General features: G+C 28.9%; 4 protein-coding genes and 2 long non-coding RNA genes across 6 annotated transcripts in view; 4 read left to right on the plus strand and 2 right to left on the minus strand.

The window, feature by feature from the left end:
• The window catches only part of LOC126837017 (uncharacterized), a 2,327-nt gene extending 1,293 nt beyond the window's left edge, over window positions 1-1,034 (plus strand). Inside the window, exon 3 of the mRNA XM_050570740.1 lies at window positions 645-1,034. Coding sequence (XP_050426697.1) covers window positions 645-916 — 272 coding nt within the window. The 3' untranslated portion in view covers window positions 917-1,034. The remainder of the gene's footprint in view (window positions 1-644) is intronic.
• A 33,789-nt stretch (window positions 1,035-34,823) lies between these two features.
• On the plus strand, window positions 34,824-36,835 carry LOC126837051 (uncharacterized). Its single transcript, XR_007685436.1, has 4 exons — window positions 34,824-34,987; window positions 35,074-35,139; window positions 35,944-36,111; window positions 36,690-36,835. It is a non-coding gene; the product is annotated as an uncharacterized LOC126837051 (long non-coding RNA).
• Window positions 36,836-44,755: 7,920 nt separating this feature from the next.
• Window positions 44,756-47,613, plus strand: LOC126837059 (uncharacterized). The gene is made up of 4 exons (XM_050570795.1): window positions 44,756-44,899; window positions 45,147-45,314; window positions 46,192-46,347; window positions 47,511-47,613. Exons 2-4 carry the CDS (start codon window positions 45,154-45,156, stop codon window positions 47,593-47,595), a joined length of 402 nt encoding a protein of 133 aa, XP_050426752.1. The 5' UTR covers window positions 44,756-44,899; window positions 45,147-45,153; the 3' UTR covers window positions 47,596-47,613.
• A 2,903-nt stretch (window positions 47,614-50,516) lies between these two features.
• Window positions 50,517-52,888, minus strand: LOC126836922 (zinc finger protein 658B-like). The gene is made up of 3 exons (XM_050570643.1): window positions 52,863-52,888; window positions 52,615-52,815; window positions 50,517-51,506 (listed from the first exon to the last, which is right to left on the minus strand). Exons 1-3 carry the CDS (start codon window positions 52,886-52,888, stop codon window positions 50,537-50,539), a joined length of 1,197 nt encoding a protein of 398 aa, XP_050426600.1. The 3' UTR covers window positions 50,517-50,536.
• A 143-nt stretch (window positions 52,889-53,031) lies between these two features.
• On the minus strand, window positions 53,032-54,797 carry LOC126837064 (uncharacterized). Its single transcript, XR_007685439.1, has 3 exons — window positions 54,623-54,797; window positions 54,465-54,531; window positions 53,032-53,193 (listed from the first exon to the last, which is right to left on the minus strand). It is a non-coding gene; the product is annotated as an uncharacterized LOC126837064 (long non-coding RNA).
• Window positions 54,798-56,211: 1,414 nt separating this feature from the next.
• Window positions 56,212-60,199, plus strand: LOC126836718 (ATP synthase subunit gamma, mitochondrial). The gene is made up of 6 exons (XM_050570325.1): window positions 56,212-56,398; window positions 56,493-56,676; window positions 58,069-58,283; window positions 59,247-59,384; window positions 59,463-59,683; window positions 59,804-60,199. Exons 1-6 carry the CDS (start codon window positions 56,361-56,363, stop codon window positions 59,905-59,907), a joined length of 900 nt encoding a protein of 299 aa, XP_050426282.1. The 5' UTR covers window positions 56,212-56,360; the 3' UTR covers window positions 59,908-60,199.
• Window positions 60,200-61,181: the final 982 nt, after the last annotated feature.

Here is a 61,181-nt window from a genome sequence, read left to right on the forward strand (position 1 = left end):
AGAGTGGGAAAACACAATCTTTCCTTCCTCAAAAATTTTCCCAATTTTTTTTTTCCATATATATTTGGCAAACATACAAATTTAATAAAAGATGTTAAAAAATGATGAGGTGCTAAGTTTTGTTTAATGATCTTAAATTAGATCTAATTCTATTTTTGTTAGTATACTGTTAAAAAACATAAGTCAGAGTAAAATCATCCTAGTTTAAGTAATGTGTTAGATTTATGAACCTGTATAACTAAATACTGTCATAAAAAGTGTGAATTAAAATTTTGAAAAACATTGAATATGTTATAAATATAGATACAGTCTAATTTTAAGAAATTATGTTTTTAAAATAATCTTAGAAAAGCGAAATAAAGAAAAATATGTTGATAATTTTTTTTTTGCAAACCTGATACGAATTAAAAAATGAATAAAAAATGATTTTTTGGTAAAAAACTATTAGATTTTTAAAGTTTTAAGCACATAAAAACGTAGCATGAAATTGTTATTAAATGTAATAATGTAAATATTAAGGAGAGTAACTATTGATAATATTTAAAGTATAAGTTGAGTGGGAAATAATTTTGTTCCATAAATTTTAATTTGTTTAAATAATACAAATATTTTTATAATAAATATACGTTTTGTTTATTTTTTAGACAACATAAATAAAAGATTATTTCATGATCTAGTGAGTGAAATTTGTCGCGATTGTCATGTTCCTTTAGTACATCTAGTTGAACACATGATGTTTCAAATAAGAGATCTAAAGCTACTTAAAGAAACAACAAATGTTAATAAAACGTTTGAGCGATCTGAATCAACTGCTAGTAATCAACCAACTGAACCATCTGCTAGTAATCAGTCAACTGAATCATCTGCTAGTAATCAGTCAACTGAACTATCTTCCAGTAATCAGCCATTTAAATAATGATAATAAAACTAATATTTATCACTATTATCGTCAAATGTAACACTTTAATGTAATTAATACTGTAATCATTAATTGGTAAATAATAAATCGTTCTCTTATTTTTTCCATACATATTTCTGAGGTAAAAAAAAAATGAATACAATTTTTCAAGAAGATAAATTAAGAATATTTGGTAACTACTAAAATTAATTTTTTCATTGGAGTTCTGTATAATATAGTTTTTTAAATTGTGTATTTAAAATACATTGATTAATATTGTAACGTTTGGCTTTTTATATACGTTCACGTTTGCCTTCTCTAACTATAAGTGGTAAAAAAAACAGGATGGGTTTAAATAAATAAATAACGACAATGTGCTTAATTAAATAACTCTATTAAAGTGTAAAAAATAAATATATAAACAATGAGGTATAATTTAGAATGGTAACTTATAAATCTATTGGCCTAACTGAAGGTAACCAATCGGTATGACTCGTGAGTACTTATGCCCGTTCAATGGACGCAACATTAATATTTACACATGGTAATCTGAGTCATCCACGATTGCCGTCGGGAGGGTTAGGGTAACCTGGGAATGGGAATCGTCGTGCAGTGGGGTTGAGCAGCTGGTTTTTAGGGACAATGTGTTGTTTTTTGTACGCTGTATGGCCTGGCGTACCTCAGGTACAGTCCAGGGTGGGTTGCTGGGTAAATCAAAATAATACAAATGGTGAAAAATTAATCATGTTTATACGTTCGTTAAAAGCCTAAAGGTTACCAAAAAATTTTTAAAGATCATAATAAAATACCTCGGATGATATGCATAATTAAATAAAAACAATTCAAAATGCGGTGCAAAGTAACTGCAATGTTAAAGAAGAAAAATGTTTTTTTTTTTAAATGATAAAAAGTAGAAAATATTTTTAATTCTTATAAAATTGTAAGAAAATGATTTGTTCTATTACGTTTTATTTTAAACGAATATTTTGATTTATAAAATTATAACAGGTGAGTATTTCTGTCAGCTTTCTAGTACTACACTTTAAGTTTAGCAAAAGCTTGATTTATGACAATACCGCTTGATCAAAACCGGCCAACTCACAAGTAAAAATGTATTTAAGTGGCTAATATATTAATTCCAATGGCAATGTAAGTTAGAATGTGTAGATAATCTAAGCACTAATCGTCGGATTGACTTTAGTTATAAATTCTCCGCATTTAATCGTCAAATTTTCGCCATTTTTTTAAAATGTTGTAATATATAAAAGTTTGTCTTATATAAATTAAATGCTCAGGAATTACAGAAATTTAGCAAAAAAAGTATACATCTAAAAATTCCACTTTAACAACATCAGTTGGTCGATAGCAATTTCTTAGATACATTTGGGCGCCACTTTAATTAAATGTATTTTTTCTAACAAAACAAAATTATTATGTTATAAAAATGTTGCATTTCTACTACAGTGGGCATTGGAGGGTTAACGGTGTTGACGGATTACGTGGCGACCTCTAGTTGTCAATATATATATTACTAAGACCACACAAGAATATTATGGCAGTGTGGCAAGACGACAAATTATATACGAAGTGTGTTTATGAGCTTACAATTAATTGCTGGATATTTATTGTTTTTTTCGAATTTCACTACGACCAAAAGAATTTGTTTTTATATTGATCTTTTTTGTCTACACTGTCGCTAGGACGAAAAGTAATTCCAACCTCCTCTTCACGAGATGAACGGCATTACGCAGACTCCTGACCCTTATATTGTCTCGAGATGAGACGAAATATGATCAATAATGCTCGGCCCATGTACATATTACATTCTATACACAGCTTGTAGTATAGTCGGTCGGTGCTGCGTCTTGACGGATACCAATTGAATATTTATTTATTTGGTGTTTTCGCCTTTGGATCAGCAAAGAACGTTTTTTTCGATACGAGATCGCCGATTTTTCAACAGCAATAGTCCTTGTGGATCTGAAGCGCTTTATTTTGGCTGAGAAGAAAACTGCGAAGAAAACGAAAAATCTCCTTCGACACAGCTTAAGTCATTAATTTCGATGTATTTTTTGTCGTTTGCATTGTAGAAACCACCTAGGCCTCTTGATATACCAACAATTTGGTTTTTTTTTTAGTTAACCCCACTACAGTATCAAAATGGTCTTAGTTTACAACAGATTACGGATAAACGAACCACTGTGAGTATTTTTACATTTTATTTGTTATTTACCGTGTCGTATAATATTATTTTCGTACAAAAATAATAGAAAACTTATAATTTCTATATAACTGTGAGGCACAAAAAAAAAACTTATTTAAATTACTGACAATATTTTAAATATATTATTTTTCTTGGTTTTTAAATCATCAGGTAAGTATGGTAATTTATATGAAAAACAATTGATAGTAAAATAAACAAAATGTTACTCACTAATAGTGAGAAGGTAGATATTTTTCATAGCTATTATATAATATAATATTATATTAAGGTCGATAAGATATTATACCAGTGCGGTGTAATGATTGGAATTAAAAAAAAGTGTGTGTTAAATGCTAAATTTTTCATTTTTCTTAAGTATAAGAGATATTAAGTGAATTTTAAACTCAGTAAAAATAACTTGTCAAGAAGATACAACATAGGTATTAAAAAGATTATTTAAGTATTTTGCAATAAAAAATATTGTCAATTTAATTTTTATTTTATGATATGATATGGAGGATACTTAATATTACTTACTTGTAGTTTTACATTTCTATCCGGGCCGGTGTTGAATAATCACTTTTTTTATAAAAAAATAACAGAAAAATACCTCCTGTCATAATTCTAGAGTTGTGTCGTAGGTTTATCTAGTAGGTAAACCGATAGTTTTCAAGTAAATTTTTTTAACCTACTAAACATTACCTATAATACTTGTAGTGAAAGTGTGACTTGATAATTTTCTCATAAATATTTCCGATTGAAAAAATGTTTTCACATACATATTTCTCATTAAAATATTATGTTTTTTTTTTTTAGTAACGGAATGAACCAAATTCATGCAGTTACGTCTGAAGATATTGACATTGGTCATTTTGAATTGAAAATAAGATATAGTATGGACGGATTTGTGAATCAGAACGGTAGAGATATAGCCCAGATCTGTAACAATTTATTAGTCGATACTATAATGGAGAGAATGGACAAGTAAGGACCTTACTACCTAACCAGTATTACATTAGTAAATACTAGAATTACATTCTAGTATTTGTAGTTTCCACTATGTTCGATGTCATATGATATTTCTGCACTATAATAACTGAACAACTAATATTGTAAAAATATTTGCTAGCTACACGTCTGTATTTTATTGTAATTTAAACACTTTTAGCTTCGATGCAAAGCAGAGAAGGTATTGGTTTTACTCTGATGTGTGTTCTTTTTAATCTGTATACACTGTAACTTTTTTAATACTGAACCAATTCCTTCGAGTAGCAACTCTATAAACACAATTTTTTTTGTAAACTACAAACATGGTGTACCAGTTGTGAGAAACGAATAGACGCTAAAAGCTGTCGGTTAGTAACGTCTACCCGTGTTCATTACATGATATCACAGACGACTAAATCGTGTAACAGATTATAGTAGATACACTATTTATTGGGAAAAACCCGATCCGTGTGCTTGCTAAGACACTTAATGGTTCTGACACAACAAAACCACTGTCGTTATCTCAATATTTTATCGCCCGCCTTATATTACCGTACCGAAGGTCAACTATGAGTATATAAAGTCCAACTACCTGCAAATTATGAAGAGGACTGTTTTTTTTTTGGATCCAGATAAAGTGTTGGTTTTTATGCAGTATACCGCCCCAAAATGTATTTCATATTATAAAATTGTTTTAAAGGATCACTAATGTTTTGCATATTTTTATACAGTTATTCATTAAAAGAGATCACGCTTGATTGTTTTAATTATCTAGTATTCGATAATCTGCTTCGTGCCAATTTTAATTTTTTAGTCTATCAACTTTAACAGCTCTAATTTTGTATAAAATATTTCATTATTTTATTACTATGTTCAAATTAAGATGTATTTTAATAATTATTAAAAGTCATGAATGATAATACTTTATTTTATGACTAGATCAAATCTCGCGAACATTTAACTTTATGATACTGTTCCTATACTATTATTAAAAAAACACAATTTTAAAATCTCCATAAAAGATTAATGTTAAATAACAGGCAACAGCCGACAGCTAGTGGTTATAAACGTTAGTAATTTTTAACTAATAAGTAATATATGTAGGTAAAATGTATTGTTTTCTCCATCACAGTACCAGTTTACGATTTAATTTTAATATGTTAGAAACTCAATTTTTCTTTAGAAAACAACAAGAAATTAATATACAGGGTGGGGCAGTAAAACGGGCGATTTTCCAATGTATTTAAATGAAAAAATCTGTTTCACTGCCCCACTCTTTACAATTTAAGGATCTATTAAGAGGTTTTTTCAGTTGCATTTTGTTTTGTACATTGTCAATCTAGTAAAATAGAAGTATAATAGAGATTTGAAATAATATAACCTATGAAGTATAAATAGTTTGTGTGAGAAGGCTCTAATGGAAGTATATAATACATAAATATTAATTTTATTGAGAATAAGCGATTATAATTTAAACTATGGAGTACAAACGATTGTAACATGAATCGTCCACCATTCCAACTAAATTTAACAAGACATTGTAAATATGTTATTTAGTCCACTAGGTTCTTGCAAAAAAAAACAGTACAGTGGGGTCGGGGCATAGTGGTGATGGGGAGGTCAGAGGTTTACAGGAATTTTTAAATCTGAAAGTGATAAAATCACTTTCGAAAAAACGCTTCGATGCAAATCGGTAGTTAGTATTTTAAAGCCAGTACAGTCCAAACCAAGCACAGTATAAACCAGCAAAGTTAGAAAGTATTAAATTGAGGTTCTGTATTTACAAATAAGCATCAAAGCGTTTATTTCAAAGTGATTTTATTCAATTTTATCACTTTTATTTATAATAATTCCTGTAGACCTGTGACCTCTCCGTCCCCTCGTTGCTTTGATTCCATTATGCCTATACTCTACTGTACTAGTCCTCTTGTATAAAAAATTTCAATCCTGAAAGTTTTCACTTAAATATTTGTGGTTAAAATATGTATTTCTATTTTTTTAGTTGCAATGAGGATAACTTCGATGAAATAACAGTTGAAGAACTGGATGTGGACTGTTATGAAATAATAATGCGTATGAATACTAGTGGATTTGAAGCTGAGTCCAATGATCGTATAATCCAGTTCCTTTATGACCTATATCGCATTACTGCATATCAGTAAGTCATTCACCACATTTTAAAATATTTTCAAAAAGTTCAACAGTTAACATTAAAATTACACCGAAGAGTCGACTTTGAGCAAAACTGGTTCTATAAAGTCCAGACCAGTATAATTGTTGTGTGAAATATGTAGTTTAATGTTACACTTTTAAAGTCGGTTTATATAACATGTGTAGCTTCCAAAGCGAGAATTCACTTTACTAAGTGTCTACTGAATAGATTGAAGTCTTTTTTTTTGGTATAAAGTTTATCATCTTCTCAATAAAAAATATCTATGGTGGCGTAAAGATCTATTTTTTTTTCTTCAAAATGTTTACTATAAGTGGTTATGATATTACTTATCTATAGTTTATTAGAAAAAATAGTAAGTCTTACATAAAAATAAAATTCAAATTCAAATTTTTCATCAGACTTTTGCTATAACTCAGAGAAAAATAACTTTTTAACTTACATAAATTAACACTCGAAACAACTATAAAAATCCTTATATTTTTTCACACTAAAATTAATCGGCAAATTTAAAATGTCTACCATCTCAATTTTATTAAAAACTGCCTATCCATTGTCCCTTAATAAATAGCCTTTTTGTCATAAAATGTATACATTTAGTTTTAATGACATGATAATTATTTACTTGAAATGATTAATCGTTTTCCAACTATGATCAGGAATCGTGGGTCGCTCGAATATTATTAAATAAAATCTTTGAGTTTTACACAATAATCTATATTGTTTATTTATTTGAGAAAATGTTTTTTTTTTTTTAGTTTAACTATATTAAGCATTGGTATAAACGAAGATTATGATCCAATGCGTTATTTATACTTGAGGCGAGAAAATCAGAGAGGATAAGGACAGAAAATGGTCATCGCCGAAAAATCAATAAGTAACCACGCTAATCCAATTTCCCCCATTTAAGCACACATATACCTAAAGAGAATCTTCGTAACTAGAATACTTGAAAACATTTCGTTTAGAAAGTGTAGTTGAATTTTTTGAATGTGTCAAATTTAAAACATAATGTTTATTATATTATACTACTTTATCATAACCTATATTACTTATCAATACATCAACAATTATATATATTACATATGAGTGGATAAAATATGTTGTTCAATTTCAACTTGGTAGTTTTGTAAGCAAAATGAATATATTTTATTTTGGACAGTTTACATTTATATAACGTTAGAAACTTTATCTTTTTCTAGGATTTTAACATGTTAATATACTATGTCAATATCATAACCCTGGCAAGATACCAACAATTTTTATAGAATTTTTTTTTAGTGGTTAATAAACTGGCATTATTATTGTTAGTAGTAGTAGTTTAGTAAATTTAAAATTAAACATAAATAAGTGTTTTTATTGTTTTTTTCTAAATAAGATACTTCAAACACAATGAGTTATTATAATAAATTAGATCGCTTTTTAGATTATAGCACTAATTATTTATTTTCCATAACTGGCTTTATGAATAAATACAAAATATTTAATAAAATGTCTTTTAATATATTTCATTGTAATGTTAGAAGTATAAGGAATCACTTATACTTATCAAAAACAGTATTTTTCCAGAGAAACTTAAAGTGTCAATAATTAAATTTCTGTTTAAAATGGGGATAAAACATGTATAAACAACTATAGACTCATTTCTATGCTAAGTAATTTTTCAAAAATATATGAAAAAATTGTAAAAAATAGACTGCATATTTTTAGAAAAATTTTAACTTAAGACTTAATATTTTTAGATTTAGCTAAAGCGTTCGACACCGTAAATCATTTAGCACTTTTAAATATTTTGCCTGAATTTGGTATTATTACATAAAATTAAGATTGTTTTAAGAGTTATTTAGAAGACAGAAGGAAAATAGTGCGAATAAATAGCTTTATCCATATGCTGATGATACTTGCTTACTTTTCTCAGGAAATTCATGGGTTGATGTACGTATTAAAGGTACTAAAGGTTCAACAAGTCAAAACATTAATTTTTTTTTATGTATTTGCAGTAGATTTATTATTTAAAAAAACTTCCATTTTATGGGTAGGTAAAAATATAGATAATTGGAGAATATAAATAATAAAAAAACTAAAAGGGAACATTTAGCATACGATGTTAAAGTAATGTATTTTAAAAAAGCTTTTGGTAAAAAAATCGTGGTCTACCTGGGTCTTATTTATTTTAATTCTATGCCTGTTATTATTAAAAAGAATATAATCGATAAACATAAAAATGTTAAAATAACTATTATTAATTTGTTATTATTTTATTTAGAATAAGTTATTTATACGTTTACAAGCAGTTACCATGTACGTCTTAAGGCCCGTTTACATTAGGCGGCGAACGCGAACGAATGCGAATGAATGCTACCGAACGAATTCGTACGCGAATTCGGTAGAGATTCGGCCGCACCGTTCAGACTACTCGTTCGTGTTCATTCCCCGATGTTCGCAAGCGTTCGCCAGCCTTCGCTCAGATTCAGGGCGCGGGTAAACATATTTTAATTTTTTATGCCGTTCGCACTGAATATCATTTCCTTTGATCTTACCGCTACCGGAACGAACCGCCGCGAAGGCGAACGAAAGGCACGAACGGCCGTTCGTTCGCATTCGGCTCACCGTTTACACTTGCATTTTGATGTGCCGAATTCGCGTTCGTTCGCATTCGTTCGCATTCGCGGCCTAATGTAAACGGACCTTTATTATTTTTGTTTTTCTTATATTATTATTTATAACTTATAAGTAAACTCTCGCTCTCTACCTTCAACACAAGCTTGCTTTTAGCAGGTAGATAATCTCATGGTTTTTTATGTAATAATAATTGATTAACAATAATAAAAAAAAATATATTATAGTATACATTATATTGTTTAAAAATATTTTTACTAACAGTTTATTCGTGTGCACAAGTTGTACGGTCTTACGCTTTTTGAAAAATATATATAAAACAACCATCAGCAAGAAACGAAAAATGTAATACTATATGAAATAATTACTTCTACTACAGTTAAATAAAGTTGACTACTGCTAAAGTTTGGTTTTATTTCACAGCGGGTCTAAGCAAAATGTGTTAGTGACTATATCGTATTCTCGCCTAACTATGATGGAGCCCTATTCGGGTATTTGATTTTTACACAGTGGTATCTAATATAAATAATTCAGTTAGAATCTTTTGAGGTATTTCGAAGAAGGTTGCAATTGGAAGTACTGTCTTGACTTGTGAAAACTACAATCCCAAAGAGAATAATAATGAATATATTTCTGAGGCTTGAACACTCATTTTCTGTGAAAACATGTATGTATACTTTGGCCTATATAAGAAAGATAGTGTGCAAAAAAAACAAGTGTTTTTTCACTAAACACATAACATAGTCATCTACTAATACAAATATTTAATCATTTTAGTGAACAACGATACGTTATTTTTTTTTTCTCATACAATAGTCGCTGTTTACCATAAAAATGGAAAACCTAAACTGCCGTTAACCGTGTAAAACTTTACTTCAAAATATATATAATTATAATTTCAATATTCAGTTTCGGTGCACATCGGTTAGAATGGCCGGCAAAATGTTAATCTGGTTTTTATATTTTTTTATAATATACTATTATAACAGTGAAAAAACGTTCGCAAGTTACGCAGTCAAAAAAAACCTGGCCGATGTACTGAACTCACTTTTAGGCTATCGGCAATGGGCACAGATTACCGACGTGCAAGTAAAATCCAGACATCCAGACACTTCAGAATGTGTTTCGTTTTCCGGGCGAGATTTATTTATTCACAGAGGTTTGTACTCGAGCGCTAAGAATATTGGAAATTCTCATGTCAATGTCGATAACGCGTATGAAAAATACTACATGGTGTTAAAATTTTTAGGATGTGTGTACTCAAATGTGACCTATACATTTACAACGTTGATTAAAAACATTTTATCTGTTAACGCTTACCAAAGACGTTTGTCTAAAGATAGAGAACGCAAGAAAGGTAAACGACTTGTATTATTAAAAAAAATGCGCATGGAAAAATTGTACCGTGATCATCAGTCACATGGCGAAAATAGTGAAGATTCGGAAGACAAGGAGAACACATCTGAAGACGAGGAAGAGAGCAAACAAGTTAATGTTTCTGACCATTACCTTGCCATTTCGTTGGAAATAACCAATTTTACGTACGAACAATTATCGCATAGTCAGCAAATGTTCGAATACATGTATGCGGCTTTAAGTTATTTATTCAGTTTGATTCCACTCAATGAACATGATTTACATCCTAGCATAGAACTTGTAGGACAAGTATTAACGTTGGTAAAGTGGTACAGGGACATATCGATAAATTTAAAACACTCTTTTCCGACTAATATCAGCGAACTTGATGTCGAGTACACGACGTCTAAAGGTGCGCCGTTTACCACGAGGTTAAAGAGAATTATTACTGGTAAGAATCACCAATTATTAGAGCCGTTCGTACTGAAATATTGCACACTACCTTCGCCGGAAAAACAGAACATCAAAAAAATGATAGGTACATTTCTATTGCAGTTTCCATTAGAAAAAAAATCATATAATATCATATATCAATTTGGAAATGAAGTTCAAGAGCTCATCAAAATGGTCATCAAAAATTATCATTCCGATTTGGGTTTCGTGCACTTAGGAGAATTCGCGTTCGACAACCTTTTATGATTTATCTTAATAAATTTGATTAAATAATAAGTATAGAATTACATTAAAATATTAAAATACATGTTAAAATAGTATTACTATATAAACCCCATTAATCCACTCATGACTCATTCTATTTGACGTGTTATTACAATTCTTAAATAATAATATACCAATAATTTTTGTTTTTTGTGCAATTTATTTACATTTGTAGAGTTGTTGAAATTTCTTTTGAAAAATATATAAAAGCACTTTAAAAAAACTAACAAGTTGCATAATATTCTAATCAATGTGTTGCATATTACCGTTGTTAATTTATTATTAAGTAGATTTGTCAGGCAGTCGGTATTATGCAAGAATTGATTATTGTTGCCAATGATATGGTAAATTTAAATAAAGTTAGACTATTTATTGTTAGGTTGGATAACCCCTTTTGGTAGTCAATAAAATACAAAAACAAAAGCTGCTTTGTTGACATTATTTTACCGGCGACTCAATAATATATATTTTTTAAGTTTTTAGTAAAAAGGTTCTATCTATTGTACAAACACTATTCGATTTACATTGTTAGGTTCTAAACGCCGTTTATGTTAAAATGCAGCGAACAGAAAGTGTATAGTATAATATAAAACATAATCATCATATCTAGTTGACAAACCTAAAAAGTCATAATCAGCAGAACTAAAAAAAAATAATACTCTGTCGATACGTCTTCTTCTTAACAGGAAATTGATCTATTTTTAGTTAATATAAATGTTATTTAATAAGACATACATGCATTGAATTGGTAGTAAGATTAAAAAAAAATTTTAAAAAAATATGGGTCATGACTTTTGTAAATTTTAATAGATTTTGAGGTTATGTTAGCACTAAAAAAAAACACAGATAATATAAATGGTAAAAGTTTAATCATGTTTATACGTTCGTAAGGAGCCTAAAAGTTTCCAAAAAATTTTAAAGTTCAGATTAAAACACTTTAAGTTATATGTAGAATTAAAAAAATACAATTCAAAATGCGGTGCAAAGTAACTGCAATGTTAAAGAAGAAAAATGTTTTTTTTTATGTATTAAAAGTAGAAAATATTTTAATTCTTATAAAATAGTAACAGATGACATTTCCTGTCAACTTTCCAGTTCTACACTTCACGTTTAGCAAAAGCTTAATTTATGACCATACCGCATGATCAAATACGGTCAGCTCACGATTAGAGATTTAGTTTTCTACAATTTTGTCTATTGAAAATGAAAAAAAAAAAGAAACAATTACTAAAAATAGTGTCAAAATAATAAATTACAAAAAACTAAATGAATTCTTTAAAAATGAAAAATGGGCTGATCTATTTATTTGTAAGGACGTAAATGAATGTGTTAATATTTTCCTTGATAAAATTATACAATTTGCAGAATTTTCTAGGACAATAAAAATAGAACATTAAAAAAAAAACGACTAAAATAGTGGATGACAGCAGGTTTACTGTGTTCTGTACATCGTAAACAGGAATTATCACTAAAAGATAGTAAGCATCCAAATAATACTAAGCTTGCTTCTTATTATAAAAAGTACAAAAAAAAAATTACAAAGATTTTAAAAGCTGCAAAAACTATTTATTTAAAAAATAAATTTTATCAAGTATCTTTTAGCCATAAACATACTTGAAATGTGATAAGAGAGATCACAGATACGAAGAACACAAAAAATGATGATATTAAAAAAATTAAGGTAAACGATAGAATAAATGATACCTGCGATAATCCTCACTTGGTATCAAACAAATACAACAACTTTTTTACTAATGTAGGTAGAAATCTATCCAATAATATTGAAAAATCGACTCTGACGTATAAAGAAGACGCTTGTTCAGTTTTATTTAATCATTTCTTCACAGAAATGTATTATGAATCTGATGTTCTAAAAGTCCTCACTTACTTAAAATATGAAACAGCTGTTGGTTTTGATGGAATCTCGGTTAAAATCATTAAACATGTAGCTAATAAAATAATAAGTCCTTTAACACATATTTTTAATTTAAGTATTAAAAACAGTATTTGGGCAATACTTAAACCTTTGTTCAAAAATGGGGATAAAACATGTATAAACAACTACAGACCCATTTCTATGCTAAGTAATTTTTCAAAAATATTTGAAAAAATTGTAAAAAATAGACTTTGTATATTTTTAGAAAAATTTTAACTTTAGACTTAATATATTTAGATTTAGCTAAAGCGTTCGACACAGTAAATCATTCAGCACTTTTAAATATTTTGCCTGAATTTGGTATTATTACATCAAATTTAGATTGTTTTAAGAGTTATTTAGAAGACAGAAGGAAAATAGTGCGAATAAATAGCTTTATCCATATGCTGATGATACTTGCTTACTTTTCTCAGGAAATTCATGGGTTGATGTACGTATTAAAGCTACTAAAGGTTTTAAAAGAGTAGTCGATTTTCTAAACTATAGAAAACTATCGGTAAATTATAATAAAACTATGTTTATGAATTTCATGATTAATAATAGAGAAGATGACATTAAAAATTCATGTCTGCGATAATATTAACTCATTCAATGATATAAAATGCAAAACGTTAGTATGAGTCTCTAGTATTCGTTATCTGGGTCTAATTTTTGACAAGAATCTAAGATGGAATCTGCATGTGAACAATTAAGTAATGCGTCTACGTACTATGAGTTATAATTTTTACAAATTAAGAAACAGTAATACCAATGCAAGTTGTTCGAACAGTATATCTAGCATTATATCAAACATTAATGCAATAGGGTCTACTTATTTGGGGAAGCCTTTCTGCTAACACTCTAAAGCCTGTATTAATCCAACAAAGACAAATTGTTTGAATATGTTTACAGAAACCTACTCTTGAAGGTTCAACAAGTCAAAACTTTAAATTATTTTATGTATGACCTGTAGATTTATTATTTAAAAAAACTTCCATTTTATGGGTAGGTAAAAATATAGATAATTGGAGAATATAAATAATAAAAAAACAAAAAGGGCACATTTAGCATACGATGTTAAAGTAATGTATTTTAAAAAAGCTTTTGGTAAAAAATTCGTGGTCTACCTTGGTCTTATTTATTTAAATTCTATGCCTGTTATTATTAAAAAGAATATAATCGATAAACATAAAAATGTTAAAATAACTATTAATAATTTGTTATTATTTTACTTCGAATAAGTTATTTATACGTTTACAAGCAGTTACCATGTACATCTTATTATTTTTGTTTTTGTTTTATTATTATTTATAAGTAAACTGTCGCTCTCTTCCTTCAACACAAGCTTGCTTTTAGAAGGTAGATAACCTCGTTGTTTTTTATGAAATAATAATTGATTAACAATAATAAAAAATAAAATATTATATTATACATTATATTGTTTAAAAATATTTTTACTAACAGTTTATCGTTTGCACAAGTTGCACGGGCTTTCTGTTGCAAGTTAAATTAAATGCTCAGGAATTACGGAAATTTAGTAAAAGATTTGACATCTCAAAAATCTACGTTAGTAACATTAGTTGGTAGATTGCACTTTCTTAGATACTGTAGGGCACAACTAAAGGAAAAGTCATAACTATCGGGGATATAAACTTAAACATCGTAGGTAATAACTGTGTTGATAACGAATACTCAGATATTTGATCGGAAAACAGTTTTAACTATTTTATTAATGTATTTACAAAAATGCCGATAGGTATGAGACCGTCTTGTTTGAATCACATATCTATTAAAAATGTAAATGAGTGTAAAATTGTGGCAGGAGTGGTACAAACTAACATTACAGATCACTTTTCTACAATTTTGTCTATTGAAAATGAAAAAAAAAGAAACAATTACTAAAAAATATAGTGTCAAAATAATATATTACAAAAAACTAAATGAATTCTTTAAAAATGAAAAATGGGCTGATCTATTTATTTGTAAGGACGTAAATGAATGTGTTAATATTTTCCTTGATAAAATTATACAATTTGCAGAATTTTCTACGACAATAAAAATAGAAACTTCAAAAAACAAACGACTAAAATAGTGGATCACAGCAGGTTTACTGTGTTCTGTACATCGTAAACAAGAATTATCACTAAAAGATAGTAAGTATCCAAATAATACTAAGCTTGCTTCTTATTATAAAATGTACAAAAATAAATTCACAACGATTTTAAGAGCTGCAAAAACTAATTATTTTAAAAATAAATTTAATCAAGTATCTTCTAGCCCTAAACATACTTGAAATGTAATAAGAGAGATCACAGATATGAAGAACACAAAAAATGATGATATTAAAAAAATTAAGGTAAACGATAGAATAAAGATACCTGCGATAATCCTCACTTAGTATCAAACAAATACAACAACTTTTTTACTAATGTAGGTAGAAATCTATCCAATACTATTGAAAAATCGACTCTGACGTATAACGAAGACGCTTGTTCAGTTTTATTTAATCATTTCTCCACAGAAATTTTTTATGAATCTGATGTTCTCACTAACTTAAAATATGAAACAGCTGCTGGTTTTGATGGGATCTCGGTTAAAATCATTAAACATGTAGCTAATAAAATAATAAGTCTTTTAACACATATTTTTAATTTAAGTATTAAAAACAGTATTTTGGTAATAATTAAACCTCTGTTCAAAAATGATGATAAAACATGTATAAACAACTACAGACCCATTTCTATGCTTAGTAATTTTTCAAAAATATTTGAAAAAATTATAAAAAATAGACTTTTATTCAAGCAAAATGCTTTAGTGACTATATCGTATTCTCGCCTAACTATGATGGAGCCCTATTCGGGTATTTGATTTTTACACAGTGGTATCTATTATAAATAATTCAGTTAGAATCTTTTGAGGTATTTCGAAGAAGGTTGCAATTGGAAGTACTGTCTTGACTTGCAAAAACTACAATCCCAAAGAGAATAATAATAAATATATTTCTGGGGCTTGAACACTCATTTTCTGTGAAAACATGCATGTATACTCTGGCCTATATAAGAAAGAAAGTGTGCCAAAAAAACAAGTGTTTTTCACTATACACATAACGTAGTCGTCTACTAATACAAATATTTCATAAGTAAGCAACGATACGGTATTTTTTTTTAACATTCAATAGACGCACTACGCCATAAAATATACTGCCGTTAACCGGATAAAACTTTACTTGAAAATATATATATTTATAATTTCAATATACAGTTTCGGTGCACATCGGTTAGAATGGCCGGCAAAATGTTCATCTGGTTTCTGTGTTTTTTTATAATATACTATTGTAACAGTGAAAAAACGTTCGCAAGTTACGCGGTCAAAAAAAACGTGGCCGACGTACTGAACTCACTTTTGGGCTATCGGCAATGGGCACAGATTACCGACGTGCAAGTAAAATCACAACCAGGCATTACAGAATGTGTTTCGTTTTCCGGGCGAGATTTATTTATTCACAGAGGTTTGTACTCGAGCGCTAAGAATATTGGAAATTCTCATGTCAATGTCGATAACGCGTATGAAAAATACTGCATGGTGTTAAAATGTTTAGGATGTGTTTACTCCAAAGTGATCTACACGTTTGCAACATTGATTTATAACATTTTAGCTGTAAACACTTACCAAAGACGTTTGTCTAAGGATAGAGCACGCAATAAAAGAAAACAACGTATATCAAAGAGAAGTCGTATGGAAAAATTGAAGTCACATGGCGAAAAAAGTAGAGATTCGGAAGACAATGAGCACACATCAGACGACGAGGAAGAAAGCAAACAAGTTTATGTTTCTGACCATTACCATGACATTGCGTTGGAAATAACCAACTTTACGTTCGAACAATTTTCGCATAGTCAGCAAATGTTCAAACACATGTATGCGGCTTTAAGTTATTTATTCCGTTGGATTCCGCCCAACGAACTTGTCTTTCATCCTAGCATAAAACACGTACAAAAAATATTAACTTTGATAGAGTGGTACAGTGACATATCGATAAATTTAAAACGTTCTTTTCCGTCTAATACCAGCGAATTTGATGTCGAGTACACGTCTAAAGGTGAACCTTTTGCCACGAGGTTAAAGAGGGTTATTGTTGCTAAGAACCGCCATTTGTTAGAGCCGTTCGCAGTAAAATATTGCATACTACCTGCGCCGGAAAAACAGAACATCAAAAAAATGATAGGTACATTTCTATTTCAGTTTCCGTTAGAAAAAAAATCATATAATATCATATATCAATTTGGAAATGAAGTTCAAGAGCTCATCAAAATGGTCATCAAAAATTATCATTCCGATTTGGGTTTCGTGCACATAGGAGAATTCGCGTTCGACAACCTTTTATGATTTATCTTAATAAATTTGATTAAATAATAAGTATAGAATTACATTAAAATATTAAAATACATGTTAAAATAGTATTACTATATAAACCCCATTAATCCACTCATGACTCATTCTATTTGACGTGTTATTACAATTCTTAAATAAGAATATACCAATAATTTTTGTTTTTTGTGCAATTTATTTACATTTGTAGAGTTGTTGAAATTTATTTTGAAAAATATATAAAAGCACTTTCAAAAAATAAACAAGTTGCATAATATTCTAATCAATGTGTTGCATATTACCGTTGTTAATTTATTATTAAGTATATTTGTCAGGCAGTCTGTATTATGCAAGAATTGATTATTGTTGTCAATGATATGGTAAATTTAAATAAAGTTAGACTTTTTATTGTTAGGTTGGATAACCCCTTTTGGTAGTCAATAAAATACAAAAACAAAAGGTGCTTTGTTGACATTATTTTACCGGCGACTCAATAATACATATTTTTTAAGTTTTTAGTAAATAGGTTCTATCTATTGTACAAACACTATTCGATTTACATTGTTAGGTTCTAAACGCCGTATATGTTAAAATGAAGCAAACAGAAAGTGTATAGTATTATATAAAACATAATCATCATATCTGTTAACAAACCTAAAAAGTCATATTCAACAGAACAAAAAAAAAATAATACTCTGTCGATACGTCTTCTTCTTAACAGGAAATTGATCTATTTTTAGTTAATATAAATGTTATTTAATAAGACATACATGCATTGAATTGGTAGTAAGATAAAAAAAAAATTTAAAAAAATATGGGTCATGACTTTTGTAAATTTTAATAGATTTTGAGGTTAAGTTAGCACTAAAAAAAAACACAAATAATACAAATGGTAAAAAGCTTAAGAGTTTCCAAAAAAGTTAAGATTAAAACACTTTAGATTATATGCATAATTAAATAAATACAATTCAAAATGCGGTGCTAAGTAACTGCGATGTTAAAGAAGTAAAATGTTTTTTTTAATGTATATTTAAGTAAAAATATTTTTAATTCTTTTAAAATTATAAGAAAATTGTTTGTTTTATTATATTTTATTTTAAACGAATATTTTATTTATTCTTAGATACTTTAGGGCGCCACCTCAATTAAATGTACTTTTCTAACGATGCAAAATGATTATGTAATAAAAATGTTGCATTTCTACTACAGTGTGTTGACGGGTTACGTGGCGTCCTCTGGTTGTCAATATATATATTACTAATACCACACAAGAATATAATGGCATTGTGACAAGACGCCAAATTACTTACGAAGTCTGTTTATGACCTGTTTTTACGAATAAATAAATAATTGTTATTTAGAATTTTGCTACGACCAAAAGGACTTGTAATATTTTTATATTGAGCTTTTGACTACTCTGTGAAACGTATTCCGTCCTGATCTCTGCCCCACGAGATGAACAGCATTACGCAGACTCCTGACTCTTCTTTTGTCTCGAGACGAGGCAAAATATAATAATATATATCGGTTTATATAACATGTGTAGCTTCCAAAGCGAGAATTCACTTTATTAAGTGTCTACTGAATAGATTCAATTCTTTTTTTTGTAATTAAGTTTATCATCTTTTCAATAAAAAATCTCTATGTTGGCGTAAAGATCTATTTTTTTTTTTAAATGTTTACTAAAAGTGGTTATGATATAACTTATCTATATTTTATTAGAAAAAATAGTAAGTCTTACATAAAAATAAAATTCAAATTTTTCACAGACTTTTGCCATAACATAGAGAAAAATAACTTTTAAACTTATATATATTAACACTAGACACAACTATAAAAATCCTTATATTTTTTCACACTAAAATTAATCGGCATATTTAAAATGTCTAACATATCAATTTTATTTAAAAATTGCCTATCCGTTGGCCCTTAATAAATAGCCTTTTTGTCATAAAATGTATACATTTAGTTTTAATGACATGGTTAATTATTTACTTGAAATGATTAATCGTTTTCCAACTATGGTTAGGAATCTGAGTCGCTCGAATATTATTAAATAAAATCTTTGAGTTTTACACAATAATCGATATTGTTTCTTTATTTGAGAAAATGTTTTTTTTTTTTAGTTTAACTATATTAAGCATTGGTAGAAACGAAGATTATGATCCAATGCGTTATTTAAACTTAAGGCGAGAAAATCAGAGAGGATAAGGACAGAAAATGGTCATCGCCGAAAAATCAATAAGTAACCACGCTAATCCAATTTCCCCCATTTAAGCACAAATATACCTAAAGAGAATCTTCGTAACTAGAATACTTTAAAACATTTCATTTAGAATGTGTAGATGAATTTTTTGAATGTGTCAAATTTAAAACATAATGTTTATTATATTATACTACTTTATCATAACCTATATTACTTATCAATACATCAACAATTATATATATTACATATGAGTGGATAAAATATGTTGTTGAATTTCAACTTGGTAGTTTTGTAAGCAAAATGAATATATTTTATTTTGGACAGTTTACATTTATATAACGTTAGAAACTTTATCTTTTTCTAGGATTTTAACATGTCAATATACTATGTCAATATCATAACCCTGGCAAGATACCAACAATTTTTATAGAATTTTTTTTAGTGGTTAATAAACTGGCATTATTATTGTTAGTAGTAGTAGTTTAGTAAATTTAAAATTAAACATAAATAAGTTATTTTATTGTTTTTTTCTAAATAAGATACTTCAAACACAATGAGTTAATATAATAAATTAGATCGCTTTTTAGATTATAGCACTAATTATTTATTTTCCATAACTGGCTTTATGAATAAATACAAAATATTTAATAAAATGTCTTTTAATATATTTCATTGTAATATTAGAAGTATAAGGAATCACTTATACTTATCAAAAACAGTATTTTTCCAGAGAAACTTAAAGTGTCAATAATTAAATTTCTGTTTAAAATGGGGATAAAACATGTATAAACAACTATAGACTCATTTCTATGCTAAGTAATTTTTCAAAAATATATGAAAAAATTGTAAAAAATATACTGCATATTTTTAGAAAAATTTAAACTTAAGACTTAATATTTTTAAATTTAGCTAAAGCGTTCGACACAGTAAATCATTTAGCACTTTTAAATATTTTGCCTGAATTTGGTATTATTACATAAAATTTAGATTGTTTTAAGAGTTATTTAGAAGACAGAAGGCAAATAGTGCGAATAAATAGCTTTATCCATGTGCTGATGATACTTGCTTACTTTTCTCAGGAAATTCATGGGTTGATGTACGTATTAAAGGTACTAAAGGTTTTAAAAGAGTAGTCGATTTTCTAAACAATAGAAAACTATCGGTAAATTATAATAAAACTATGTTTATGAATTTCATGATTAATAATAGAGAAGATAATTAAAAATTCATGTCTGCGATAATAATAACTTATGCAATGATATAAAATTCAAAACGTTAGCATGAGTCTCTAGTATTCGTTATCTGGGTTTAATTTTTGACAAGAATCTAAGATGGAATCTGCATGTGAACAATTGAGTAATGCGTCTACGTACTATGAGTTATAATTTTTACAAATTAAGAAACAGTAATACCAATGCAAGTTGTTCGAACAGTATATCTAGCATTATATCAAACATTAATGCAATAGGGTCTACTTATTTGGGGAAGCCTTTCTGCTAACACTCTAAAGCCTGTATTAATCCAACAAAGACAAATTGTTTGAATATGTTTACAGAAACCTACTCTTGAAGGTTCAACAAGTCAAAATTTTAAATTTTTTTATGTATTTCCAGTAGATTTATTATTTAAAAAAACTTCCATTTTATGGGTAGGTAAAAATATAGATAATTGGAGAATACAAATAATAAAAAAACACAAAGGGAACATTTAGCATACGATGTTAAAGTAATGTATTTTAAAAAAGCTTTTGGTAAAAAAATCGTGGTCTACCTTGGTCTTATTTATTTAAATTCTATGCCTGTTATTATTAAAAAGAATATAATCGGTAAACATAAAAATGTTAAAATAACTATTAATAATTTATTATTATTTTATTTAGAATAAGTTATTTATACGTTTACAAGCAGTTACCATGTACGTCTTATTATTTTTGTTTTTCTTATATTATTATTTATAACTTATAAGTAAACTCTCGCTCTCTACCTTCAACACAAGTTTGCTTTTAGCAGGTAGACAGGGCCGGACTTAGAGGGGGGTGTGGGGGGGTTTGACACCCCCCCACTCGGAAAACTCAAGTATACCTAGTCGGCACATTCCGAACAAAAAGTCGGTAAATATTATATCCCCCATAAAATTATACAAATAACATATTTATTATTTTTATTTTATAAAAGTAGGTAGGTACATAATTTTTATTGGAATCTAGCGACGAATAGTGAATAGTCGGCATACGGACGACCATACGAAAATATAATTTTAGTTTTTAGTAAAAAAAAACAATGCATTTTCGGTTATTCCCGATTTTAGCAGAAGTATTATTATTTGTTTCTAATAACTGTGGTGTATATTATTATATCAAACGATGTTCGGTCATGGGACCTATTGGTCTATTGTAAACAAACATTCTATCCCTCTATAAGTATATATTTTTATTTTAGTTTTAAAATTCTAAAAGATTCCCTACTATAAAAAAAAAACCTACTCTTCTGTTTTAGACATATCACATAGCCCATAGTATTAAGTCTGCAGGCAAAGAGTTAGCGGGTTTATTTTTGCTTGCCCGTGTGCGCGTGTAAAATAATAAGTATTGGTTATAAATGTGTGTAATCTAATATATATATATATGGTTAGAGAATGAATATGAAACACCAAGGAGCTGCTAACAATCCTTTTGAGCCTGCCCGAGTAAATTTTGAACAAAAGGTATGAGATGGATACGTATTTAGAATAAATCATTAAGCCAGATTTTTAAGGCCTATGCGAGTTCTTTGGTACTACTTCACAATGTCTGGTTTCTTCTTTATTACTATCGTTGCGGTGGGATATTACCTACTATAATATCCTACTATACTATATATATAGCGAGCAGGGAGCAGACATGAGCATTATTTTTAAAGAGTGTACCTAACTAAAATAAAAATAAAATTGTATTTAGATAATAACTCATAAAAAAATACACTTTTGTTTTTATTTCAAAGATTTTAATAATAATTTTTAATACAATTTCATTATTTTTTATAAAATTATTTAAAATAAGACTATTTGGATTATATCTCGGTTAAATTGCAGTTTCAACTGCAATACGTTATAATTAAGTTAAATAAATTCAAACATTTTTAAAATAATGCTTTTAAAGTAGGGCTCAAATTGTTTAAGTATTGGTGACTGAGAACTCAAAATGTAGTAATAAATAAATTTGTTAGCTGCCTAAAATATTTCTATGCTCCAAAAACATTTTAAAAATCAAAAAAATCAAGTCACAAAATGTTATAAAATATTTACGAAAGTACCCAAATATTTTAGTCGGTAATTAAAATTTTAAAGTCGGTTTCTTCATTTTGACACCCCCCCTTGCATATTTCTTAGCACCGGCCCTGCAGGTAGATAATCTCATGGTTTTTTATGTAATAATAATTGATTAACAATAATAAAAAAAAATATATTATAGTATACATTATATTGTTTAAAAATATTTTTACTAACAGTTTATTCGTGTGCACAAGTTGTACGGTCTTACGCTATTTTGAAAAATATATATAAAACAACCATCAGCAAGAAACGAAAAATGTAATACTATATGAAATAATTACTTCTACTACAGTTTAATAAAGTTGACTACTGCTAAAGTTTGGTTTTATTTCACAGCAGGTCTAAGCAAAATGTGTTAGTGACTATATCGTATTCTCGCCTAACTATGATGGGGCCCTATTTGGCTTATGATTTGAATATAGTCGTATCTAATATAGATAATAAATCAAAAGCAATTCAGTTAGAATCTATTTACAATGAAAACATTGGAGATATTTCTAAGTAGGTTGCAATTGAAAGTTCTGTCTTGACTTGTGATAACTACAATCCCAAAGAGTATAAAAGTGGATATATTTTTGCGGCTTGAACACTCATCTTCTATGAACACATGTATGTTTACCCTGGCCTATATAAGAAAGATAGTGTGCAAAAAACACAAGTATTTTTTCACTAAACACATAACATAGTCGTCTACTAATACAAATATTTAATCATTTTAGAGAACAACGATACGTTATTTTTTTTTCTCATACAATAGTCGCTGTTTACCATAAAAATGGAAAACCTAAACTGCCGTTAACCGTGTAAAACTTTACTTCAAAATATATATCATTATAATTTCAATATTCAGTTTCGGTGCACGTCGGTTAGAATGGCCGGCAAAATGTTAATCTGGTTTCTATATTTTTTTATAATTTACTATTATAACAGTGAAAAAACGTTCGCAAGTTACGCAGTCAAAAAAAACCTGGCCGACGTACTGAACTCACTTTTGGGCTATCGGCAATGGGCACAGATTACCGACGTGCAAGTAAAATCACAACCAGGCATTACAGAATGTGCTTTGTTTTCCGGGCGAGATTTATTTATTCATAGAGGTTTGTACTCGAGCGCTAAGAATATTGGAAATTCTCATGTCAATGTCGATAACGCGTATGAAAAATACTACATGGTGTTAAAATTTTTAGGATGTGTTTACTCCAAAGTGATCTACACGTTTGCAACATTGATTAATAACATTTTAGCTGTAAACGCTTACCAAAGACGTTTGTCTAAGGATAGAGCACGCAGTAAAAGAAAACAACGTATATCAAAGAGGAGTCTTATGGAAAAATTGAAGTCACATGGCGAAAAAAGTAGAGATTCGGAAGACAATGAGCACACATCAGACGACGAGGAAGAAAGCAAACAAGTTTATGTTTCTGACCATTACCATGACATTGCGTTGGAAATAACCAATTTTACGTTCGAACAATTTTCGCATAGTCAGCAAATGTTCAAATACATGTATGCGGCTTTAAGTTATTTATTCAGTTTGAATCCGTCCAACGAACTTGTCTTTCATCCTGGCATAAAACACGTACAAAAAATATTAACGTTGATAGAGTGGTACAGTGACATATCGATAAATTTAAAACGTTCTTTTCCGCCTAATATCAGCGAATTTGATGTCGAGTACACGACGTCTAAAGGTGAACCTTTTGCCACGAGGTTAAAGAGGGTTATTACTGGTAAGAATCGCAAATTGTTAGAGCCGTTCGCAGTAAAATATTGCATACTACCTGCGCTAGAAAAACAGCACATCAAAAAAATGATAGGTACATTTCTATTTCAGTTTCCGTTAGAAAAAAAATCATATAATATCATATATCAATTTGGAAATGAAGTTCAAGAGCTCATCAAAATGGTCATCAAAAATTATCATTCCGATTTGGGTTTCGTGCACATAGGAGAATTCGCGTTCGACAACTTTTTATGATTTATCTTAATAAATTTGATTGTATAAGAATTACAGAATTAGATTAAAATATTAAAATACATGTTAAATTAGTATTACTATATAAACCCCATTATTCTACTCATGACTCATTCTATTTGACGTGTTATTACAATTCTTAAATAAGAATTAACCAATAATTTTTTGTTTTTTGTGCAATTTATTTACATTTGTAGTGTTGTTGAAATTTCTTTTGAAAAATATATAAAAGCACTTTCAAAAAAATAACAAGTTGCATAATATTCTAATCAATGTGTTGCATATTACCGTTGTTAATTTATTATTAAGTATATTTGTCAGGCAGTCGGTATTATGCAAGAATTGATTATTGTTGTCAATGATATGGTAAATTTAAATAAAGTTAGACTATTTATTGTTAGGTTGGATAACCCCTTTTGGTAGTCAATAAAATAACAAACAGAACTAAAAAAAAATAATACTCTGTTGATACGACTTCTTCTTAACAGGAAATTGATCTATTTTTAGTTAATACAAATGTTATTTAATAAGACATTCATGCATTGATTTGGTAGTAAGATTAACACAAAAATAAATAAAATATGTGTCATGACTTTTGTAAATTTTAATAGATTTTGAGGTTAAGTTAGCACTAAAAAAAAAACACAAATAATACAAATGGTAAAAAGCTTAAGAGTTTCCAAAAAAGTTAAGATTAAAACACTTTAGATTATATGCATAATTAAATAAATACAATTCAAAATGCGGTGCTAAGTAACTGCGATGTTAAAGAAGTAAAATGTTTTTTTTAATGTATATTTAAGTAAAAATATTTTTAATTCTTTTAAAATTATAAGAAAATTGTTTGTTTTATTATATTTTATTTTAAACGAATATTTTATTTATTCTTAGATACTTTAGGGCGCCACCTCAATTAAATGTACTTTTTCTAACGATGCAAAATGATTATGTAATAAAAATGTTGCATTTCTACTACAGTGTGTTGACGGGTTACGTGGCGTCCTCTGGTTGTCAATATATATATTACTAATACCACACAAGAATATACAATGTCATTATATTGACAAGACGCCAAATTACTTACGAAGTCTGTTTATGACCTGTTTTTACGAATAAATAAATAATTGTTATTTAGAATTTTGCTACGACCAAAAGGACTTTTAATATTTTTATATTGAGCTTTTGACTACTCTGTGAAACGTATTCCGTCCTGATCTCTGCCCCACGAGATGAACAGCATTACGCAGACTCCTGACTCTTCTTTTGTCTGGAGACGAGTCGAAATATAATCAATAATGCTCGGCCCGTGTACATATTACATTCTATACACAGCTGCGTCTTGACGGATACCAATTGAATATTTATTTATTTGGTGTTTTCGCCTTTGGACCGGCAAAGAACGTTTTTTTTCGAAACACGATCGCCGATTTTTCAACAGCAATAGTCCTTGTGGATCTGAAGCGCTTTTTTTGTCGTTTGCATTGTAGAAACCACCTAGTCCTCTTGATATACCAACAATTTGGTTTTTTTTTTTAGTTAATTCCACTACAGTAACAAAATGGTCTTAGTTTACAACAGATTACAGTTGACCGAATCAATGTGAATATTTTTACATTTTATTTACCATGTCGTATAATATTATTATCGTACAAAAATAAAAGAAAACTTATAATATATATATTTAGATAACTGTAAGGAACAAAAAAAAACTTATTTGAATTATTGTTTTAGTGTATTAATATAATTTAAGGTTACATAGAGGTCAATAAGATTTCATACCATTGCGGTGTAATGATTTGAATTTAAAAAAAGTGTGTGTTAAATGCTAAATTTTTAATTTTTCTTAACTATAAGCGGTATTAACTGAATTTAAACTCAATAAAAAAAACTTGTCAAGAAGATACAACATAGATATTAAAGAGATTATTTAAGTATTTTGCAATAAAAGATATTGTCAATTTTATTTTATTTTATGATATGACATGGAGGATACTTAATTTTACTTACTAGTAGTTTTACAATTCTATCCGGGCCGGTATCGAATAATCACTCTTTTGTAAAAAAAATAACAGAAGACTTCCTCCAGTCATAATTCTAGATTAGTGTCGTAGGTTTATCTAGTAGGTAAACCGATAGTTTTCAAGTAAATTATTTTAATCTACTAAACATTACCTATATTACTTGTAGCGGAAGTGTGACACATATCGCATTACTGCACATCAGTAAGGTATTCACAACATTTTAAAATATTTTCAAAAAGTTCAGCAGTTAACATTTAAGCTTACACCGTGGAGTCGACTTTGAGCGAAATTGGGTCTATAAAGTGTCCAGACCAGTATAATTATTGTGTGAAATATGTAGTTTAATGTTACACTTTTAAAGTCGGTTTATATAACATGTGTAGCTTCCAAAGCGAGAATTCACTTTACTAAGTGTCTACTGAATAGATTCAAGTCTATTTTTTTGTTATAAAATTTATCATCTCTATGTTGGCGTAAAGATCTAATATTTTTTTTTTAAAAATGTTTACTAAAAGTGGGTATGATATAACTTATTTATATTTTATTAGAAAAAATAGTAAGTCTTACATAAAAATAAAATTCAAATTCAAATTTTTCATCAGACTTTTGCCATAACTCAGAGAAAAATAACTTTTTAACTTACATAAATTAACACTCGAAACAACTATAAAAATCCTTATATTTTTTCACACTAAAATTAATCGGCAAATTTAAAATGTCTACCATCTCGATTTTATTAAAAATTGCCTATCCATTGTCCCTTAATAAATAGCCTTTTTGTCATAAAATGTATACATTTAGTTTTAATGACATAGTTAATTATTTACTTGAAATGATTAATCGTTTTCCAACTATGATCAGAAATCGTGGGTCACTCGAACCTTATTAAATAAAATCTTTGAGTTTTACACAATAATCGATATTGTTTATTTATTTGTGGAAATGTGTATTTTTTTTTTGTATAACTATATTAAGCATTGGTAGAAACGAAGATTATGATCCAATGCGTCATACATATTTAAGGCGAGAAAATCAGAGAGGATAAGGACAGAAAATGGTCATCGCCGAAAAATCAATAAGTAACCACGCTAATCCAATCTCCCCCATTTAAGCACAAATATACCTGAAGGGAATCTTCGTAACTAGAATACTTGAAAACATTTTATTTAGATGGGTAGTTGAATTTTTTGAATGTGTCAAATTTAAAACATAATATTTTTATTATACTATACTGTATTTTATCATAACCTATAGTAATTATCAATATACCAACAATTATATATACTACATATGAGTGGATAAAATATGTTTCAACTTGTTAGTTTTGTAAGCAAAATCCATATATTTTATTTTGGACTGTTTACATTTATATAACGTTAGAAACTTTATCTTTTTCTAGGATTTTACCATGTCAATATAGATATCATAACCCTGGCAAAACTACCAACAATGTGTATAGAATTTTTTTTTAGTGGTTAATAAACTGATATTATTATTGGTAGTAATAAACCACGAAAAGTAAATAGCTGGCAGTAATGATTAGTTACACAATACACAATACATTTACTTTTAATACAAATTTCCAAATTGTATTAGTTGAAAACGTAACTATACCATTCGATTTATTATTGTGTTTTCAGAAATGTTAATCCTAATACATATTTATGTCAATGGTATCTAACGTAATATGAGTTATACTTTGAGATTTAGGTAATTTTGTCAAAACATCAACTTACCTAAGTTCATTGAAAAAATTATACCCTAATTTAACCATCAATGTTTCGCTATAAATTTTAACACTTTTATTTTATAGTTTAATATAACAATATTGTAATTAATCCACTAAAATGTATCTATGTCGTCGTTCTTATCTTTTTAGTGTACACAATAATAACACATAACTATAAATTATAATATTATAGTATACATTATATTGTTTAAAAATATTTTTACTAACAGTTTATTCGTTTGCACAAGTTGCACGGTCTTACGCTTTTTGAAAAATATATATAAAACAACCATCAGCAAGAAACGAAAAATGTAATACTATATGAAATATTTACTTCTACTACAGTTTACTAAAGTTGACTACTGCTAAAGTTTGGTTTTATTTCACAGCTGGTCTAAGCAAAATGTGTCAGTGACTATATTGTATTCTCGGCAAAATATGAAGGGGCCCTATTTGGGTATTTCATTTTCACACAGTGGTATCTAATATAAATTATAAATCAAAAGCAATTCAGTTAGAATCTATTCACAATGAAAATTTTGGAGATATTTCGAAGTAGGTTGGAAGTTCTGTCTTGACTTGTGAAAACTACAATCCTAAAGAGTATAAATATGAATATGTTTCTGGGGCTTGAACGCTCATTTTCTATGAAAACATGTATGTATACTCCGACCCATATTAGAAAGATAATGTACAAAAACCAAAACGCAACACTCCTGGCTGTGCAGGCACATACAAGTGAGCAACGAGTTTTAATGTATGAGCACTACCTTGAACTTTTGATTGACACCAATACTATTAGTTACTATTAATTTTTAATTCTTTAATATATCAGATAAATTTAACGTTAAAGTATCAACGATACAATATTGTATTATTTTAATTCATTATTAACTACTATAAGCAACTATTTTGTTTGATTATTTTTTAAAAATTATAGTTCCATTTTATGGTTTATTATTTTTTAACCATGTTGGCTGCATAAGCATTAGCATAATACAAATCCAATACCATAATAACCATAATACAAGTTTCTGACTTAACAAAAATGATTTCGACGACTGAATAGATATTTTTTTAATTTAAGTGTTAGTAATAATCTTATGATCTTATAAGTGACTCATTGTTTATCACTTTACATCACTACTTTTTAAAATTTGTTAAAGATATTTAGATATCAATACCGACACTTCTACTGACTGTTAATATTATTACTTTTTTTACATAAAAATCGGAACAAAAATTTACTTAATAAAACCAAACTATGTTACCACCTTAAATTATAATGTAATTTTTTTTAAATACAAGTGTTTTTTTAATATACACATAACATGGTGGTCTACTAATACAAATATTTAATAATTTTAGTAGGCAACGATACGTTATTATTTTTACATACAATAGACTTATTTTGCTGTACACCGTGAAATTGGAAAACCTTTACTGCCGTTTACTGTATAAAACTTTACTTCAAAATATACATATTTTAAATTTCAATATACAGTTTTGGTGTACATCGGTTAGAATGGCCAGGAAAGTAATAATCTATGTTCTGTATTTTTTTATAATATACTATTATAACAGTGAAAAAACGTTCGCAAGTTACGCGGTCAAAAAAAACCTGGCCGACGTACTGAACTCACTTTTGGGCTATCGGCAATGGGCACAGATTACCGACGTGCAAGTTAAATCACATCCGGACATTACAAACGAATGTGTTTCGTTTTCAGGGCGAGATTTATTTATTCACAGAGGTTTGTACTCGAGTGCTAAGAATATTGGAAATTCTCATGTCAGTGTCGATAACGCGTATGAAAAATACTACATGATCACTCAATTTTTAGGATGTGTTTATTCTCAAGTGACCTATACGTTTGCAACATTGATCAAAAACATTTTATCTGTAATCGCTTACCAAAGATTTTTGTCTAAAGATAGAGCACGCAAGAAAAGAAAACGACGCGAGTTAAAGAGAATTCGTTTGGAAAAATTGTATCGTGATCATATGCCAGTTAAGCGATCAAGAACTCAAGTACATGATTATCAATCACATGGCGAAAATAGTGGAGATTCGGAAGACAAGGAGCACACATCGGACGGCGAGGAAGAAATCAAACAGGATATTGATTTTAACAACTACTATGAGGTTTCGTTGAAAATTATCAATTTTACATACGAACAATTATCGCATAGTCAGCAAATGTTCAAATACATGTATGCGGCTTTAGGTTATTTATTTAGATTGATTCCGCCCAATAAACATGATTTACATCCTAGCATAGAACTTGTACGAAATTTATTGCCGTTGGTAGGGTGGTACAGAGACATATCGATAAATTTAAAACGCTCTTTTCCGACTAATATCAGCGAACTTGAAGTCGAGTACAAGACGTCTAAAGGTGAGCCATTTGCCACAAGATTAAAGAGGATTATTACTGGTAAGAATCGCCATTTGTTAGAGCCGTTCGCACTGAAATATTGCATACTACCTGCGCTGGAAAAACAGCACATCAAAAAAATGATAGGTACATTTCTATTGCAGTTTCCCTTAAAAACAAATACATTTGATATCATATATCAATTTGGAATTGAAATTCAAAAACTCATAAAAATGGTCATCAAAAATTATAATTCCGATTTAGGTTTCGTGCACATAGAAGAATTCGCATTTGACAACCTTTTATGATTTATCTTAATAAATTTGATTGTATAAGAATTACAGAATTAGATTAAAATATTAAAATACATGTTAAATTAGTATTACTATATAAACCCCATTAATCCACTCATGACTCATTCTATTTGACGTGTTATTACAGTTCTTAAATAAGAATATACCAACCATTTTGGTTTTGTGTGCAATTTTTTTACATTTGTAGAGTTGTTGAAATTTATTTTGAAAAATATATAAAAACATTTTTAAAAAGTTAACAAGTTGCATAATATTCTAATCAATGTGTTGCATATTGCTGTTGTGATTTTATTATAAAGTACCTTAATTATACATTTGTAAGGCGGTCAGTATTATGCAATAATTGACCGTTGTTGTCTATGCCATGTTACATTTAAATAAATTTATATTATTTATTGGTAGGTTGGATAACCCCTTTTGTTAGTTAATGAAAATTAAAATACTCAAACAAAAGGTGCTTTGTTGACATTATTTTACCGGCGACGAAATAATATATATTTTTTAAGTTTGTAGTCAAAAGGTTCTATCTATTTTACAAACACTATTCGAATTACATAAAAAGGTTCTAAACGCCGTTTATGTTAAAATGTAGCTAACAGAAAGTATAAAGTATAATGTAACACATAATAATTAAAAACGGTAATAATAAACATTCAAAAGTTTTATCATGGCGGACAACGAGGTAGGTGATAACGTTTACGCGCCATTATTAAGGCAGCTGCGACCATAGACCTATTAAGAAATGGACTGATAGTAGAGAGAGAGGTCCGAATATCGACATCGTTAAAAAGAGACAGAGAGTTGTTAGGTTGGTCATGGAAGAAATAGTAATATGATAATACCCGATAACGAAATTTTTATATTAAAATATTTTAATTATTCTTGTTAGTAATTAAAATATTGAATTTCGTTTAATTTCTTATAATGGTTTTTTAATGTGTCATTCGTTCGTGCAAAACAAAATCAAATAAAGATTGCATCATGCATCGGTAAGTTGAGACATTATTTACCTGTATTACATTTTTATACATTTGAATATTGATCATAGGTATATTACTAATAGTAATATACTAATAATATATAATCAATGATTTTAATAATAATATAATCTGTTTCAAAGCTGGCCTAGAAATCATGAAATGGTTTAAAAATGGGCAAATGCGATACGTATGTTTCAACCAGATTTTACTCCGACGACGCATACAAAAATATGCAGTAGTAATTTTATAGAATCTGACTATAACTTGAGCTTTACTGGTAAAAAAATGTTAAAAAAAGAAGCTGTGCCAAGTGTATTTAAACTGGGTATGTTCTTCCTTATAATGGTAATTGTTACCAAATTTATGTATTTTTTTTATAAATATAATATTGTATATACATTTGGTTAATGTTATGTGATAGTAGGTACCTATATGGAAGTAATTTTTTTAGAGTAATTTGTTAATTAAATTTTACTTTTCTTATCTTATCTTATTTACTTATTATATGTTCTTCACAAAATAATTTTTAAAAATTTCATTGTACGTCTTAATTGTCAATTTTTATCCACCTAAAATATTTCTAATAAGAACCATTGATATTAAAACTGATTCTATCTCAAACATTTTTATCATTATTGCAATGACTGTGTGTATTAATTTGTTATTTTTCAGTAAAATGTGATGTCATATCTATGGCTTTTATAGATATATTTAAATATCTATGAACAGTTTCATTGAGGAACAAAACAGAAAGGACCGTTGTGTATTGTTAACAGTTTCACTCGTAACACAATTTTATTTAGCGTTGAAGAACATTTTTCTAAATATAATATTTATTTACTCATTTTAATAATGTATGAATAGCATAACTTCTTTGAATTTTTTAGTGAAATCAAAATAATGTTGGGGCTTTGTGTTTATATGTTTATATTTTTTAAATAAAAAATATACTATTGGTGATAAAAATAATAAAATTGTTGTGTTATGTCTATTAATTTTTTTGGTTACAGTATAGTTCTTACTTTTGTTTATTTGTAAAATTATACCCTAAAGAATTTATATATATATATATATATATGTTTTTTTTTTTTAAAGGAAAGTCTACCTAATGTAGAAACTGCTTTAATTATGCGACAAATTCATCACGAGTCTGGTGCATACTCTCCTGAGTTACGTACTTTTGCTCTGACATTACATTTTTACTCGCCAGCTGCATATAATTATATTATATTGGTCGTAACTTGAAAAAGAAACAAATAAGTAGTGATTTTACAATACCTAGTGAATTTGTTTAAACTTAGATGCAGATCTGTGATACAATAAATTGTCTATTGAGTTTGTAAAGAAACATACACGTTTTATAAAAAGTAAAACAGAATGTTCATTGATAAAATTTGAATGAAATTGTAATGGTTTTTAAGTATTTATTAATGATATACTATGTACATATCTATTTAAAACATCATACGAAAGCATTGGATACCCGACAAAATAATGAAATACATATCCTTTAATGTTTTACAACTTCGCAAAACACAATAATAAATAATAATTAAATACGATTTAATTATTATAAATTTCCATTTGGTGTATTGTCATATATATATTTAAATTATTATTATTCCATGTCTTTTCAATTTTTATTCCATGGTCAACCTAAAAACCATCTATCTCTTTCTAACGTTGTTCATAGTCGGGGTGTGTGGGAGGCGCAGTCCATATCTTTATAGGTCTATGGCTGCGACGGCCAAAGTTATTATATTAGATAATTTTATTTTTCAAGAGAAATAACTATTATCTAGCCGTCTCAATTTCCAAGAGAAACAAAATCATCGCTATTTTCTTAATTAAAAATGACTTTATTTAACCCTTAAACGAAAATTTTTTAAAATTTATGGTACACAATATTTTTTATATAAATTAAATTATCAGAGATTTAGGAAAAATTAGTAAAAATATCTAAAAAGAACTTCGCTTAAAACATCAGCTGGTAAAAAGTAATTTCTATTACTACCTTTATGTGCAGTCGCTTATAGGTATTAATAATTAACTTAAGTTAAAGAGAACTACTACACGGGTTTATCCTGAACACGTGTAGTTTAAATATTATAATTAAACTACAAATAAATTCGAATGTTTTATGTTCCATGAAAAAAAAAAGTTTGTCATACTATAGCCATAGGTTACCTGAATCAAATGTATATTTTCTAACAAAACAAAGTTATGTAATTTTAAACATTTTGCATTTCTGCCACAATGGGCTTTGAAGAGTTTATTGTGTAAATGGGTTACGTGGCGTCCTCTGGTTGTCAGTATGTATATTACTAATACCACACAAGAATACTATGGCAGCGTGACAAGATGCCAAATTACTTACGAAGTCTGTTTATGAGCTTACAGTTAATTAATTGCTGGATATTTATTGTTTTTTAGAATTTCGCTACGACCAAAAGTATTTGTTTTTATATTGCGCTTTTGTCTACACTGTGAAACGTATTCCATCCTGAACTCTGCCCCACGAGATGAACGGCATTACGCAAACTCCTGACCCTTCTTTTGTCTGGAGACGAGTCGAAATATAATCAATAATGCTCGCCCCGTGTACATATTACATTCTATACACAGCTTGTAGTACAGTCGGTCGGTGTTGCGTCTTGACGGATACCAATTGAGTATTTATTTATTTGGTGTTTTCGCCTTTGGACCAGCAAAGAACGTTTTTTTTTCGAAACACGATCGCCGATTTGTCAACAGCAATAGTCCTTGTGGATCTGAAGCGCTTTTTTTTTGGCTGAGAAGTAAACTGCCAAGAGAACGAAAAATCACCTGCGACACAGCTTAAGTATCTGACTTTGACTTTTTTTGTCGTTTACATTGTAAAAACCACCTAGTCCTCTAGATATACCAACAATTTGGTTTTTTTTTTAGTTAATTCCACTACAGTAACAAAATACTGGACTTAGCTTACAACTGATTACAGTTGACCGCATCACTGTGAGTATTTGTACATTTTATTTGTTATTTTACCGTGTCATATAATATTATTTTCGTACAAAAATAATAGAAAACTTATAAATTCTATATAACTGCGAGGCACAAAAAAAACTTATTTAAATCGTTGACAATATTTTAAGTATATTATTTTTCTTGGTTTTTATAACATCTGGTATGGTAATTTATATGAAAAACAATTGATGTTGATAATTTTAAGAGCTTGTAATGAATAGGAAAATAAACAAAATGCTACTCACTAATAATAAGAAGACATACATTTTTCATAGCTTTTATATATTATAATGTTATATAGAGGTCAATCGGATTTCATACCAGTGCGGTGTAATGATTTTAAATTAAAAAAACCGTGTGCTAAATGCTAAATTTTTCATTTTTTCTTAACTATAAGATATATTAAGTGAGTTTTAAATTAACTAAAAAGAACTTGTCAAGAAGATACAACATAGGTATTATAAAGATTATTTAAGTATTTTGCAATAAAAAATATTGACAATTTAATTTAATTTTATGATAAGATAATATGAGGATAGTTAATATTACTTACTAGTAGTTTTACATTTCTATCCGGACCGGTGTCGAATTCTCACTTTTTTGTACAAACATAACAGAAAACTTCCTTCTATCATAACTCTAGAGTTGTGTCGTAGGTATATTTAGTAGGTAAACAGAAAAGTAAATTTTTAACCTATTAATGGTTAACTATAATACTTGTAGCGGAAGGGCGACTTGAAAATTTCATATAAGTTTTTCAGATTGAAGAAATATGTTTTTTTTATTTTTTAGTAGTAGAATGAACCGAATTCAAGCACTTACGTCTGAAGAAACTGGCACGGGTCGTTTTGAAATAAAAGTTAGATATATGATTGACAGATTTAACCATGAACTCGATGGAGAGTTAGTCCAGATCTGTAACCGATTATTAATCAATACTTTAATGGAGAGATTGGACAAGTAAGGACTTAACTACCTAACCAGTATTACATTAGTAAACACTAGCATTTAAATTTCTAGTTTCTACTATGTTTGATGTCATATGCTATTTCTGCACTATAATAACTGAACCACTTATACTGTAAAAATATTTGCTAACTACATGTCTGTATTTTATTGTAATTCAAACACTTTTTTGTTTCGACATACAGTATTAAGTTTTTGTTGCATTGTCCTAGTGTCCTTAACAATTATATTATTTCCTAAAGTAAATATAAGAACTTTGTGGGTATATAAACAGATCACCTTGTACAAATGTATAATTAAACTAACGATTTTTCAGATATTTATGTTATTATATTGTAATGTCATAACAGTATGTTGGTACTTAATTATTTTATAAAGTAAAATCTAAACAAATTATTTGAGTGCATTTTTAAAATTTACAAATGAATCTAAATATAAATCTTAGTATCATTGCTTAGCAGATAAGTGTTTAGTAAATGTATACATAAACTACTAAAGCTTGTAACGGATTTCAATCCTGAAAATTTTCACTCAAACATCTGTGATTAAAATATTTATTTTTATTTTTGTAGTGGCAATACGAAAAATATCGATGCAATTATAGTTGAAGAACTGGCAGTGGACATTTATGAAGTAATAATACGGATGAATACTAGAGGATTTGAAACTGAGGCCAATAATCGTATACTCCAGTTCGTTAATGAAACATATCGCATTACTGCACATCAGTAAGGCATTCACAACATTTTAAAATATTTTCAAAAAGTTACAGCATTTAACATTTAAACTTACATCGAGGAGTCGACTTTGAGCGAATTTGGGCCTATTAATTCCAGACCAGTATAACAGTTGTGTGAAAAATTTAGTTTAATGTTACACATTTAAAGACGGTTTAAATGACACGTGTAGCCTCCAAAACGAGAATTCACTTTATGAAGTGTCTACTGAAAACATTTCAATTTCATATTTTTTTTTGTTATAAAGTTTAACATTTACTTAATAAAATATCTCTATCAAGGCTTAAAGGCCGATTATTTTTTTTTTCTAAAATTTTTCCATAAGTGGATATATTATAACTTATCAATAGTTTATTCTAATAAATCTAACTATTTTTCTAATAGCTAAATAAAAAATCGGCTTTTAGCCTACATAGAAAATATAGTAAGACTTACATAAAAATAAAATTGAAACTAAAATACTTTATCAGACTTTTGCTATACTCAGAGAAAAATAACTTTTTGACTTATGTTTATAAATAAACACTAGAAACAACTACAAAAATCCTTATATTTTTCACACTAAAATAAATCGCCATCCGTTGCATCTTAATAAACAGCCGTTTCCGTTATATATTTAAACCATGCGGATAGGTTATTTTTATTGTGGAAATTTAAAAAAGTTTTCATGTCGTGAAGACCCAAAAAATACCACTTTTTGACATGAAATGTATACATTTAATTTTGATAATATGGTTAATTATTTATTTGAAATTATTAATCGTCTCCCAACTTTGATCACAACGCGTTGGTCGCTCCAATCTCATTAAATAAAACCTTTGAGTTAACACAATAATCGATATTGTTTATTTATTTGTGAAAATGTGTATTTTTTTTAGTTTAACCATATATAACAATGGTAGAGAAGAAGATGATGATCCAATGCGTCATAGATCAAATAGGCGAGACAGTCGTAGAGGATAAGGACAGAAAATGAGCATCGCCGAAAAATCAATATATAACCACGCTAATCCAATTTCCCCCATTTAATCACAAATATACCTAAAGATAAACTTCGTAACTAGAAAACTTTAAAACATTTCATTTAGAATGTGTAGTTGAATTTTTTGAATGTGTCAAATTTAAAACATAATGTTTATTATATTATACAATTATCATTACCTATATTAATTATCAATATATTAACAATTATATTAATTACATATGAGTGGATAATATATGTTGTTTAATTTCAACTTGTTAGTTTTGTAAGCAAAATCCATATATTTTGTTTTGGACACTTAACATTGATATAGCTTTAGAAACTTTATCTTTTTCTAGAATTTTAACATGTCAATATAGATATCATAACCCTGGCTAAACTACCAACAATTTTCATTGAAATTTTTTTTTAATGGTTAATAAACTGGTATTATTATTGTTAGTAATAAACCACGAAAAGTAAATAGCTGGCAGAAATGATTAGCAGAAATGAACATTTACTTTTCATACAAATTTCATGTTTGTATTAGTTGAAACATAACATTAAATTTATTATTGTGTTTTAGGAAATGTTCATCTTAATACATATTTATATCAATAGTATCTAACGTAATATGAGCTATACATTGAGATTTAGGTAATTTTTTCATAACATCAACTTACCTAAGTCAATTGAAAAAATTATACCCTAATTTATCCATCAATGTTTTGCTACACTTTTATTTTATAGCTTATAATAATATTATTTTTTTTTAATTCCAATAAAAAAATAGTTATATTGTCGTGCTTATCTTTTTAGTGTACATAAAAAAAACACATAACTATTGATTATAATATTATTGTTTAAAAATATTTTTACTACCAGTTTATTCGTTTGCATAAGTTACGCTTTTTGGAAAATATAAATAAAACAACCATCAGCAAGAAATGAAAAATGTAACACTTTATGAAATATTTATTTCTACTACAGTTTACTAAAGTTGACTACTGCTAAAGTTCGGTTTTATTTCACAGCTGGTCTAAGCAAAGTGTGTTAGTGACTATATTGTATTTTCGCTAAAATATGAAGGGGCCCTATTTGGGTTATGATTTTAACATAGTGGTATCTAATATAAATAATAAATCAAAAGCAATTCAGTTAGAATCTATTCACGATGAAAATTTTGTAGATATTTCGAAGTAGGTTGGAAGTTCTGTCTTGACTTGGGAAAACTACAATCCTAAAGAGTATAAATATGAATATGTTTCTGGGGCTTGAACGCTCATTTTCTATGAAAACATGTATGTATACTCTGGCCCATATAAGAAAGATATAGTGTGAAAAAAAAATGCCTTTTAGTTCCTAAGAACTACCTTTCTTATATAAAGAATAAGTATAGTTTAGAAATAAATCTGCCTTGAGCTTTTGATTGACACCAATAATTTAATAGTATTAATATTAATTTTTGATACATTACCCAACACCAAACTAACAATAATAAAAGTTTCTGACTTAAGAAAAATGATTTCGTCGGCTGAATTGATATTTTTTTTATTTAAGTGTTAATACGAATCTTATGATTTTATAAGTGGCTAATTGTTTATCACTTTAAATTATATTTTTGAAAATTTGTTAAAGATATTTAGATATCAATACCGACACTATTATTGACTGTTGATAGTATTACTTTTTTTACATCCAAATCGGAAAAAAATTTTAATTAAAAATGAAAAAACTGTGTTACAACCTAATGTTATAATATTGTTGTTATTATAAAAACAAGTGTTTTTTAACTATGCATTAACATAGTCATCTACTAATACAAATATTTTATAATTTTAGTAGGCAACGATACGTTATTATTTTTACATACAATAGACTTATTTTGCTGTACACCATAAACATGGAAAACCTATACTGCCGTTAACCGTATAAAGCTTTATTTCAAAATATATATATATATTTTTAATTTCAATATACAGTTTTGGTGCACATCGGATAGAATGGCCAGGAAAGTAATAATCTGGGTTCTGTATTTTTTTATAATATACTATTATAACAGTGAAAAAACGTTCGCAAGTTACGCGGTCAAAAAAAACCTGGCCGACGTACTGAACTCACTTTTGGGCTATCGACAATGGGCACAGATTACCGACGTGCAAGTTAAATCACATCCGGACATTACAAACGAATGTGTTTCGTTTTCCGGCCGAGATTTATTTATTCACAGAGGTTTGTACTCGAGCGCTAAGAATATTGGAAATTCTCATGTCAGTGTCGATAACGCGTATGAAAAATACTACATGATCACTAAATTTTTGGGATGTGTTTATTCCCAAGTGACCTATACGTTTGCAACGTTGATTAAAAACATTATATCTGTTAACGCTTACCGAAGACGTTTGTCCAAAGATAGTGCACGCAAACGTCGTGTACTAAAGAGAATGCGTATGGAAAAATTGTACCGCGATCACGTGCCAGTTAAGCGATCAAGAACTTATATACAACATGATGATCATGGCGAAAATACTGGAGATTCGAAACACAAAGAGCACACATCAAACGACGAGGAAGAAAGCAAACAAGATAATGTTTCTGACCATTACCATGACATTTCGTTGAAAATTTTCAATTTTACGTACGAACAATTATTGCATAGTCAGCAAATGTTCAAATACATGTATGCGGCTTTAAGTTATTTATCTAGATTGATTCCGCCCAACGGACTTGTCTTTCATCCTAGCATAAAACACGTACGAGAAATATTAACGTTGGTAGAGTGGTACAGGGATATATCGATACATTTAAAACGCTCTTTCCCGACTAATATCAGCGTACTTGACGTCGAGTACAAGACTGCTAAAGGTGAGTCATTTACCATGAGATTAAAAAGAATTATTACTGGTAAGAATCGCCATTTGTTAGAGCCGTTCGTGAAAAAATATTGCATACTACCTGCGCCGGAAAAGCAGAACATCAAAAAAATGATAGGTACGTATCTATTTCAGTTTCCGTTAAAAAAAAATTCATATGATATCATATATCAATTTGGAATTGAAATTCAAGAGCTCGTAAAAATGGTCATCAAAAATTATCATTCCGATTTAGGTTTCGTGCACATAGAAGAGTTAGCACTTCATAACCTTTTATGATTTATTTTAATACATTTGAATGGACAATAATTATAAAAATATGTTAAAATATTAAAATACTTGTTAAATTATTATACAAAATTAGTATTACTATATAAAAGCCATTAACCCACCCATGATTCATTCTATTTGAATTGTTATTACAATTCTTAAATAGGAATATACCAATAATTTTTGTTTTGTGTGCAATTTTTTTACATTTGTTGAGTTGTTGAAATTTTTTTTGAAAAATATATAAAAGCACTTTAAAAAAACTAACAAGTTGCATAATATTCTAATCAATGTGTTGCATATTACCGTTGTTAATTTATTATTAACGATATTTATAAGGCAGTCGGTATTATGCAAAAATTGACCGTTGTTGTCTATGACATGATACATTTAAATAAATTTATACTATTTACTGGTAGGTTGGAAAATCCCTTTTGTTAGTCAATGAAAAATAAAATACTCAAACAAAAGGTGCCTTGTTGACATTATTTTACCGGTGACTCAATGATATATGTTTTTTAAGTTTTTAGTAAAAAGGTTCTATCTATTGTACAAACACTATTCGATTTAAATTGTTAGGTTCTAAACGCCGTATATGTTAGAATGTAGCGAACAGAAAGTATAAAGTATAATATAAAACATAATAATTAAAAACGGTAATAATAAACATTCAACAGTTTTATCATGGCGGACCAACGAGATAGGTTATAACGTTTATGCGCCGTTATCAAGGCAGCGGCGACGGCCAACGTTAATTAGATTTTTTTATTTTTCAAGAGCAATAATTATTACCTAGCCGACTCAATTTCTTTGGATGAAAATCGAAATTCTCGCCTTTTTCTTAATTAAATATGAATTTCTTTTACCTTTCAATGAAAACTTTTTTAAATTTCTGATACATCATATTTTTTGTATAAATTAAATCATCAAAGATTTTATGGAAAATTAGTAAAAATATTTTAAAAAAAACTACTTTTAAAACATCAGATGATAGATAGCATTTTCTTTTACTACTTTTATGTGCAGTTGCTAATGGGCATTAAATAACTTAAGTTAAAGAGAACTAGTACACGGGTTTATCCTGAACACATGTAGTTTAAATATTATAATTAAACTCTTATGAAATATAAATTAATTCGAATGTTTTATGTTCTATGATAAAGAGAGATTGTCATACTTTATCCAAAGGTTACCTGAATGTAATGTATATTTTCTAACAAAACAAAATTATGTAATACATATTTTGCATTTCTATCACAATAAGCTTTGAGGGGTCAATGGTGTAGATGGGTTATGTGGCGTCCTCTGGTTATCCATATATATTTTATTACTTAAACTACACACAAAAATGGCAGTGTGACAAAACGCCGAATTACGTACGAAAGCGATACCTCACAAGAAAATCGGCAAAAAGAAAACTTTTCATATGTACAAACACAGTCCATTCATAAGTTGGAATTATTGTTTCACCTCATTGTTTATCACTTTAAAATTTATTAAAGATATTTAGATATCAATACCGACACTTCTAATGACTGTTGGTAGTATTGCATTTTTTACGTGAAATGCGCATCGAGACAAAAATTTACTTAAAAATAACGAAACTATGTTACAACCTAAATTTAAAATGTTGTTATTTTTTTATAATAAAAACAAGTGTTTTATAACTATTCATATAACATCGTCTACAGTCGTCTACCAATACAAATATTTAATAATTTTAGTAGGTAACGATACGTTTTTTTTTTTAAACAGTAGACTTATTTTGCTGGAAAATGGAAAACCTAAACTGCGTTAACCGTGTAAAACTTTACTTTAAAATATATGTATTTTAAATTGAAATATACAGTTTTGGTGCACATCGGTTAGAATGGCCGGCAAAGTATTAATCTTGTTTCTGTATTTTTTTATAATATACTATTATAACAGTGAAAAAACGTTCGCAAGTTACGCGGTCAAAAAAAACCTGGCCGATGTACTGAACTCACTTTTAGGCTATCGACAATGGGCACAGATTACCAACGTGGAAGTTAAATCACATCCAGACATTACAAACGAATGTGTTTCGTTTTCAGGGCGAGATTTATTTATTCACAGAGGTTTGTACTCGAGTGCTAAGAATATTGGAAATTCTCGTGTCAGTGTCGATAACGCGTATGAAAAATACTACATGGTCATCAATTTGTTAGGATGTGTGTTCTCAAAAGTGACCTATACATTTGCAACGTTGATTAAAAACATTTTATCTGTAAACGCTTACCAAAGACTTTTGTCTAGAGACAGAGCACGCAGGAAAAGAGAACGACGCGAATTAAAGAGAATTCGTTTGGAAAAATTGTATCGTGATCACATGCCAGTTAAGCGATCAAGAACTCAAATACAACATGATCATCAATCACATGGCGAAAATAGTGGGGATTCGGAAGACAAGGAGCACACATCGGACGACGAGGAGGAAAGCAAACAGCATAATGTTTCTGACAATTGCTATGACATTTCGTTGAAAATTATCAATTTTGCGCACGAACAATTATCGCATAGTCAGCAAATGTTCATATACATGTATGCGGCTTTAAGTTATTTATTCAGATTGATTCCGCCCAATGAACATGATTTACATCCTAGCATAGAACTTGTACGATATATATTGCCGTTGGTAGAGTGGTACAGGGACATAACGATACATTTAAAACGCTTGTTTCCAACTAGTATTAGTGAACTTGATGTCGAGAACCAGACGTCTAAAGGTGATCTATTTGCCACAAGATTAAAGAGGATTATTACTGGTAAGAATCGGTATGCGTTAGATCCGTTCGTAGACAAACATTGCATACTACCTGTGCCGGAAAAGCAGAACATCAAAAAAATGGTAGGTACATTTCTAACTCAGTATCCGTTAAAACAAAATTCATATGATATCATATATCAGTTTGGAATTGAAGTTCAAGAGCTCGTAAATATGGTCATCAAAAATTATCATTCCGATTTAGGTTTCGTGCAGATAGAAGAATTAAAATTTGACAACATTTTATGATTTATTTTAATACATTTGAATGAACGATAATTATAAAAATACATGTTAAATTATTATAAAAAAATTAGTATTACTATATAAAACCCATTAATCCACCCATGACTCATTTTATTTGGCGTGTTATTTAAATTTTTAAATAAGATTATATCAATCATTTTTGTTTTGTGTGCAATTTATTCACATTTGCAGAGTTGTTCGAATTTCTTTTGAAAACACAAAACAGACAATAAGGTAAAATTATAATTTATGTTGAATAATAATTTGTTGGTAGATAGGCAATTTCAATAAAATACATTTTAGAATTTGACGGACGACATGCTGCCACTATGGGCATTTAGGGGTTAATGTTGTAAACGGATTTTGTGGCGTCCTCTGGTTGTCAATACATTTATTAGTAAACTACACACGAAAATGGCAGTGTGTCGAGGCGCCAAATTACTTATGAAAGCTGGAGGGTGTGTTTCTATATTCACCTTTCGTTTACACTGCCACTAGGGTAAAACGTACTTTAATATCCAACATCCCCCTGTTGAGGTGAACGGTATTGCGCAGAATCTTCTGACCCTTCTTTTGTCTCGAGACGAGACGAAATATAATCAATAACCCTCGTCCTATGTACATATGACATTCTGTACAGAGATTGTGGTATAGCCGGTCGGTGTTGTGTCTTTCTGGAAACCAAATAGTCCTTGTGGATCAAAAGCGCCTTATTCGCTGAGAACTAAACCGCGAAGCAACGAATAATCGCCTACGACACTAAGTACTCAATTTCGATTTATTTTTTGTCGTTGCAATTGTAGTCCATTTGATGTACCTAAAATTGGTTTATTGTTTTAGTTCAAAACTCCACTACAGTGACAACACATTGACCGCAGTTTACAGCAGACTATAGCTGACCGCTTTTGCTGTGAGTATTTGTGCGCCTTGACATAAACATTTTCATTTATAGTAGTATTTTAACATTTCTACCTGGCTATAATTACAGAAAACTACCTCCTGTCATAATTCTAGAATTGTGTAGGTATACCTACTGATAATTTTCAAGTAAATTTATAAAGGCTAAAAAAGACCACCCGTAATACTTGTAGTGGATTTCCAACTTGAACATTTTCACATGAATAATTCTGGTTAAAATATTATGTTTTTTTTTTTAGTAGCAGAATGAACCAAATTCATGCACTTACGTCTCGCAAAATCGGCAGGGATGGTTTTGAAATAAAAGTTCGATTTAATACTAACGGATTTATGAGTACCCATGGTAGACATATGTCCGAGATCTGTAACGCGTTATTAGTCGATAGTATACTGACGAGATTGGACAAGTAAGGATTTAACTGCCTAACCAGTATTACATTAGTAGCATAACACTGCATGTCTATATTTTAATATAATTAAATTTTTTTTTGTATACAGTACTGCTCTATTGTCCTTATAAATTTAACAAGATATTAAATTGTACTCCTTTTTTTTTTATTTTGAAAAGTAATTCTTTGGGATATGTTTTGCAACTAATAATATGTTCAATAGGTTAACAGGTACAAAATATTTTGAGCATAAAGACTCATATGAAAAGTGGAGTAATCCAATGGGTTATAATAATGGAGAAATTAGTTATTAGTACTAAATTTAAAAAATCAAAATTTATGACTGCATAGTTTATAAAACAAAATATTTGTTTCTATAGATGTTCTATGTATTCTATAGATATTGACATATAAAAATAAAATTACATGTTTCGGGATAAATAAAATAAAATCTAAAAATATGAATAGTTGTCAAACCGTATTTAAAAAATACAGACATGAAATATAAACAAACTAAGAAAGTTAAAAATAAATATCATATTATTTCAAAAATGTTATATTAGAACTTAGTGGATATATAAGTCACTTACTTCATCTAAAAATGTATACAAATTTATAATAAAACTAACGATTTTTCAGATTATTATGTTGTTATATTGTAATGTCATTATATTATATTGGTGCACAATTATTTCTAAAGTAAATTCTAAACCAATTATTTAAATGCGTATTTTAAATTTCCAAATGCATCTAAATATAAATCCCGGTACCATCGCTTAACAGATAAATGTTTAGTTAATAAATACCTGATCTTATAAAGCTTGTAGTGGATTACGGTCCTGAAAGTTTTCCCTCAAACATTTGTGATTTAAATATGTATTATTTTTTTTTGTAGTAGCAGAACGGATAATATCGAAACTGTTACGATTGAAGAAATTCGAGCGGATTTGTTTGAACTAGTGATACGGATGAATACTACTGCATTTCGAAACGGACCCAAAAATCGTATATTCCAGTTCAGTGCCGACGCATTAGGCCTTACTTTACAACAGTAAGGCGTTAACGATAATTTAAAATATAATAGGAAGATACAACCTTTATGATAATACAATACTAATAATTACAAATATAAAAAAAACCGTTTTTTAATCACGAAAAATATAAAATTCAATAAAACGTAGGCATAAAATGAAAGATAAAACCAATAAGTAATATGATAATAATAGTAAAATAAATAAGTCAATAAAAAAATTTATATAGATGGAAAAAAAAAGAAAAAATCTTTATCAAATTAAATAAGTAATATAGTTTACCGTTTTATAATAAGGTATTTATTTTAGCAAGAAAAAAACCAAAAATTATTTCTATTAAAATTCCAGCCTTTAAGCCTTGGAGTCGGCTTTCAGCGAAATTGGTTCTACAAACCAGACTAGTATAACAATATTATTGTTGTGGGAAAAATTTTAGTTCATTATTACACTTTTAGAGCCGGTTTATGAACACGTGTAGTCTCCAAAAAAGATTTCAAAGCATTTTTGTTATAAAATTTAACATCTTCTTCATAAAGATCTCTGTAAGAGCTAAATGGCCAATTTTTTTCCTTCAAAATTTTACTAAGAGCGGTTATATTTTCAATTTTCTATAGTTTTTTCTAATAAAACCAACTGATTTTTTAATAGCTAAATTCAAATAGCCCGCATTGAGAATATAATAGGTATTACATAAAAAAAAAAAATTAAATACGATTTTTAATTTAACTTTTACTATAACTCAGAGAAAAATGACTTATTAACTTTTTTAAATAATCACAACTAGATAGTCTTAATACTTTTCCCCACTAAAATTGTCGGCATATTTAAAATGGCTCCCAAATCAATTTCTTTATCAAAATTGCCTATCTATTGCCCCTTAATAAATAGCACTTTCCGTTAAATATCTAAACCATGCGGTTAGGTTATTATTATTGTGGAAATTTAAAAAGGGTTTCACGTCGTGTGGACCCAAAAAATACCACTTTTTTACATGAAATGTAAACATTAAAATGTATTAACATTGTTAATTATTTACTTGCAAATGATTAATCGTTTGCCAACCTTGATCAGGAATCTCGGGTCGCTTGAATCTAAATAAATAAAATCTTAGAGATTTACACAATTGTGGATATTATATATATATATATATATATTTGTTAAAATGGTTTTTTTTTATTTTTAGTTTGGCCCTAATTAACGGTCGTCCAGGCGAAAGTTTGGAAGAAATGCGTCAAAGAATTTTTGGGCGAAGCTCTCGAAGTGGATAAGGACAGCAAATAATCTCCAATGAAAAATCAATTAGTCACGCTAATCCAAATTTCCCTATTTAAGCATAAATTTACTTAAGAAATTTCTTCGTTACTAAAAAATCTTTGAATAAGCTTCATTTAGAATGTGTAGTTGCTTTGTTTATTGTAACAATTTTAAAACATAAAGTTTATTATATTATAAAATATTATCATTACCTATATTAACTATGATTATATCAAAAAATATATATATTCAAGTGGCTAAAACATGTGTTTAATTTAAACTTGTTAGTTTTGTAAGCAAAATCCATATATTTTATTTGCGGCAGTTTACATTGATACTACGTTAGAATCTTTATCTTTTTCTAGGATTCTAGTATATCAATATAGATATCATAAACTTAATCTCAGTATGCATTTTACAAAAATATTTTTAAAAAAAATTAATTTTATTTTTGTTTTTAAATCAAATTGCCAGTGTTTCAAACGGTATTTATAGCAAACGGTCATATTTTAATACTACTAGAATTTACATTTTTGCCTGGCACTATAAACTGCATCTGTCTAAATTTTTATTAAGGTGTTATTAAAGTGTCACTTTATCTGATTTCGATAATTTTTTATTATAGTAAAACCACACTTTTATCTATTCTGTGGTAAAACTACATTATTATAAAACCGGCACGGAAGCCAAGACAGTGTGATGTGGTTATAACGAAGGACTAAATTAGCAAACAAACGGTAATAATAGTATTGTATAAATACAACAAGTAAATCCCGTGAATTCTTAAGTATATATAATTATTGTTACCTGCTGGTTAGTTGGACTACCACGATTCCAATCAGATCACCGTATCGGTACTAATGATCCACATTTACTATATTGTTATTACTGTAGGTGTAATTATTATTATAAATAAAATATACAAAATATTTTAATTCTTTAAACATTTATTCAATAATATTTGTGTGGAAAGGGGACATGTCTTGGATTTGAACTTCAGTGTCTGATATTTCATTTGCAGTATTGCAGATTATTGACTTGTTCCAATTTCACACAGGACCTCTAATATTGAAGAAAGAAAAAAAACCTAGACACCTGTCATTGCACTGACACACAACTATTGTACTTTTCTTATTTTATATTTTAAGTTAACAAAGAAGTCTTATATTTTAAACATTCTTTGAAATACTAGCGTGGAAAGGAAACCTGTCTGTTTTTACACAAAACTTATATTGAAGATAGAAAAATAGAAACCTGAACACCTGTCATTGTACTGACACACATGTGTTTTACTTTTCTTATTTCTTATTTTAGGCTATAGTTCTATTTTCGTTAAACAAAATAACGTCAAGTAAAGAATAATAAGTAGGTACATACATAAGAGAAAACCCATATTGTATAATTATAAAATATATTTTTTATTTGTATTCAACCCTAAGGTTAGTTAGCAGTCTCCAATAATCTCTATTACCAGCCAACCTTTTAATCTGGGTGTACATATTCAACGCGTTTATTAATATAATTACAAATTTTATGAGTTTTATTACTAATGTCGAGGTCACGTACACGTGGGTGAATGCCACGCCGCTCATTTCTAAGGAGTAAAGTATAGGCAATTTGCTTACAAACTCTTAATTTAAAGGTGTACAATTATTAGTTTAGTAATTGGACTCTTTTTTTTTTTTTTTTTTTTTTTGGATAGTTAAATAATTTTTCGGACTATCACAGCATTCTTGATAGACATTTAATTTATTTTATCATTTATAAATTCACATACATTTAAAATTGATTTGATCACTTTTAGTAATAATTATAAAAATCTCTTAAAACTGTTATGTGGAAAATCTGCGGTTCAGCATTGTAACACTTTGAAATATACAACATTATACACTATTTTACAAGTATGTATTCGATAATATTTCTTGACAAATCACGTGACCTCACAATTAGTAATAAAAACTCATGAAATTTGTAATTATATTAATAAATTCGTTGAATATTTACACTAAGATGAAATAGTTGGCTTAGGGTTGAATACAAATGATAGTTTATAATAATACAATATGGGTTTCTTCTTATATATGTATTATTTGACGTGATTTTGTTTAACGAAAATATAACTATAACCTAAAATAAGAAATAAGAAAAGTAAAACACACGTGTGGCCGTACAACGACAGGTGTCCAGGTTTCTATTTATCTACCTTCAATATAAGTTTTGTGCAATATTGTAATAAATCAATAAATACAAATGAAATATCAGACGACGTAGTTAATGTTTTGTGCAAAAAGGGAACAAATCTAAGACATGTTTCCTTTCCAAACTAGTACAGTTCCTTTAAACATTGTTCAAAATATAAGTGTCTAAGTTTTTGTTTTTCTTCCTTCAATATTATAAGTCCTGTGTAAAATTGTCAACAAGTCAATAAACTGCAATACTGCAAATTAAATATCAGACACTGAAGTTCAAATCCAAGACATGTCCCTTTTTCCACACAAGTATTATTATAAAAATGTTTAAAGCATAAAAAATTTGGATTTTCTAGATACTATATCTTACAAATAAATGACAGCTTTAATTTTAAAACAGGATTTTATTACAACATCTATATTTTAAAAGAAACTAAAATAGTAAAGTGCAAAAAAGGACGTTCCCAATTATTCAAAAGGTAGGCTCATATTAATTTTACAATTAACATATAATATTTATAAAAAAAATGTGCTGTCAAAAAGGACAAGTATTTAAAAACAACCCTCTAAGGTTATATAAAAGCAATATAAAGTTAAGAACAAACAACAAGATATATAATACATAATTAGGATTATTACACATGATAATGTAAAAGAACATATAATATAGTTATACTATAGTAACAATATGTATTAATACTATGACAGTTTATTTATTTTTATAGCTAGCTCCTTTCTAGCCTCACTTAGACAGTTTTTAGGGCCTTTAGGGTTTTTCGCCAGTGTGTACTTTTTTGTGATGAAGTTTGAGGCTGGTGTTTCGCTTATAACATTTGAAACAAATGTTACACTTGTAGGGTTTTTCGCCAGTGTGCTTGCGTTTGTGTACTGTGAGGTTGTAGTTATGGGCAAACGACGTTAAGCAAATGTTACACATGTAAGGTTTTTCACCGGTGTGCTTGCGTTTGTGTGCTATGAGGTTGCAGTTATAGGCAAACGACGTTAAGCAAATGTTACACATGTAAGGTTTTTCACCGGTGTGCACGCTTTTGTGTGATTTGAGGAGGGCTTTCCGTGAAAACTTTTCTGGACACACATTACATGTATAAGGATTACCGGAGTGTAAAAGTGTGTGTCTTTTGTAACTGGCTTTGGTGGTAAGATATTTGAAGCAAACGTTACATTTGTAGGGTTTTTCGCCAGTGTGCCTGCTTATGTGTACTGTGAGGTTGCATTTATAGGAAAATGTCCTCTGGCATATGTTACATTTGTATGGCCTTTCACCAGTGTGCACTCGTTTGTGCCCTGTGAGGTAGGATTTCTGTTTAAATGTTTTAGAGCATACGTTACACGTGTTAGACGTTTCCTCAGTTTGTGACAATGACTTAAAGCACAAACCACTTTTGTATTTTCGATTGTTACTTATGTTAAACTCTTCAGTATGCTGCTCGCCATGTTTAGAGTTAGGTTTTCGGGGAGATGGTGTGTTTAGGCAATTTTTGTTTTCTTGAGTTCTGTGTGATTGTGTTATGTGTTGAGCCACTTTTTTTTTGGTGTTAAACGACCTGCGGCACACGTCGCAAACAAAGCGTGTCGGCGTTTCGTCCAAATCGCTGTCCATTGTTTCTTCGACAACAAGCTCTCTTTTTTCCACTTCAATAAAAGACTCAAAACGACATCCGTTCAGTAAAGTTACTTCTTCTGTGATTATCGTCCCGTCGTCCGTTTCTCTTACACTAAACATAAAGAAATATTTCGTTAAGCTCTAAAATAATATAGAAATAGTTATAGTTTTCAAAATCCAAAACAATCTACCGATTTTCAATCAGCAAACTTTAACCATTTAAATAAATAGATTTAAAATAGTGTATGTTATCTTATTTTTTAAATAGTGTACATTTAGGTACAATGTTTAAATAGATTTAACTTGTATGAAATCCTGTCAATTGTTTTTTGTAGTTCGTTCTGGGTCGTCAAACAACTATCACATACAAGCAAGTCATACAGTAATTTGGTATAACTTTTACCTCAGAAAAGATAATTTAAAATACAAAGTAGAACAGTAATACTCACAGAGTTTGACAATTTTGAATATAACTCTCGATTACACTCTTTAGCTTTTCAAAAATAGTAAGAAATCATATATTAAGTTAAGCGGTACTGTTGTATACCCAGTAAATAAAGGACAATTGCTCTACCTCGGAAGAGATAAATAATAATTGTTCTGAATTTCGATTTCATTATGGGTAGTTTTTAAATTTAAACTCTTGAGTAATAAACATTGGATAGTTCTAGTGTTTACTGAGTCACTTTAGGTGGGATAAACTAAATAATTACATAGTAAATAAATACATACGGCCCATTTTTTTTTTTTAATTATTTAAGTGAAATTTAACAATTTTTTTAATATTTCTGTAAGTCGTTAGGAAAAAACTAAAGGTTAATTAAATAGGTATCTAGATAATTCATTTTTAGATCATAAAAATATTTTTAATGAGTTTGTTGTCAAACTAAATTTTGAATGAATAGCTATAAAGCTTCGTTGGTAAACTAAAACGATTCGTTTAGTTGTAATTCACTTTAAGATCAACTAATAAATTATATTTTAAGCTTCGACTTGTATCTTAGTAATATTAATAGTTTGATTAAATTTTACATAAACAGTCAGCTTAGTTTTCATTTTTAAATATTATAGATGATTCAATATAAAATATCTATTAAAAATCTAGATTATAATTTAGGTAGGCCCTATGAACAGCATAAATGTATAAACGTTATTTGATAATATTAAAATCAATAAAACTATTTACTATACAATTATATTGTATATAATGCAATATTTACTTGTAATAATTGTGTTTGGGTGTTTTTTGAAGATCGTTTTCGTTTAGGGTTGGTGCACAACTATTACATGGTTTTTCCACGAAATTCGGTTCTGTTGTTCCCTCAAAGGCTTTGAGCAGCTCTTCAAGCTGTTTATTTTCTTCTATTACGATAGTGGACTCGTAGTAGGAATCATGTGTTTCATCTATCTCAACTTTAACTCTAAAAGACAAAATAAACTTATAATATGAATATTTACAAGTAACAACTTAGAAGATGTACAATTTCTATGCATGGCGATTGAAGAAATTATTAGAAAGATATAAAACACCAAATTGTTTCTTTTTCTTAGTAACAAAATAAACTTTTCATATTTAAAATATCGTATTACTTATAGGTATTGCCGTCAGTTGTATTATGAGAATCGTTCTGGGTCGGTACGCAAGTATCATTTGAATTTTCATTGTTAGTCGGTTTGGTCCCTTTTTTGTTGGCTCCGATGAGTTTCTCCGTGGATTGTTCGTTTTCTTTTACTTTAAACATACTAGTCTCGTTACTACACAACGTCCGTTTCAATATAGATTGCACACTGGTTTCTCCCTTTGTTAAAAATTAATAATAATCAGTATAGGTTCAACGGCTAAGTTGTTCAAACAAATTACAATACATAAATTATTTATTTTGCCATTTCGACCCACTCAATTTGAATATCCGAACTTGAAATGATGTTCAAAGAATATGAATTGTACAATTAATTAGTAGGTAAGCCAATAAAATGGTCAAAAGATATGGGAGTGTCGAGATAATTACCTACAGTCTATCTCTAAGTTATAGAGCATTTTAAACAGAAAATAAATTGTATAAAATTATGAACTATACTTATCAATTCGTCCCTGCGGTCGTAGATAGAGAATGTCTCTCTACAAGTCTAAAAGTTATAATAAATATAAAATATAATATATAAGACCAACAGAAAAAATTTTTTTTTTGTTTACCCGAAAAATCTCTTAATTTAAGGTAAAAAAAAGGAAAAGTCAAAATTTGAATTTGAACGGATAATATTTAGAGGTTACATTTTGTCAATTTCATTAAAACGTATAAAGATAATATATATATATTATATTTTTTTTTATTATTATATATTTTTCAATTATAAAGCTACAATATTCGGAAAAGGCTCGCTAAAGAGATAGCGAATAAAACATTAAAAAAGTATACGAAAAAAATATTTGATTTATTATTGGTTTATTGACTAAATTTCTTATTATCTTAAAAAACAGAATTTTTGTTTTTAAATTAATTTTCAAGTAGTGATATTAAATATTTTTTTTTTTAAGTTTTAAACATAATCTTTCCTCAATTAAAAAAAAAACCATTCTTGTCAAAGCAAAATTACAAATAAACAAATTATCTAGCAAATAATTGTACCTATGTAATGTGCTGGCACCCTAAATACGTTATCAAAGAAATTTTCATCTACCGGCTGATGTTATAAACGTAGATTTTTCAGATATATATTTATTTTTCCCAAATTCGAGATAATTTAATTTATTTAAAAGAAATTGCTTAGTTTAAAATTAAATAAATTGGGCATTGAACGGTTAAATGGTAAGAATTCGCAAAGTCTAATAACTGAAGTTAATCCGACGATGAGTCCCTGGGCTATCTACCGTTACAACCTACAACGTCTTTGGAATCGATATTTTATTATAGCCGGGTGGTATGTATACATTGTGTTTGTATGAATTTCCCTCTGTGCTTAGTGGATCGGTTACTGAATAATAACCAGAAATGGGACTAATAATAAAACTCTAGTTGGTCTATTAGAGACAGAACGGTTATATGTTTATGTCAAAGCACACTATACTCACAGTGAAGTGGTCAACTGCAATCCGCTGCAAAACTGCGGCCAATGAGTTGTTACTGTAGTGGAATTGACTAAAAAAAAAAATTACAAATTGTAGGTACATCAAGAGGACTAGGCGGTATCTACAATATTAACGACAAAAAATAAATCAAAATTAATTACTTAAGCAAGCTGCGTCGTGGGTGATTTTTCGTTGCTTTACAGTTTACTTCTCAGCCAGAGAGATCCACAAGAACAATATTGCTGTTGATACGTTTGCGCTGGTGTTGCGTTAAATGTTTTATTGGGCGTTTGATCTGAAGAGTAATATTGTTAATTTTCGCAAAGAAAAAAACGTTCTTTGGTCGTCCAAAGTCAAAAACACGAATTAAATATTCAATTGGTATCCGTTGTGGCGCAGCACCGACCGACTATACCACAAACTGTAGACTGAATGTAATATAAGTACATAGAGGGGGCCGAGCATTATTGATGTTATTTCGACAAAAGAAGGGTCAGAGGATTTGCGCAGATGCGTTCCTCTCGAAAGGGGGAATGGCAAAAGGGATTGTAGACATTAACTGAATACAATAACGCACCCTATTCTGGCCGTTGCTGCAATTACACCGTTAGAAATTTGGCACCACGTCACGTTGCCATTTTTCGCGTGTAGCTTAATAACAAACGTATTGACAACCAGAGGACGCCGGATTATCAGTTAAAAATAACATTGAATTAGTTAAGAATTTATCGGATTTTTCAACTGCAGACAAATAGTATAGGTACTAATATTATCTTTTGATGTAGTAGCTCTTTTCCCGAGTGTACCCATAAAAGTGACACTACAATATTTGACTGAACGGCTATAAGCGCACTACTAGATAAAGGGAAAACAACAGAATTAGTAAATCTAACAAAGTTGTGTATGCGTGAAAATGTTTTTCAATGAAAGTTTTTTGAACAAACAGCAATGGGAAATCCTTTGTCCCTGCAATAATACCTGAAGATTTTGATGAGCCTAACTTTATTAACAAATTAAATTCTCAATACATCTAATATATATATATATATATATATATATATATATATATATATATATATATATATATATCACTCCTGGCCGCACAAAATGGCTGCTTGTAAAATATATTCCTATAAACGCTACTGATTTCAAAAACGAAACAAATATTATTAAAGAATCACAGCCACATTCAACGGCTATAATAAAAACAAATACAATGATATTGAACAAAATACAAATAGATCAACAATGTTATACATCCCAGGAATTTAAAATAAATTATTAAATATTTTTTAAATAATACGGAATCCAGTTAGTTTCATAAAAAAAAAAAAAAATTTACAAGACTTTTTGGGGGGAGGAAAAAACAACGCTCATAAGTATATTTTTACTGTGATAAAATCACAAGTGAATCACTTTGTTAATTTGACTATCAAAATATATTATATTTATAAGCAGTTTTTAAAAAAATGATTTTACCATATTTGCTTGAATTTGAAAAGCCCGCGCTTTATTGGGACGCGTCAGCCATTTTACCTCCACGGACGCCGCGGCGTTGCACCTCCACGACGTTGTACCTCCACGGTAGTTTACCTCCATGGTGGTTTACCTCCACGGTAGGCGTCCCACCTCCACGGTAGGCGTCCCACCTCCAGGACGCGGTGCGCCGCCCGAACTGCCTCCGCGGCGAAAACAGCTGTTTGTGGGCGAGGCGTCCGCCGCGGTTGATAACGTTTTCCCGATGATAACCCCATTCTGGCTGTCTGTGTGTACCCTTTATTTGACCCCGCGTCCGGCAATTATTAAAGCACTACGGTAATAATTCAGTCCTCCTCGCAAAACAGCTCGCCGTTTTTTCTGTTGGTCAGCCGCTAAACCGAAATTTCCCGAAATCCAACAATGATGATGATCAGCAACTCGACCAAGGTGGTTTGCCTGTAAGTATATTGCGGCGCGCCCGTGGCCGACAAACGTGGCGACGGTCGGCGTAAATGGCGTTAATTTGGTTTTTTTTTTTTTATTCGGTTCCAGCAAAGGCGCCGCCGTCCAACAGCAAAACCGGTCGATGGCCACCCTGAAACACATTCAGATGCGTCTCAAGTCCGTCAAGAACATCCAGAAGATCACGCAATCCATGAAGATGGTGTCGGCCGCCAAGTACGCTCGTGCCGAACGCGAGTTGCGCCAAGCCCGTCCGTACGGCGACGGCATTTCGGTAAGACGATTGACGGTGCACACCTACGTTGGTCGTTGCTACTCGAAACGAAACGAAAACATTGTTTGAACGTAATATCGCCCTTAAAAGAGTTAATGTAGTCGTATTAGTAAATTATCTTCTTATCTTATCACCTAGAGGTACAAAACTAAGCAATCACCTGATTGTTGCGGTAATATTAGCTGCCAGTACACTAAAACAAAATTGTTCTGTTAGAGTTATAGTTAATTTTTATTTCCAAAAAGTTGTAGGTTCGAAATTAGATTCTGAAAAAAAATAATGTTTAGTATATTATATTTTATCTTCCTCGTATTTCAGTTGAACAATTTGTTGTAAATAAAAAGGTTAACAAACTGTTGAAGACACAGAAGTAAGCACAGATTCGATAACTTATTAACTTAACAATTTTACCGTTACTACAAACTAATATTAATTTAACAAGTTATTCTTTGTAAATAACGAAATCACCCCGAAAACTCTTATCACATTGAGGATTGTTAAATAACTATCAAAAGTGACAAAATGACAATTAGGTTTTCCTTTACATTTTTTTACTGTATTTAATATCGACCGTTTGCAGGCTATTTGGTGTAAGCGCCAGAAACTAAATAATTGTCTAGGGTAGCCCAAAAACTATTCATAAATTATATGAACTAACTTGTTCTACATACTTTATTTACCATACTTTTAATTAACTATACCAAATATTAAAAGTTATATAGGGAGTTGTCATTTATAAAAATTGGTTTTTTTAAAGTTTTTCATATTGTTGATAACATTGTAAAGTTGTCCCGTATGCCATTCACATTTTTTTGAACACAGCTAGTACCAATTTAGTGTTGCTTATAACCCAAGTATTTAAAACATGAAACATTTTTGTTGCTTACGACAAACACCGATTATGTCACTTACGCCTCGATGACAAAAAGTGTATTTCTAGAAAATGGTCGCGTTAGCTAAATAGCCGTTTTAACCGACAATATCTGGTTTTTACAAATTTTAGGTGTTGTAATATAAACTATTTTATTTACCACTTTTTTTTGCAAAAAAATAAAACCCCCTTTCTGTTCTTTATCTAAGAAATGTAAAATTGCTTGAGTAAATATATTTTTTTACTGTCACATAAATTAAATTTTAAACGTTTAAAACAATTTAAAATCACAGCTTAAAAGCAATGTAATGTTTTAGTAAAACGACTTCACTCTTTTGTGAAGTACACTTTGAATGATAGAATAACGTCTCTCTTGCATCTAGAAGGACGTTTTGTGATGTAGTTTTTGGGTTAAGTTTGTTTAATATACTATTGAGTTTTAATATACTTTTTACTCTTTTCAAGTGTCATATTTGAATTGAAGTAATTTAAATTAATTTAAATTTGATTTTTTTTTTTAGGCATTTTTTGACAAATCTGGCGCCACCGAAGTACCAGAAGGAGCAGAAGACGAAGGTAACAAACTGATCGTAGCCATTACATCCGATCGTGGTCTGTGCGGGGGAGTCCACACAAACGTGTCCAAAATGATACGTAATGAATTGGCCACCGAAACTGGCGATAATGGTACCAAAGTAGTGTGCGTCGGTGACAAGTCTCGAGCTATTCTGCAGAGGTACGTAATTACTTATGTTAGTTTGGGACATGTAAAATATCATCATCATCATCATAAGGGCTTATAGGCCTTTAAGGCTCAACGCTGCCACAATGAGATGATGGTTTCTTGACAGACTCGATGTCCGGGCGGGTCGCCAGTCCATCGCCGAAAAAATATAGAGTTATAATTGAATAATTTTGAATTATTTCTCGTATTATATATTATGCCGTTTATATGTTAAATTTAATAGACAATGCTTAGAACATTTGCTAAAACAAAAATGTAAAAATCGTACATATAAAATTTGTTCGCCTTCATTTTCAATGAAGGCGAACAATCTAACGAAAATAATCTAACGCTTTTGCGTTCATTTTTCTATAGAACAATCTTTAGTCCTAGATAATAAACAATGGGTATCTTGAAAATAAATAAAAAATTTCTTAAATATTTATTTAAAACATATGTCACCAAGATAAAGATTTGTGGTTATCGATAGTTGCCGGCGCACCTATTTATCACGGTCTCAGTAATTTTAATGTTGAAAACATAATAAAAATAGAATAGAATTAAATAGAATTTTTTAATTTACATTTATAAATATATATATTTTTCACGGTTATTTTTAATAAACAAAAAATTCTCCATATTATTTTTATTTCATTTGGGTATACGCTTTTATAAGTCACAATACGGGACATAATGTTACTGTTCAAGTTTTGTTTTAAAAATTCTTTGTCAATCGGATTAATGTTTTTAAAAATGTTGTTCAACTATTTTCGACATAACAATTTAAATGATTCATTGCATTCTATTTGCAAAAAATTGTCTTAAACAATAAAAAAGAGTTCTAATTTTTCAAAGAATGAAACAAAAATTGTTTCTCTACTACCTCCTTTCTATGTAATCACTTCCGATAAATAACAATTTTCAAGTTACCAATAATATAGTTTGTACGTAACTAATCGCATATTTTCATTTTAGACTTTACTCCAAAAACATTTCCGTTGTCGCTAAAGAAGTCGGCCGTAAACCGCCCACGTTTTTGGACGCATCAAAGGTGGCCAACCAATTGATCAATTTGGATTACAGCAGCGGCAAAATCGTCTTCAACAGATTCAAGTATTATTATATTTCAACCAAATACAAAAGCATAATATTATATTACTCATCATATTTATCTGTTGCCGTCGTTTAAAGGTCTGTCGTGTCTTATCAAACCGAAGCACTTCCGTTGTTGAGCACAAAGGCCATGTTGGCTGCTCCGAAATTGCAATCGTACGACAGTCTCGATCAGAGCGTGGTCGAATCCTATCAGGAGTTCACCATGGCCGCGTTGCTTTACTACACCATGAAACAGGGCGCTTGCAGCGAACAGTCAGCAAGGATGACGGCCATGGACAATGCCAGCAAGAACGCCAGTAATTATTCACAAACACTATTTATTGAAATAACATGATTTTTTTTCATACTATTGTTTTTTTTTTTTTTTTAACGTGTTATGAGATTTGTTTGTTAACGTTGTGTCTGTCATCGTTTAGGTGAAATGATTGAAAAACTTCAGTTGGCGTTCAACCGTACCAGACAGGCCGTCATCACCAGGGAGTTGATCGAAATTATTTCGGGAGCCTCGGCTTTGGAATAATCATTTGTATTGTTATTATTATTATATAATATAAAATAGATAAGGAGGACAACAACAACAACAAGTAGTTGACCGACGGGGCGACCAACACCGTATATAATATACAGAACGTAAACATTTTTATTCATTTGTAAAATTCCAATATTTATTATTATACACGCTTACCTTAAAAAAAAAAACTGTTCCGAAATGTTATATAGTCGTTTGATTACTGCGTAAATCATTTGTATGTAGTAATCTATTGAAATAGATAAATAAAAAAAAACAATAAAGTAAACATTTTGTTTTTGTATATTCTATTGGTACTATAAATATTTTAACGAGAACCAAATTTTGTTGTTCAAGTCACGCTTAGAAGGAAAAATTAAAATATAAAGTTAAATAAATAAGATAAAAAAAGGAATCTAACAATAAATGAACATCACAATAATAAATCAACATCACACCTGGGTATAATTAAAATCAATTTTTTTTTTAAATTATTCAAGTAAAAATTTGAAAAACAAAAATGTAATTATATTGCATCATAATTTAAACAAGGTCAATATTGACCACAGATATAGGATTTAAATATTTGTTATTAAAATAAAATTATTATTTTATTAACTAAAATAAGTACAATTTAAACAGAAAATAATAATGTATTTAAAATATTGAGTTATTAAAAAAAAAAAATCAAATGTGTATTATGTAATAATAATGAAAATGATTAAATAATTATTATTATAACTCATTATGAAATTAACTATTTATTTTATATTTATACGATAATATTAGACAATGACTGTTTATTAAAACTGTTTATGGATGCAGTAAAAAACAATTTAGGTATTTTAAATGTTTCATTATATTTTACTATTTAAATAACACAGTTCTTAGTCTCGGTTGTAACCTTCTTTGTCTAGAACTTTGACTCTTTTCATCGGCTTAGTCTCTAGAAGGACTTTATTTGGTCGACATCAACCGATTTATAAGACTATTATTTTTTATCATTGCTCAAAAACTTTTGTTTTAAGTTCACACTTAGAATTTAAATAATAATAATACTATTTTTTAGACATGTAAAATTTTGAAATTAAATATTAACTAATAAATTGTATATTGATTTAACTGTATTCATTTGTGAATTCAAGTGTTTTGCAAATAATTACATAAATTTAACTAGGAATAGGGCTTGGAGATTTAATTTCAGAAACTATTGTCGACATATTAATGTTCAATAGCGGACCGAAGGTTTACGTAGTTGTCGTTCAAAATACGGTAAAAAAATACAT

This window comes from Adelges cooleyi, unplaced genomic scaffold (genome assembly GCF_023614345.1).
Source record: "Adelges cooleyi isolate 19-005CV unplaced genomic scaffold, UGA_ACOO_1.1 ACOO_flye_CR_arks_rails_tigmint_CR_PRNA_247, whole genome shotgun sequence".
In the NCBI taxonomy this organism is placed as follows: domain Eukaryota; kingdom Metazoa; phylum Arthropoda; class Insecta; order Hemiptera; family Adelgidae; genus Adelges; species Adelges cooleyi.

Excerpts from the sequence above, each read along its gene's own strand:
- LOC126837059 (XM_050570795.1), top strand. The coding sequence starts at position 45,154 with ATGAACCAAATTCATGCACTTACGTCTCGCAAAATCGGCAGGGATGGT. Across the intron at positions 45,315-46,191 it reads ATACTGACGAGATTGGACAA|TAGCAGAACGGATAATATCG; the intron begins GTAAGGATTTAA and ends TTTTTTTTGTAG. Across the intron at positions 46,348-47,510 it reads TTAGGCCTTACTTTACAACA|TTTGGCCCTAATTAACGGTC; the intron begins GTAAGGCGTTAA and ends TTTTATTTTTAG.
- LOC126836922 (XM_050570643.1), bottom strand. The coding sequence starts at position 52,888 with ATGCATAGAAATTGTACATCTTCTAA. Across the intron at positions 52,816-52,862 it reads AGAAATTGTACATCTTCTAA|AGTTAAAGTTGAGATAGATG; the intron begins GTTGTTACTTGT and ends TTTGTCTTTTAG. Across the intron at positions 51,507-52,614 it reads CCCAAACACAATTATTACAA|TGTAAGAGAAACGGACGACG; the intron begins GTAAATATTGCA and ends CTTTATGTTTAG.
- LOC126836718 (XM_050570325.1), top strand. The coding sequence starts at position 56,361 with ATGATGATGATCAGCAACTCGACCAAGGTGGTTTGCCT. Across the intron at positions 58,284-59,246 it reads TCTCGAGCTATTCTGCAGAG|ACTTTACTCCAAAAACATTT; the intron begins GTACGTAATTAC and ends TTTTCATTTTAG. Across the intron at positions 59,684-59,803 it reads CAATGCCAGCAAGAACGCCA|GTGAAATGATTGAAAAACTT; the intron begins GTAATTATTCAC and ends GTCATCGTTTAG.